At 46.8% G+C, this 60,948-nt stretch overlaps 5 protein-coding genes and 2 non-coding genes across 7 annotated transcripts; 1 reads left to right on the top strand and 6 right to left on the bottom strand.

The window, feature by feature from the left end:
• Positions 1 to 1,066: 1,066 nt before the first annotated feature.
• Positions 1,067 to 1,153, bottom strand: LOC111591000 (small nucleolar RNA SNORD24). Its single transcript, XR_004856769.1, has one exon. It is a non-coding gene; the product is annotated as a small nucleolar RNA SNORD24 (small nucleolar RNA).
• A 121-nt stretch (positions 1,154 to 1,274) lies between these two features.
• Positions 1,275 to 1,357, bottom strand: LOC111591017 (small nucleolar RNA R12). Its single transcript, XR_004856783.1, has one exon. It is a non-coding gene; the product is annotated as a small nucleolar RNA R12 (small nucleolar RNA).
• A 14,814-nt stretch (positions 1,358 to 16,171) lies between these two features.
• Positions 16,172 to 18,331, bottom strand: LOC103645762 (protein ASPARTIC PROTEASE IN GUARD CELL 2). The gene has a single exon (XM_020548061.1). The coding sequence runs from the start codon at positions 17,921 to 17,923 to the stop codon at positions 16,529 to 16,531; it is 1,395 nt and encodes a 464-aa protein (XP_020403650.1). The 5' UTR covers positions 17,924 to 18,331; the 3' UTR covers positions 16,172 to 16,528.
• A 5,962-nt stretch (positions 18,332 to 24,293) lies between these two features.
• Positions 24,294 to 32,415, bottom strand: LOC103645761 (uncharacterized). The gene is made up of 11 exons (XM_020548060.2): positions 32,036 to 32,415; positions 31,130 to 31,441; positions 30,665 to 30,742; positions 30,032 to 30,567; positions 26,987 to 27,568; positions 26,741 to 26,895; positions 25,965 to 26,170; positions 25,750 to 25,883; positions 25,372 to 25,670; positions 25,158 to 25,261; positions 24,294 to 24,853 (listed from the first exon to the last, which is right to left on the bottom strand). The coding sequence occupies exons 2-11, from the start codon at positions 31,413 to 31,415 to the stop codon at positions 24,783 to 24,785; spliced, it is 2,451 nt and encodes an 816-aa protein (XP_020403649.1). The 5' UTR covers positions 31,416 to 31,441; positions 32,036 to 32,415; the 3' UTR covers positions 24,294 to 24,782.
• A 4,343-nt stretch (positions 32,416 to 36,758) lies between these two features.
• On the top strand, positions 36,759 to 38,297 carry LOC103645760 (protein ASPARTIC PROTEASE IN GUARD CELL 2). Its single transcript, XM_008670467.3, has one exon. It carries the CDS (start codon positions 36,912 to 36,914, stop codon positions 38,295 to 38,297), a length of 1,386 nt encoding a protein of 461 aa, XP_008668689.1. The 5' UTR covers positions 36,759 to 36,911.
• A 2,126-nt stretch (positions 38,298 to 40,423) lies between these two features.
• On the bottom strand, positions 40,424 to 41,496 carry LOC100384448 (uncharacterized). Its single transcript, NM_001176984.2, has one exon. The coding sequence runs from the start codon at positions 41,383 to 41,385 to the stop codon at positions 40,630 to 40,632; it is 756 nt and encodes a 251-aa protein (NP_001170455.2). The 5' UTR covers positions 41,386 to 41,496; the 3' UTR covers positions 40,424 to 40,629.
• Positions 41,497 to 43,286: 1,790 nt separating this feature from the next.
• Positions 43,287 to 47,109, bottom strand: LOC100283452 (pyruvate kinase, cytosolic isozyme). The gene is given in 3 exon segments (NM_001156353.1): positions 43,287 to 44,311; positions 44,700 to 45,161; positions 46,724 to 47,109. Coding segments are annotated over 3 exon segments (1,542 nt in total). The 5' UTR covers positions 46,991 to 47,109; the 3' UTR covers positions 43,287 to 43,498.
• Positions 47,110 to 60,948: the final 13,839 nt, after the last annotated feature.

Genomic DNA, 60,948 nt, shown 5'->3' with positions numbered 1-60,948 from the left:
AACTTTATGGAGGTAAACACAGGATCTATGTAAGCATGATACATGAGATCTGAGGCCTAGAAGCTAGCTAAGTGCTGACCAAAGGTGGTCAACCTATGGACCTCTTCAGTGGCCCCCAAATCAGGGTCTCAGCCCTAGAAGGGTGGATGATATCATTTAGATGCCGGTGCTCAACATCACTCCCAAGTCTCAATCCTTTGTTGGTCCCACATTTTAAGAGGACATTGGTGAGGTAATGCGAGGGTTCCTCTGATTTGGGGCCAAGATGTCCTCTTAAAGATGTGGACGTTTTTAAGAGGACATTGGTGAGGTACTGCTTGAGCGATCCAGCGAGTCCTAGCCACAATGTGAATGGGGTTACAGAATCACAATAAGCAGGAACAGGGATGCACTTCATGTATTACTGATACATTTCCAAGGTTTATGATAGTTCGATCCATGTCTCACGGGTGCTAAGTTATGAAATAATAGTGTTTTTTTCCTCGATGGACATTTTTAAATCAGGGAATTTTGTCTTATTTGCAAGAATTGCTTTGGCAATAGTTACAACAAAAAAAGTTGCAACAACAAATACTAAAGTTTAAATGCATATTTCTTCGCGTAAACTACTCCTTGGAAAATTCAGGAAAAAATCCTAAATAAACCAGATAACCAAATACATGTATTGATGATAAACCAGTGGTTGCAGCTGAAAGCAAAACATTGGGTCAGGAAAGGCGAGTCTATTTAGTGCTATCATAGTCTGTAAAAAGAACAAACCTAATCTACCAAAAAAATCCAAGTTGTCGCTATATTCATATGATGACCATAAGTTCGAGGAACTCAGAAACTTCAACTATTCCACTCAAGGACAAGACTACATACAAGATAGGCTGACAATATTCCATGGAAATCAAGCCAACATACCATAGAGTTCACTCAATCACGTGAAGAATTGTAGACTACTATGTTCGAAGAGAGCTCCGGTCATAGAGCTCATCAGCCATATGGCGAGTTATAAGCATTAATCTCATATAAAAGCATTATTTTGAACATTCAAAAACACGCATCAAGACTGATTACAGAGGGCCTTAGAGATCTTGGCAGTTCATGGTCATTAGGCGGGGCGCTTGCACCATCGAGAGTAGCAAATATTTTGGTCACATCACCGGTCGCACAGACTATCTACGGTATCCATCCACATAGGAAACGCAAAACAGGATCCAGAGAAGAATAAACTGGCAAAAATAAAACAAAAAGATTTCTTCCAATAAGAAGCCAACGACAGCGAGATCGCGAGTCAGAAGTAGTTGTTTAAGATCTCATCTTTCACGTAAAAATAAATGGGAATCCGATTGATTTTCTTCGTCATTCTCGCCATCACCATCTCTATAGGCATATTAGAACCATTCTTGAACCCATCCTGCAACAATCCAACACCGAGAAACCAGAAAGATAAATCTACTACACATTTAAGGTGCAGGTGGATTTCATGTCCACTAAACAATACACACAACATTACAAACAACTCGAGAAAGACAAAAAAAACTTAAAAGAACTATAACATAAATCGCTGGAAATGTGGATTTGACCACTAAAACGACTTATTTTTACATATATGTACTTTCATATTAATTTTGTCACATATTAGTATATAGGTATGTGCCCGTACGTTGCCACGGTAATAAAAAATTAGCATAAAACATACATATGAACGACAAATATCATTATGGTATATAAAATCCGTATGATAAAATATCACCGTAACATTAATATTATATTAACAATATAAATATGTAATATTATTATAAATACGTCGACTTAGAAAGAGCTGATGTCGAACAAAAATTATAATATCACATAAATTATTTCTAAAGAATCAATATAAAATTTTGAATAGTAGGCAAATATATTGATAACTATATACTAATCTAATCTTTTTAGCAATATTGATAAGTCTATGTGGTATGTTTGCAAAGAGATTAAGAATAATGCATTAATGTTTGTCTATGATAGTGCCCATACGTTGGAACGACACAAAAATATATTCGATAATTGTCAGTGTCAACGATTACATGAAAACGAGACCTCAATATCTTATAAATTATTTGCCAACAAACAATACAATGCTATTTTCAATTTTACATCAGTTATTCAAAATCCATCTCACTAATGGATCAGCTCTCCCATTTACCTCAGCAGATTCATCGATTAACAGTGAAAAACTAATCAAGGAGCCCAAATGTTTCAAGATTCATGAAGATAAAAGGTACTGTATGTCAACGGTCACCTTAGGATTAGTTACAATCACTCCAAATACACTGAATGTTTCATAGAGGAGCTTCTCATCAACATCCTGTTAACAAAGTAAGCATGAAAATATTAGTCAATCCTTAGATGAATTGAAGAGCAGATAACGAGTAAAGTAGGATTTAGGCCAACTGCCTTAATCTCATTTGCTAGATCTTTACACAAACATAACAGTCCACCTTGTGGTTCAACAATTTAACAAAGTCCTGTAAGGGAAGTGAAGCTAAAAGGAGGAACCAAACTGGGATCACTAAAATCTTGGGAAGTGTGCATAATGCTTCTATGTACCTTATGATATGTTAAAAGAGATTCCAGAGACCCCATGTATGCCAGCACTACACCAAGTGTTTCTACAGTATAGAAGATACTTTCCTAAAAATTAAGAAAATATCATATTACGATTGCATAGCTATTTGTGCAAGTCCCTGTCTGGCAAACCAGATAAACTGTTTCCATAAGTGCTCGTTGGGGTAAATCATGAAAGTTAAGGAAATCAATCATGAAACACAAAATGTTTCAAAATTTTACTTCTGAGAGGCGATAAGAACTTTCAAGACTCTAAAGTCATTCAGCCTGTCCGGAGTTGGTGGAGCTTCAGGAAACACAAGAGAATCAACTGTTCTATTGTTATATTCAAGAAATTGAATTGCATAATCATGAATCTGTGACTGTTGCTGGCTGAATTCTTTCGCTTATAGTGAGTTGTGACCCTATATAGATACATGGAGATTACAGAAATAAATCAAACGGTAAAAAATAGTGTGTACCGGTTAAACTGGCAGTGCTAAAACTACACGAGTAACTCGATCCTCAACTTTCTTATAAATTGAAATATCGAACCGAAGTGACAAAATCCTTCAATACGTTGGCAATTGGCATTCAAAATTTGAATATATGTGACGACGTGGCAATTACAAAATAACTGAGAAAAAGGCTATTATATACTACTGCCATACTTTTACTAACTTGTTATTTTCCTGCTTAGGATCCATCTCCTCCAGCGTAGTTGAATTGTGTGGCGTCACTTTAGATGTCATGTCAGTAGTCTGTAAAGCCTCAGCTAAACGTCAATAAATAACACGTGTAGCTTTTATTCCAGAGAAAATATGCATTAAATATTAGATTAACATAAGACCGAGTCATCGACAAGTCCCATAAATTTAGGCTTTGTGAGCAGTCTTTTTAGAAAATAAATATATACATGTATACTGGGACATTTAGAAATTGATGGCAATGAGTAAAATTGCAGATCATAGATCTTAAATTCAGGGAACATACATTGAACTCATTCTAGCAAGCAAGGTATTATGCATATATATTAGATCCCATGTGGTGTTAAGCCGTCAGTTCAGAGAGCATCATGCATTAAAGGTTTTGTATATCTAAATAAAATGGTTGTAGGAAAAATAAATATATACATGTATATTGGGACATTAAAAAATAAATATATACATGTATACTGGGACATTAAAGCCTGTAGGAAGGCCATTGTAAAGCATAATGAAAATACCCTTCATTAGAAAAATGATCCTTAACTTTTCTCACAAATTGGTTAAACAAATTCTAGAATATCTTCGAGCTTATCAGTCAAAAGCAGCTGGGCACATGTGATCGAACCATGGACTTAACAAAATGGTTTATTAGGGTCTAGACTGTCTTGAAGTTTCTTAGCTTTTCTGAAAGCACATTGTTGTTGTTCATAAGAACAAATTCTTGTTGTGTATTCTCTTCCATTGTCTGTACTCCTACCACCATTGCGCATGTTCAACACAAGAAAGTAGCTCATAGCTGGGTCGACACAATACCTTCGAAATTACATTTGTAAGGACGACAAAGGCATTACCTTGTGCCATGTAGAAAAGTATCTAGTTCATCAATCTGGCGGAACAAACAAAAAACATGTCAGTGTCAACATTATTATGAACAAAACCTCTTGGCACTACTAATTCCAAGAACTCAATTCAATAAAAATCACAACCTTATGGAGCTATAATTGCCAATCACAAGATTGAGAGACTATAATATCATCCCACCAAAACATGGAATACTAATCCATAGTGTACTCATTGGCTTAACTGTTCATATGGGATATGGGACGTGATCTAATCGCGACATGAGATGTCTACCCCACATAATCAAAATGTAAAATAGATCACACTGCAAGAATTACAGAAATAAAATTCAATGGGATATTCAAGCAGGGTACAGTATCATGTACCAATTTAACGAAAAGTGTGTGTTATGAAATGTGACAAGTATCCATATCAGAGTACACACATGGATTTACAATTATAAACATGTTGTTTAGTGAAACCTGGGAGAATAGGATAACATCAAGCAATCAGCATGATTTTTTTCTTTTTTGAATCAATGGAGGCAAGCAGACACAGTAATCAAATCAATGGTTGTCCATCTACTACTACTCTAGTTACTGTTGGTCTGTATTAGGACCCAAGTCCAACATCTAGCAGTAAGGTCAATAAAAATGCAACAAAAATAAGTATTCAGGGCAACCTGTGGTTCATGTTGAAATAACAAATGTGGTAGACTTTAAGCATAATATAATTATGTAAAGGTGCAGAGACAATGACGTGATGTTCCAGGACTACTTTAGTATATGCAATCCATTACTGAACCAATAGTAGGTTTAATAAGCAAAAACAGATAGACTTCGGTAACATTGAAGGGAAGTGAAAGTTGCCTAGAGGGGGGGTGAATAGGCAAGTTAAAACTTTTTCAACAAAAACTAGAAGCAAACTGGGTAAAACTGAATTGATCTCGAAATTCACCCAATTAACTTTGGAAATGAGATGTTCTAAATGATCCACAGGGTTCAAAGTAGTAGATCTGAGAAGGGCACTTCTCAAAATCCACTCACCAAAAAGATATAAACAAATCTTCCACGCAATGGTGAGAGAACGAAGAACACAAACAAACACAATGAGCAAGAACACAAGAGACACAAGATTTATCCCGAGGTTCGGTCACACCACCAAGGTGCCCTACTTCCTCGTTGAGGTGCCCACAAAGAGCCGGGTCTCTTTCAACCCTAATCCTCCCTTTGCCGACCACAAAGGTCAAGCCCACACAATAATCTTTGCTCAAACGAGCGGGTAATACAAACTTTCTTGTGGTCTTCCACAAGATTTGGAGACTCACAAGAGACACCTAGTCGTCTAGGAGCTAGAAGCTCCAAGAGTAATGAATCCACAAAGAACTCGATGTAGTACCAAAGCTCGAATGAAGAAGAAGAGCAAGAGAGATTTAGAGATGAAGCACAAAACCGCAGCTCTCAAGCTCACTCAAAGATTTCTCTCCAAAGATTTGAAATGGGAGAGGCAAGAGATGTGTGTGAGAGAGAGAGGGAGGTGTTTCTTGGGTTAGAAATGGAGTTCAAATCGTGCTCATGTGTGTGGGGAGAGAGGTAGGAGGTAGTATATATAGGTGGAGCTCAAAACTAGCCGTTTGGGCAGATTTTTCTGCCTGAGACCGGTTGAACCGCCCCCTAGGGCGGTTGAACCGCCCCTGGCAGGCCTGGCAGACTGACGCGTAGACTGACCGCAGACTGGTCAAAGTTGACCAACACCGGTTGAACCGCCCAGGGGGGCGGTTGAACCGCCCCTGACAGCTCCTGGCGACCTGTTTGCCAGTCTGACTGGCAGACTGCAGATCAGAGGTCAGAGGGGTCAGAGACCAGCTGAACTGCCCCTCAGGACCAGTTCAACCGGTCTTGACCAGTGAGTTTAGGAGAGAAAACCCCAGCTCAACTACCCGGAGGCAAGTTCAGCTGGTGTATGGTCAAAGAGGTTCACAACTGAAGTTGAGTTCAGCTGAAGTTGAGAAAGCTCAACTCAGCTGAAGTTCAGCTCAGCTGAAAAGCTCAGCTGCAGCTGAAGAAGCTCAACTCAGCTGAAGTCAAGTTCAGCTAGAAAGCTCAGCTACACTTGAAGAAGTTTAGCTGCTTTTCAGCAAGAACACTCTAGGTTTCTCAACCCTAACCACGGTCAACCAAAGAACGTTAAAGAGATTTTTGCTTTTCAAAAATAGCTTTTGAATAGAGAGGTTTGAGCTTTGGCAAACACCAACCTTCTTTTTGGATCCCCCTTTATAGTACGACGATTCCTATACTCAAGTTAAATAAAATAAAATGAAGTAAACTCCTTGAGTCATTGGTGTCTCATGTGTGATTTCTCCATGGCATTGCTTCATAAGGATCACAAACATCTTTGTCTCACCTTTTGAAGCAAACTCAAATCAAACCCTGTGACTTGTACCATATCACCTTATATGAGTTCAAATCATGGCTTCAAGTCACCTTACTGATGCATCAACATGTTATAACTCTTCATAGCTGATTAGTTCATCGACTTAGTGCAAGTACTCTCTTCTTCACCTTAGCCATGGTACCTCGGTCTACAAGCCGTCGCTTGGCCTTCACCTTCGCCTAGTTCCTCGAAGCCCTTTCCTTGCTATCTTCACCCTATCAAGCCATTCTTGAGTCACATCATATTGAGCATCCATTGAGAGAATCATTTCTTCAATATTGTGAACCTTGCTTGAATGTCTTCTAGATATAACTGTTAAGGTTAATCAAGCTCTAGTTTGATTCTCATAGAAGCATATATGGACTGATAGTAATATGGTCAAGCCAATTCACGATTCCTCATATCTTATTCTCTTTGGCTTGACCAATCCTCTAAATCACTTTGTCCTCTATTCTGATCATATGTATGTAGTGATTTCTCAGGTCTTGTCCATATATTCAAACCAATATAGAGATCATATTATGTCCATTTGCATTGTCTCATTGGTTATTTAAGCTCGTATTGAACCTTTGTTCACTGATCATTATACACTATTCAAGTATGTTCATCATACTGAATTTCCTGTTCAACACTTAGCAAACTCGTTAGACCTTTAAATGTGTTGTTATCCAAATCACCAAAACTCACAAAAGGGATGAATGCACTTTCAATCTCCCCCTTTTTGGTGATTGATGACAACACATTTAAAGCTTACATAAGATTTGATAAATAAGATTTTAAATCCTATGATATAGTTTCCTCCCCCTAAATATGTGCATTTCAGAAAATAACACTTTTGTACTCAAATGCCAAAAGCACATATTTAGGTCAAAGTATAGACAACTTATATCATACTATTCATAGGGTGCAGTTTGTCATAAAATAAACGTGATGCTCATGACATGGAATGCACTTATCAACTTTCTTCATCTTATGTTTTTCTTATGACTTCCCCTTTTTGTTAATTATTTCTCCCCTTTTTAAAAGTCTTCTAACACTTAGTTACATAAGACTAAAGGTAAGCTTTAATGCACAATTTCTCCCCCTTTGTCATAAATCTCCAAAAAGGATACAAAGAATATAAAGGATAGAAATTATGATTAAGCGAGATGTGAACACACTATCATGAAAGGGATCCTTAGATGGCACAAAGGTAATGGATAAGTGTCATAAGTGATGTACCTTTGCGTTTTACCTTTTCAAGGGGTTTCCAGACTTGTGTTGGATTTAGAATTCATTTGTAAGCTCTTGTTGGCATAATTGTGACATAGGTCCAAGATATCAAATGAAGATTGTCATACTAACTGAAAGATAGATCTTGATACCTGGAGTCTAGATGTCACCTAGCATTTTCTTATCACAACAAGAGGCATCATGAAAATTGCACAAGTATGGATTATGCAACTAGTGATCATGTATGAAAAATATCAATTGAAAAACACCAATTGATACAATTTGATAGATAGATAGATCACTAATAGCATATTACACTAAGTTCTCCTCAAGTTTTAGTGCACATATATATATATATATGAATTCAATTGATATCTGTTGAGAGTACTTATTTGCAACTTAAAGTACCATTGGCATAAAAGGAGTATCAATTGAACATAATCATGCAACATAAGAAACATGTGCACTATTTAATCAATCAAGTTCTAGACAGGAGAATTTATAAGCTATGCTACTTCAGACTTTTGCAATCCAAAAGGATGTGATACATATTTACCAATTTTAGATGACGTTGGAGTAGCATATAAAAGAGAAACTCATTCTCTTATGAAATGTATAAAAGATACATTTATTCGAGCAAAGAATCTTTGATACCCATCAAAATTTGCAGTGGAAGTGATTGTCTTTGCCCGAAGATTCCTTTCTAATTTGAGACTACACACATAAGAGACTTGGAAATGAAGTTAGTCTCAAAGATTCAAATTATAGACCATTCTCCCCCTAAATGTGTGCATACAAGTGATGAATACTTGTTTAGCTTATGCACTTGGACTTATGAGGCCAGGGGATTAAGTTCTACAATTTGAACCTTGGTACAAATAAAGTATGAAAATATGAAATTGCACCAATTGAAGGTATTACTCATAATCAAAAGGTATACTAATAGACATGATATGCAATATTTTAAGCCAAGATTCTTGAGAAGTTAGTATGTTTGACTCATACCTCACTAAGATGACTTAAGACTAACTTATGACATCACCACAAGAGGTATTAATCAAATATCTAGAGATTCTTTAATCGTCACCACAAGTGCAACCTTATGATGTGACTTAAGATATTGCATATACATGCATACACTAGCATGTAAGAGCCTAGATACACAAATGTAATACAATAGTTCATGGAGTGACACACCTTTGTTCTACGCCACATGGTCTCCATTATAATCATGAATTTCCATCTTAGCTTTTGATAGGCTTGACATTTCAAAGAGAAACTCATCCTCTTCAAACGATCAAGAGAAACTCATTTTCTTGATAAGTTCAAGAGAAACTCATTTTCATTTCTATGGAACCATTCATCCTCATTTGATGTTCTCCAAGGTGTGAGACTACACAACATGAACTTGAAAGAAATCATTAGTCTCACAAGATATAGGCCAAACTCTCCCTCAATTTGTGCATGCAAGAGTACACAAAGTACACTTATGCACATCAACAATACGAGGTTAAAGGAGATGTTTGCACTATATCTTGGTTGAACATAACATGCTTTACATAGATGATGAAAATTAAACCAATTGAAAGTTTAAGAATTGAAAGTATATCAATTGAAATCCTAAAGGTAAAGCATGCTAATATGAACATCAAACCTCATAATGAAGTATATTATATGATTATGTCACTACTTCTTCATTATTTGGTTTTCATGATAGTTCAACTTCCTTCTTGATTCACTGTGATTTCTTTTCTCTTTATGATTTCATCCAACCAAGCGATCTTGAACTTCATTCATCTTTGCTTGGTTCGATCATGCTTAATATGAGACCCATTGAAATTCAATGATTGAAAGAACCAAGACTCTTATATTTGTAGATTTTGAATCCATCTTGAAAGCACTTGGAAGGACCTTGTTGAAACACTTAGAAAAGAGATCATTAAAAACACAAGAGAGGGTTTCACAAATGATGATCCTTATATGTGGATGGCAAATGAATCATCATTATTGAAACCCAAAAGGATAGACTAAATTCCTTTAAATTAGTGCATACATATAGTTGATGTCAAAGTTTTATGCACCATTGAACATTTTATATTGCAAGGAATTTAACCTATACTATGGTACATCCCACTAAGGATAGAATACTAAAACAACCGAAGGAGAGGAAGTTTTCATACCTTGGCCTCTGATCAACTTCTTCTTACTTTAGTTGAATAGTATCATTTAAGCTTGTGATTTATCCAATTTAAAACAAGCATCATCTCTTAACATAGATTTTCTATGGATAAACTCAACACAAGAGATGACATTAGTAGCACAAGCACTAGTTTCTTATTTAGCAACCCTTTATATGTGGAAGGCAAGCGAGTTGCTAAAATAGAGAAACATCATAATATGGACTAAATTTCCCTTGAGCCCTCATGCACAATATATTTTGAATGACATGGATAATATGCATGGTTGTTCAATGAAGTCTAAAGGGCTGACTTAATCCATATTATGGTGAGTGTCTAATAAAGAAGAATCAAATCCAAATTAACTAGATAGAGAATACGTCACATAATTTTGGATTGTTCACCATATGATAATATTCATTCATCTTCCAATTAGACCTTTATTTCATAATCAACAACTGATGTATATCCTTAAGTGCTTCTTTTTCCTTAGTGGCTACATAAGTCACAAAAAAGATAAGATTTGAAAATAATATGCACTTGAGATTCAGTTGTTACCACCCTTGCTACTATCTACAAATATGATTTATACATTCATTATCGAGCACCCAACTTGATCATTGAAGGCGTGATCCTGCAAAACAAGTTTAAGATGTATATCTTGGTACCCAATTTGAATTGGGTCCTTTGACATTAGTAGGAAGAGCCTTGAGTACCCACACAATCCTTATTGTGGCCTTTCTCTTTGTGTAGGCACCCACATATACTTGACACCATCTTACATGGTTTCAAGTCAATATTTAATCACATAGATAAAAACTAGAGTTAAGAATAGGAGCCTTTTCTCCTTTTATTAATACATCGTTGTGTTGCCTTCTTGATGATGAACCTACCTTGACTTTGGGTGCACCTAGCTTATCAAGTTTAGTCGCACAAGCATTCATATCATAAAGACAAGTTATGCATGGAATTTACAACTTGGTGATCCAATTCAATGTGAAGCATATGGATACCGATTGAAGTAGATTTCTAAGATAACAATTTGTAAGTTTCCAAAAATTTAGAGAGTATGAATCACTAATTTCACCTTTTATAGTTCAAAAAGCATATCCATGTTAGTGCATATGCATATGATGAATATCAACAAAAAGGATTATTATGCACTTGATACAAGATACAGGAAATTTTAAACTACATCAAGAGTAGCTATTTAGAAAACAAAGATTACAATCCATATGAATGAGATACAAATTTACCATTTTGGATTGTCTTAGTATAGCTTACTAAAGTGAAACTTATTCTCTATGACACAAGATATATAATGTTCTCCCACTAGATATGTGCATCAAGTATTTGAATGACTTACCACATGCACTTTCAATTCAGTTAAGGGTCTCATGAGGAGTACATTACATAGCATGGTCAAGGAATGACAAATTTGCAATGAAATAACTTATGCCTAAGAATACTTACCACCATATAAATGTACCATTTGTTATACCAATTTGACAGATCTTACTATCTGTGGTGGTGTCACTTTAGCATTCTTCTTTTCATCATCTGTGGAGACTTCCTTCTTTGTTATCTCTTTTCCTTTTAAAACTAGTCGATAAAACACTTTGAAAAGAGGTATTAGTAGTACAAGGAAGTATTTAATGAATGATGATATCTATGTATGAATGGTAAACAAATCATCATTTATTAGGCGTAAAGGCATAAATTAAATTCCTTTTAAATTAATGCACATGGATGAGTGAATTAATAATATGCACCAATTTACAAATTTAAGCCAAAAAGAATTTAACTTTCATATTGACATTTTTTCTTCATAAAATAGATTATTACCAATTGAAAGAATGCCACTTGAAAGGAACTATTATTGGTCACATACCAAATAAAACAGTAAAAGTCTGCAAAAATAAAGCTGAAAAGGTACTGCAGAAAAAGTGAAAAAGCAATTGACGCGTTCTGAAAAGGTGACCTGACGCGACAAAAAAAATGACTGAAAAAGTGCTGCAAAAGTTGCTGAAAAGGTGCTGCAAAAGTTACTGAAAAGGTGCTGCAAAAGTTGCTGAAAAGGTGCTGCAAAAGTTGCTCTGACGCCTAAAAAAGGTGCTGTTGCAGACTGAAAAAGACGTCTGAAAAAAGGGCTGACGCAGTCTGAAAAAAATGGTCAGACTGGCCGGTCAAACTGTGCCAGACCGGTTCAACCGGTCCTGGACACCGGTTCAACCGGTTTCAGCCAGGGGGTTTCCTGGTGAATACCAGCCGAACTGAAGTTCAACTCAGAAGTTCAGCTGGTCTCCCCAGCTGAACTAGAAAGTTCAGCTGGTCAAACCAGTTGAGCTTGGAATGAATTTTAAAATAATTTTTTCACAATAAAACTCATTTCAAATTTTAAAATGTACGCATAGATTGAATGGCACACTCCATTTGAGAAACACATTCTCATGTTGTGAAACTATATAAATCACTTAGACAAAAACATTAGTCTCACAACTCTAGTCATATAGAGAATTTCCCTTTTGGTAAGTGCTTTAAGAATTTGAATTTCTTACTTAGCACTCTATTCATTTTAGAACATGGGATAATACTCTTTATGTCTAGGTTATGGCAATAATATGATGAATAACTTGAAATATGCCACAAGATACATACAATCAATTTAGAGCATGTAGATTGTCACAATATAAAAATATGAAGTTGCAATCTACCATATAATTAGATCCTTTCCAAAGCAAGGTAAAATCTTTTAAGTTCATTCTCAAGTGCTTCATTTTTCTTATGTGGCTACAAAAGACACAAAGGAATATACTAATTAAAAACAATGTGCACTTAAGATTTAATTGTTACCATCCTTTGGATATCACTTGGTTGTAGGCCTTTTGCTTGATTCCCACAAAGATTAATCCTTATTCCCTACAACACAAGTTCTTGCTAGAGATGAATATGAAGTTAGTGATATAACAACTCAATTCATCTTTGGGTCAATCTTAAAGGATAGACAATGTAAGATTGATAGCTTGAGATAAGAATTGAGTTAAAGCGCTCAAGCACCCCAAAGCTTCATATCATCTTTGGGTACCTGCAAATAGTTTCAAACACATTTTGGTACCCATCTCATGATGGGTCCATCAAGGTTAGGCAATAAAGACTAAGGCACCCAAATAGCCTTAGTCCTAAAATGTGGTGAACTCATCACCTTTCTAGCACAAGAGTCAAATTTGGGTCTCCTAAGCATATTTGAATATATTGACAAGTTAGGTTTAGGAGTTTTACCCTTTGGACAAACCTTGAATAGATGACCTTTTTCACGGCAATTGTAGCAAATGCGATGCTTGTCCTTGCAATGCATTTGCCTTTTGCTTTCATCCTTTTTGATGGTCATCTTTCTTGATCGTGCAAGGTCTTGATTCTTCATGTGGGGGCATGAATCAATTTTATGGCCCTTCTCCTTGCATCCATAGCACCTCCTATCGCTTCTCTTTGATCTTTCTTTGTTGAAGCACATAGGTACATTGTTAGAGCAAATCATATGAGCATTAATTTTCTCACCATGGATTTTGCTCATGCCCTTCTTGGAAAGCTTGGTATTCTTTTGAAGGGGTTTTGTGCATGCTACGGTTGTCTCCTTCTTAAGCTTTTTCACCATATTATCACGGTTATCTTGAGAAGGTTGAGCATGACATTTTCCCTTCAAACGAGTTAAGCTCCTTCTTAGCATTCCAACTTCTTCCTTGAGCTCTTTATTTTCTTGTGTGATAGAAATATCACTAATTCCTGAAATTTCTAGCTCAATGGAAGATTGGCTTGCTTGATAACAACAATTGTTAGCACATGGTAATATAGTTTCAATTTCAACACATGTGCACATGTGAGGTTGGTATGATTTCAAATTAGTTAACACAACCTCATGAGCCATTTCTAACATGATATGTGAATCCATAAATTTATTATGAGAGCATACAAGCATATCATGTTTTTCTTGTAAAGCTATATTTTCAATGTTTAGCTTTTCTACCGTGTTCTTGAGCATAGCATTTTTATTTTCTAATTGAGCAATATATGATGAATGATTAATAGCTTTAATTTGCTCAATTGAAATGTCTTCATACCTTTAGACCAAATCATCATGAGAGCACTTTAGCTTCTCATGCTCTTTGGTCAACTTCTCCAAGTCTTTGATTTTTTCGATGAGGATATCTTCTTGGTTATGAAGCATTTCCTTTTGTTCTTCCGCTCTTTTCATGAGTTTGAGCAAGCTCATCCGGTTCTTCTTACTTAGTTGAGCGAAGAATTTTTGAAGATCATCCTCATCTTCACTATCACTTTCATGCTCCTCCTCATCCTCACTTTCGCTTTCACTGTCACTCTCATTAGCAACAAAGCACATATGAGAAGTGGATTTGAAAGACGAACCTTGTGAAGAGGTGGATTCGTCGTTTGGTCTCCATCGATCATTTTCTTCTTCTTCAATAATGTTCTTCGCCTCATCTTCCTTCATTTTGAGGAACATCCTTTCGGCGATTCTCATGGCAAGGTCTATTGCCCTAGGATCAACATCTGCACCAAAAGATGAAGTCGAGGCAACCTCAACTTTTTCAAGCTTAGAAGCACTTTCGTTTCTTAGTCCCCCCGACATGATCTTTCCTCACGCGGTTAAGCGTTAGAACGAGGATTAGGCTCTGATACCAATTGAAAGTTGCCTAGAGGGGGGGGGTGAATAGGCAAGTTAAAACTTTTTCAACAAAAACTAGAAGCAAACTGGGTAAAACTGAATTGATCTCGAAATTCACCCAATTAACTTTGGAAATGAGATGTTCTAAATGATCCACAGGGTTCAAAGTAGTAGATCTGAGAAGGGCACTTCTCAAAATCCACTCACCAAAAAGATATAAACAAATCTTCCACGCAATGGTGAGAGAACAAAGAACACAAACAAACACAATGAGCAAGAACACAAGAGACACAAGATTTATCCTGAGGTTCGGTCACACCACCAAGGTGCCCTACTTCCTCGTTGAGGTGCCCACAAAGAGCCGGGTCTCTTTCAACCCTAATCCTCCCTTTGCCGACCACAAAGGTCAAGCCCACACAATAATCTTTGCTCAAACGAGCGGGTAATACAAACTTTCTTATGGTCTTCCACAAGATTTGGAGACTCACAAGAGACACCTAGTCGTCTAGGAGCTAGAAGCTCCAAGAGTAATGAATCCACAAAGAACTCGATGTAGTACCAAAGCTCGAATGAAGAAGAAGAGCAAGAGAGATTTAGAGATAAAGCACAAAACCGCAGCTCTCAAGCTCACTCAAAGATTTCTCTCCAAAGATTTGAAATGGGAGAGGCAAGAGATGTGTGTGAGAGAGAGAGAGAGGTGTTTCTTGGGTTAGAAATGGAGTTCAAATCGTGCTCATGTGTGTGGGGAGAGAGGTAGGAGGTAGTATATATAGGTGGAGCTCAAAACTAGCCGTTTGGGCAGATTTTTCTGCCTGAGACCGGTTGAACCGCCCCCTAGGGCGGTTGAACCGCCCCTGGCAGGCCTGGCAGCCTGTCTGCCAGTCTGACTGGCAGACTGACGCGTAGACTGACCGCAGACTGGTCAAAGTTGACCAACATCGGTTGAACCGCCCAGGGGGGCGGTTGAACCGCCCCTGACAGCTCCTGGCGACCTGTTTGCCAGTCTGACTGGCAGACTGCAGATCAGAGGTCAGAGGGGTCAGAGACCAGCTGAACTGCCCCTCAGGACCAGTTCAACCGGTCTTGACCAGTGAGTTTAGGAGAGAAAACCCCAGCTCAACTACCCGGAGGCAAGTTCAGCTGGTGTATGGTCAAAGAGGTTTACAACTGAAGTTGAGTTCAGCTGAAGTTGAGAAAGCTCAACTCAGCTGAAGTTCAGCTCAGCTGAAAAGCTCAGCTGCAGCTGAAGAAGCTCAACTCAGCTGAAGTCAAGTTCAGCTAGAAAGCTCAGCTGCACTTGAAGAAGTTTAGCTGCTTTTCAGCAAGAACACTTTAGGTTTCTCAACCCTAACCACGGTCAACCAAAGAACATTAAAGAGATTTTTGCTTTTCAAAAATAGCTTTTGAATAGAAGTTTCAAAGAACGTTGAAGAAGTTTGCATTAATTATACTATCAAATTTGATTTGATTCAAAAGGGATACTTGTTGACTTTCACCTGCGGAGACATTGCCTTTGTTGCTGTTGAGAGGATTGTACTTTAGTCACGGTGGAAAAGGCAAGTGAAACAGGTTCATCGCGTCGCAGCCTTGGCCCCTTTTACAAGCCAAGTGAACATGTTCGTCCCATCTCATCGCAGCCTTGCACAAAGTGAAAATGTTCATGCTACGATCTGTACAGAGACCATCACCCACGGTTTCAGTGCAGGCGCACAACATTCATCATGGTGCTGGACTGACACACACACTGCCTTCTTCAACCTTTTGTTACCTCAAATTTACGTACTACAAGGACTCTATATACTCTCATCCCGTATGGCCTATTTAGAACCCAACGCATGCATGAGTCCGCCCGCCCGCCCGACCGAGTAAGCTAGCTTTGTTTTAGGCAGCAGACACACAGATTTGATCTAGCAGGTGGTGGGTCCAAAGCCAATGTATCCGTTGGCCGAGTCGACGGTGATCTGGATCCCTTCCTGCTGTATGTTTCCCAAGATGGACGGGCCCGACGACGACGGCGCAAAAGCTAGGCAATATATGCCGCCGTCCACCTCCAGCAGCAGGTTCCTCGCCGGCAGCGTCAGCGTGGCGGCGCCGTCGAAGTAGAAGGACACGGTGGGCACGCGCACGCTCGTGTACCCGCTGAGGTCGTAGCACGTGTCCAGCAGCGACACGCCCGGCGCTCGCGGGAGCGCGCCCACTGCGGCCACGAACGCGTCCCGCAGCGCCGCGTACGCCTCCTGCGGCAGCCGCGTCACTGCCGTGCCCGTGTCCATCACCACGCCGCCGGCGCCGTCCTCCGTCAGCTGGAACAGGTCCTCCTGCAGCGGCAGCCTCTCGTCGCCGACGCCGATCCCGGACAGGCCGACGTAGTAGAAGCTCGGCGCCTGCGGGTTCCGCACGAGCGGCACCCACACGGCGCCCTCCGGCACCGCCTCGCTCCGACCGAGCACGAGCGACCCGGCGCCGCGGCTCGCGAGGCAGTAGCTGAACGCGCCGCCGGCCGCGCCGCCGAGCTGCCCGACCAGCGACATGGGGCCCCAGCCGAGGCCCAGCAGCCCCGCCGCCCCGACGAAGAGGCCGCGGTTGCGGTGGCCGCAGCCAATGGCGACGCCCTCCACCGCCGTGCCGCCCAGCGTGAGCGTCTCCAGCGCGAGCGCGCCCTTGGTGTAGGACCCGTCCCCGTAGGACACCTCGTAGTCGCACCCACCGGAGTCGCCGCACCCGGAGGTACGCAGCGTCCGGCAGACGGCCGAGCCGCACGGCACGGCGGAGAAGGTCGCCGACGTGGCGGGGTCGAAGAGCGGGTCAGCCTGCGCGTAGCACTCCAGGCACGGCTTGCACTGCACCCAGATGACGTCGCTGCCGGAGTCCACCACGAGGTACTGCTCCGTGGGCGGCGAGCCGATGCCGACGCGGACGAAGTACTCGCCGCTGCCCTCGTCGAGGCCCGACACCACCTTCGACTCCGAGCCGGAGAAGCCCGTCGGCTGGTACGCCGCGGGGGACAGGCGACTAGCGAGGTACTCGGCGCGCGCATTGTCGCGGGCCACGAGGTCGAGCACCGCGTGGCGACGCGAGGGGTACGTCGAGCCGGTGACTGCGTCGCGGCGCACTAGCGCGAACGAAGGGCGGCGGTCGCGGCTGCCGTGTGCAGAGGACGGGGACGACGAGGAGGAGGTGCTCGCCTGCTTGGCGGTGAAGTTGTGACGACGGTCGATGTATTGGAAGCGTAGGGACGATGCATGGGAGACGACCGCCATGGACGTGAAGAAAACGAAGACGAGGAGAGGCTTGGTGGGCATGGCTAGTTCTTTTTCTCTAGCTGCTTCGTGCTTGCCCTGCAGAGAAGTGTATGGTTTTGGAACCGAGCGGGGGGGATTTTATCTATGTGTGCATGCATTCTCTTGCTTGTCCACATGCAAGTTTGGACTCCTATTCGCACCTAGTGCTGCACTTGTGCTGTAGTGTTATTGTAGTGTGCCTGCACTGCATGCAGTAGTGGCAGAAGCAAATGGCGTGTGTGGTTTGGTGCAAAAGAAGTGAAGCAGCTTAGATGTGTTCCTACATGCATGCATGCATGCTACTAACTTGTTTGATTTTCTCAGCTAGAGCATGTTATTAGATATACTTATTGAGTACTGAACAAATAATGCCTATCAAGTTAAGATGTGTAGGAGCTCTGCTAATTGTATTTCCACACTTTGCATGACAGGAGTATATATATGCAAGGCATGCATGCATATTACTGTTATTAAAACACAAGTGTGTGTAGTATATCTGCCAACAACACACTCCAATACAGTGAATTGAACCTAGACTCCAAAGAATGAAGTAGTATGTTAAGGAATCCACAAGATCTTGGCAATCGATCGGTACCGCCTGTGTGGTGACGAGGATCGTACCATATGTTTTTGATGTGCAGTAGCTATCAATTTGGTATTGCTGGGCTTGTTACCAAAGGTATGCAGGGACCACATAATAAAGCTCCAATCCTTGCACGATCAGTTCGGTCTCTCTCTCTCTCTCTACGTGTAAAGACTCAGAGAGTTGAGCTTGATGCTGATGAAGCCCCAACTTGACCAGAATAATGCATAGAGATCAACACATATAAAATCTTTCTTTGGAACCTCAGCTTCAAGTAGGAACTGCTAGCTCTTTCACAGTTTTCACTCTAGCAGGATATAAATATATACTGCGAGTCTCTGAAAATTAAAGAAATAATACTACCCACGCCTCAAGTATAGCCTAACTAATTATAAGCTAACACTTGGACACTGTATAAACATAATTAACTTAATGCCATGAGAACACACACAAAAGAAAAATCTTCCTATGCATGCAAAAGCTAAGCTTCCAAGTAGTTCCAAAACAAGCATCATAGCCTATTAGCTAGATGATCCATATGTATATCTACCACAGTATCACCATCGCACGCAGTGCAGTGACCATCTTGATTGCATAAAGGAAGTTACAATCATTGTAATCTTTTACAAGAAAGTAACAATTGTTATTTGGCACTGAGTGGGATGAGTTAGAAAGCCAAGCTTCTTTTGGTTAGAGAAATGCATGGGCATGCTAATGCAGCCTCAACTAGCTTGCAGGGGGGGGGGGGGGGGGGGGGGGGACCCGGCCACGCACTGCAAACACGTCATTGGGTGAAACGTGACATCTGAGTCGGCTGTCCTTTCGTCCTTTAAAATCCGCTCCATCCCCTTAGCTTTGCGGCCAATTCAAAATGGCGTGCTCGCCAGTCACCACCGGCCAAAAAAAAAAAAAAGAAAAAAAAGAGTAAAGGGGTAGCTAGCTAGCTCGAGTTAGTTCAAGTGTTGAACGCTAGGTTGGCAGGCAGTTCATACCTGAAAGATTAGCGTATGATTTGCTCTCTCTTGCCATCACTAGCTAGCTAGTAGTGCTGCAATACTTTTAGTAGAGTTTGCGATCTCACCTGCATGCCAAGCGGTCACCAAAAGCCTACATACTTATATACTACCAGAAAGTGTAACTCAGATATATATTGCTAATTAACCTGTACGGAAGAAAATGACAGTCTACTGTTTCTGCACAGTCTCTCTCTCCATGCTTCTGACGGCGGCAAGGCAGGAATGGTCTAGTATATCTGAAACTACAAACCTGTCAATCCTACAGTAGTTAACCTGACAATTTTTTTTTATGCATAGGTGCACGTCTCGTGCTTCTAGAATTATTACCCTAGAACCACAATCCGCTACTACTGCTTGTTGGCTGTTTATTGTGGGACGAAGTAGCCGGTGGTGTGTTGTGAGATCGTCATCCATATCATTATCATATCCACACAGCCAAAATAGAGGTTACTAGAAGGCGAAAGATCCCTGCGCGGGGCAATGGGCAAGTTACTTTGCAAGGCTAACTTATCGTGGGTCGGGCAAAGACTACGAGTGGAATGGGCCAACCCGAGAAGACAATGGACTTGAGCCCAGATTATTTGCTGGATAGTGCACTACCCCTAGAAATCGTCCGACTTTCCTGCGCCTGGCACCCTCAGATGTCATGATGGTTCAGGGAAGAGTCGGCGAGTTTTTCTAAAGATTGGTTAAGTCAGTTCGCTATTAGTTAGGAGATATACTAGAAGAATGTCATCACCATGTACGTAGAGAGTGCCCCACGGTCGTGTATATAAGGCTTAGGGGGAACCCCATCATTTTCATTTCATTAGCCTTTCTTCATTCAAAGACTCCACTTGTAACACACCACCATACAGATCCACCCTAGGAAGTAGGGTATTACGCCTCTCAAAGCGGTCCGAACCTGCAGAAAATCACCTCTCTCTCAAAAGCACGAACCATTGAGCTACAATCAACAACATCGTCCTACCCAAAAGCACCTCAAGGGTATCCTTGGGTGTGCAGTCGGACACAAAACACCGACAGTGTCCAAGACTGAGCTCAGGTTCATCGTCCCAGTTCTCTCCTTGTAGATGACAACAGTGTTGGGATCACTGAATCAACGTGCAAAGCATGGCTCGCTGAAAGGCAACGACTGCTATGCAAGCAGTCCTTCTGTGCAAGCGTGCAAGCAAACCATCTAATCTATTAGATCGTTATCCAACCATAAGTCACATTTAACACTTAAACCCTTCCACCACCAGCTCAATAATCTTTATAAAAAACCTCTAACAAATCATGGTTGTATCTGTGGTTGGATCGTAATCTAATGGGTCAGATGGTTTGCCTGCACGCTTGCACAGAAGCACTGCTTGCATAGCGGTCGTTGCTCTAGATGAAAGCCTAGCGGCCACTGACACCAAAGGTCCAGACAGCACCGGTCACCACTGCCATCAGGTCATGGAAAAGCCTGCAGATTGCCAGCCCATGCCAATTGTCATTGACGCAGATCATCTGACGGAGGAGGTAGAGGTAGACCTGATACCGAACTTGGACTTGCAGTGCTCGCTCTCTCTACCAAAAAGAATGGCCTTGAATCATACTAACAATGGAGTAGTTGGAAAGACAGACCTCTCCATGTAATTTCTACATGTTTAAAATGTCTGAGCACTTTAGAGAAAACCATGATGTCCTGACCATGCTATTGCTACTATGTAAAGTTCTGTTGCTTAGCATCTGCTTACAGAAACACAAAACAATATTCCACTAGTTAGATGTCACAAATGCAATACTGCAAACAAAAGATATAGAAGGAAAAAAAAAAAGTAGTACAAAAAAATCTGAAGTATGAATGCATGTATCAGAGACCGAATTCAAGAAATAACCATGTTTCTTGTACCAAATTTTCCTTCAATTTTAGGTTACCATAGTTGTGCCAAGATTAAATCAAGAAATCTAAAGCACTGAATTCATTTGCAATAATTCTGCCTTTGAGATCGACGACTCTAAATGTCAACTCCACTAGAGATTCAAGATCTAACCGTCCACCTCTCGAGGTGAATGGATGCTTGTATCACAAAATATATGAAACACAAACAGGTTATGAATATCTGACACTCTATCAATCTCTATGCAATGTTTTAGTGGAAAAACAAGAAGCCTCTCTGCTGATCTGATCAGTCAAATGATAAAATATTTTCTGCAATGCAACTTTATTTCGAAAACTAGTAAAGAATGTCGATCAATGAATTCGGCACATGAAAATTCATTTTGACACAGTTTTTGCTCAAAATCCCATGCACCTGTCTTGGAACGGACAAAGAACAAAGTTGTGCACAGGCGGACCGCGGACATCAGCACATCCATCATCGCGGGATCAGGTTGGAACCTTGCGAGGCGCATCCGATTGAACGCTGCGAGCATGCAACAATCACCATTCTCTAGCTATTGGCATTCGGCATCCCTCTCCGGCATCTCTTCAAACGACTCCCTTGCCATACATGCTTCCCCATGCCGCAAGTACCCCATCATCAGTGTGTTCCAAGAGATTGGGTCCCTTTCGCCATCATGTGAAACACATCCGAGCAGCTAGCTTACATATCCCCTGACCTGACGTAGCACGCCACCATGGTATTCCCCAGCACCACGCTTGTGGTAGCCATTTCGTCGAACACCCTCCTCGCATCCGCTACCAGGCCAAGGTTGTCGCACATGTCAAACCAACCCGACGCCCACGTGCGCAGCGCATCTAAGTCCAGAATTCACCAAGAACCGGTGCACTTAGATCCCGACTCAAACAGCCGGCAGCGCCGAGCAGCACCTGACCACGGAGCTCACCATTAAGGCGTTCGGCGAGGGACGACACGCCGAAGCATGAGCCACAACAGCGTGAGCGCCTGCTCGGCCGCCGCCGCCGAAGATGAGGCATGGCTGGCATAATCAGCGATGGCGGCGGTCCAGAATTACACGCTCTCAGAAGCGGCGGGGACGGCGCGGGCGTGGTGCGGAATGCGGAAAATGGGGCGAGGCTATGAGGGCGACGGCGGTGCAGGCTGGGAGAGGGAGGCCCCGGACGAGGAGTTGTGCTTTGTTCAGCCTTGCCGACGGCGGGGTCGTCGCGCGGCGAGCGAGGCCGGCCAGGAGCGCGGGGATCATTGGTGTTGCTAATGGAACTGCTCCTAGATTCAAATCCAAAGAGTAAAAAATGCATCACTCTTTCATGTCCCGTACTCTTAATAAATTAGAAAAAACGGGTACTCAACTTGGGCGCCATTCAAAACCGGATTTACTCAAATCAAATATCAACGTGATGGAGTCACTTAGATCTTTAAACTAGCATTCTATGTCTGAATTTGACATTGTCTCATTTAGAGATGGCAACGGGTACAAACCCGCTGGGTTTTGCCGTCCCAAACCCGTACCCGTGAAAAATATCTATGCCCATTAAGAAACCCATACCCATGACGGGTTTGAGATTTTGCCCAAACCCGTACCCATCGGGTTTGCGGGTACCCATGGGTTACCCGCGGGTTTCATCTCCAATATACTTGTTCTTCTCATAATCAATAAGTATCGTAATGATTAATGATATCATGATCCAAAATTTATGTAATGAACAACGAGTTCATGATTTGGTATAAAAATTATTAGTAGAGAAAATGAAATATAAATAATAAGTTGTATAATTAAGTGACCTTGCACTAAGTTATCCATCCACCACATATATAACGCTAGTAAAAACTATAATAGCAAGCAAGCAACACTCTCACCGACTACTGATACATTCACCAATTGATAAAAATTATGAAGTAAATAAGGAATAACAAGTTTGTTGTTTGTTTATAAAATAAAATGACAATATGCACTAGGTTTGGTCGGGTTTCAAAAACCCACGGGTTCACGGGTTTGGGTACTATAGGAACAAACCCGTACCCATAAACCCGCTGGGTATAGATTTATGCCCATTAACAAACCCATGGGTATGAAAATTGACCCAAACCCGTACCCTAATGGGGTAAAAACCCATCGGGTTTCGGGTTTCGGGTACCCATTGCCATCTCTAGTCTCATTTGAGTATGTTGAAGACTTGAAGTCACTTAGATCCTTAAACTAGCATTCTATGTCAAAACTTGATATTGTCTCGTTTTGGTACGTGAATTTTCATTGTTCGCTCTAGCGTGGTATGTCACATCACATGTTAGCATGTGATTTGAGAAAACCTGATTTTTTATGACTGATCAAGTCTGAGAACATGTCTTGCTAGTTTTGAGAGTCTGAAAGATTAGAAACTAAGGGCATGTTTGGTTTGTTGTCTAACTTGTCACATTTTGTCTAACTTTTCTGTCTAAGGTTAGTTTCTTTAATTCGGACGATTAACCTTAGTCAAAGTGTGACAGAGTTAGGCACGAACCAAACAGTCCCTAAATGACTCACTATACCAAATTCAATTGCTTTAAACAATATTACAGTTATAGGAAGGCCTACGTAATTCTTTCACCCTGTAATTTTGTAAGCATCCTCAACTACATTTCCAGTTTCATTAACAGTTACTGTATCTTCTAGCCTTCTACCGTAAAATCCAGGCTAAGATTTATTTCCAGTCGCTTTTTAACTTTACTGTTGCTTCTACCGTTCAATCCGGGCCATGATCTGGGATTCTGCTTCCAGTACTGTTCAGATCAAAAGCTTAACACTCAGCTGGGCAGCTGTGTCCGTTGTCATTGTATACTGTTGTCATTGTATACTGCGTGTCACACTCGAGAGACTGAGTTGCAAAACTTGATAAACAAATCTAACAGAAGCACGCCAAAGATCATAATGATTCATGAGCAACTGATATATCATCATGAAGATGAGCAATGGCCAATGGACACACATGTTTCTATTTCTCCAGTATATTATGATCAGAGCCCGCATATGGTACAACTCAGCAACATGAGTGGGATTAAATGAACACCACCAACAACAATAACGGCATCAAAACTAAGCAACACGTTACGAATTTCATAAGCCTTTGTGAAGACGAACACCAGTGTCTCGGCGACCTCAGTATGAAATGAATGGATTTGTAACACAATTGTGATACATTATGATTCATCTGGGGTAGTTTCCCCATGTTGGCAGCAACCATCCTTCGGTAAAATCTTGGGGTAGTTTCTCTCCAAGGTGAGCGCCTTATGTCCATCCAATACAAATGAGATAAAAAAAACATGCTTGGCCTGGTTGTTTCCAACTCATTTGTACAGGCTGAGTCCCAGGCCCCCAATATACAGAACAGTATACCTCTTGATGCTCTCCTATCCTATGACCTTCCTGATGACATACCAGAGGTGGCATGTATCTCCAAGGAGTGCTCCGGAATGTAAGCAAGGCCTGCAGGGCAACAATCACTTCTCAAGTCTTAAAAGGATAAAAGGTAGATGATACGAATACGAACCAGCCAAAACACTGAATGTATTTAAGACATTTGGTAGCCTACTATATCCACTGTATTAATATTCCCAGATCACTTCAAACCAGGATGACACAAATAACAAACTTCTTTCTTAGAATTGACAATCCGTATCCACTCTATGTCAAGCTGCTAAACTACCACTTGCTGTGTTGGTAACAATCTACATCTAGCTGCCAAATCAGCACTTATTTTGCAAATTTGTTTTTTTAATGAAAACGTTACCTTTCTCCCTTGCGGTTATTTGCAGAGTATCAAGTGTGATAATTCCATCTGATAATGGTAGCAGCTCAAGTTTGACAGTGGTGCTTGAGCGGGCAGGAACACACCTGTTAGACACATCCACAACAACCAAATGTCATTCTGCAATGTTTTCGAATATATGTAGCTCAGTTGTGAGTGAACTCTTAAGTAAGTGAGAACAGGTAAGGGTCAATACCCTAGGGGCACTGCACTTTGCAACCACAGATGAGTACAGCCTGAAGCATTACTCATTCTGTTTCCTCCATTATCACCTTCTTTTGGAGTAGCTAGGACAGAATTCAATCTTCGAAAGCCAATTCCATCTTTTCCCAGCCCAGATCTTTTTGATGACTCATTAACACCATCAAAAGAACCATTTGGGGTGGTTGGAGATGAGTTCAAGGATACAACTGAAGAAGAACCAGATGCTTCAGGAGCAAGGACAGTTAATGTAAGGTTTTCGGATGTCATATTAGTAGCTTCGAGTGTTAGTATCTGCAGGAAATGATATATCATTATCATAGTGATAAATTGGAGAATTTCCATAATATAAGTGAGGAGATACTGCAATAACCTGCACGGGGAGTTGAGGAACACGAGCACCAAGACTAGGATTCCGTAAAGACAGTTCGGATGATACTGAGATCATAAGATCGCTGGCTGCAGAGGGTCGCCAGCTTGTTGCTTGCTTGAAAAAAAGTTTCGATTCTACATAGATAAAAGCGCTAATCATAAAAAATCCACTCCATTCCTCTTTTGAAGAAATCTCTTGGTTTAACAATAGTTTACCTGTGTAATTACAGCGATAAGATACCAGTACAGCATATTGGTCGCTTAGATCAGCATACGGCTCACCAGCCTTTGGTGTATGAGTATTTAAAGTAGCACCGGTCATCGTTGGGAGTGATAAGGCCAGAGGTGCATGACTGTTGGTCTTCCGTTCCCTTGAGGACATAGTTGCTGGTTTGAGAATAAAAGAGTGTTCCTCGCCCCTCCTAGAAAGACAAGAAATAATGTAGAATACTTAAAACAATTGTCACACACTAGCACACATGTTATGACCAGCGTCACCTATAGGCGCTAGGGCCAACTGGCATCACCTATAGGCCATGTGGGCAGTTAGGGGCTAAATGCCTGAATTTTCTTAGATATTTTGCATTATTTCCATTAAAATAGGACCATGATTGATTCTTGTTAGGAGATTTCCTTTGCTTGCCTAGGGGTCAAATCAGCCTCTTTGAGTCTCTATATAAGGAGAAGAGATGTATCAATCTAATCAAGCAAGGCAATTATCTTGCCTAGCCTTAAGGGCCATCTTTCACGTCTCTCTCGCTCGCCTCCTACCCGTATAGCTTATGGAGCCATGGTAGAATTCTGGATCCTATCAACACAGCACTAGAGTGAAGCTTGGATATGGAAACAATATTTATGGACTTTGTTCACTCCACCATTGCACAAACCACAATTTTGTACCACCATACGAAGTCAATTTCTGAGTTCTTGAAAACATGAAACTGCAATAGGAGGAAGATCATGAGCAGAATCAATGAGAAAGCTGCATATACCTGAGTGCTAGGTTTGGCAAGCTGTGACCATGCCCAACCTCAATACTAGCAATTGGTAAAGACAAAGGAGCACCTCCTTTGGATGCCTCCTCAAATACAATAGTAATTGCATCGATGAATACGACTATATCTTTTGCATGAGTAGGAGCAATATTCTGCAGCAGGAATTCATGATACAAACATTATCCTTGGAACATTATTTCACACAATGAAAACTGAATGGATGCTTTGATATACTCCACACACCTTTACTGTGACACAGAGAAGATTTTCCACAGTACATTTTGCAGCAAAAGAATGAACCTCAATTGGTTGAATGATTTCAACTTTTCTCCGCCATCTTTTCCCTGGTAGATACACACCTTCTAAACCACAACGTACAGAATACCGTTCAGGTTCTAAAGGAACTCCTCTAAACGAAAGTTGCCCATCATTTATAATATCTGGGGTTTTTGCAGGTTTTTCAGGCATAAATTCTTGACTTTCAGATATTGGTGGTGGTCTTATATTATTTGGTGTCTGAACAGAAGAGGCTGAAGGCATGGAGTAACTTCTGAAGTTGAATATTTGAGAACCAGAAGCAGAATAAGATTGCTTGTGTGATACACTTGGATTGAGAGTAGGGGGTGCCAAAGAACGAGGTGGTAATGTGCGATCTAAAGGGAGCAACCAACTAAGCAGCTCCTGACATGGATCATCGTTACTGTCACAATGTCCATCCACAAGATTCCCAGGCATACAATTGTTTGATATACTTTTCTCAAACTGAAGGACTTCAAGCACAGGATCTTCCAATTTGTTAACGCTAACATTCACTTGCAAAACAACCTGCATACTTCCACCAGAGAACATCATTGCTTAATCAGCATGCATTTAAATCAGCGAGAATTACAACAAAATACATGGGTGAATAACCAAATAGTAACAACATTAATGTCTTATAGATGTTCTTTTTTAAAAAGTCATGTTTTTCTCTGCAACTAATAATCACATAGATTTTACAAAAAATAATTAATTCCCTATTATATATAGCACCAATTTCCACAGTTCCCCGGTTTCCACCGTCGTCGTGCTCCCCCATATTTAAATGGTAAAAAGCTAAAATTATGCACAAATGAGGATTCGAACCATAACTGTTGGCTCAACACATCTTTATATTTTATACTCTATACTCAAGCATAAATGGAAACCGTAGCAACATACGAGCACTTTACTAGTAATTGAGTAAGTTTGAGCCGAAAGGATCTCTAGCCTAGTGGTTAAGGGTTTCCGAGTAGCACCTCCAAGTCCTGGGTTCGATCCCCCTCGGGGTGAATTTTCAGGCTTGGTTGAAAAAATCCCCTCCTTGTGCCCCATCCGCTCTCGGGTTGCGATGTCTTGTGCACCACCCTCCGGTTGGGCCGTTGCAGAGTGGACAGTTAACGCCGGCCCGTTAGTGATGGGGGGCTAGGATTCAGGGATTTTCTCGGCCGGAACCATTGTTTCGGTCTCTTGTTAATATAATACCGGGAAGGCTTTCCCTCCCCGGCCGAGTTTTTTTTTAATTGGATAAATTTGAGAAAACTAAACTAGCGTCTAAGTTTCTAAAAAAACAATCACAAAACTATAAGAACCTATTCATCAAAAGTACACTCCCATTCCCATTCTATATTGCTAAACTTACCTTTTTAACAATAAAAATTGCAAACTAAACTTATATTACAATACTTTATTGCATAGTACATAACTGCACATTTCATATTGTTTCACATATCACAGAACTACACATTTGATTTTTAAGCCCAAACGAGCATGCAAGTTAACGATATGGAATACTAATAAAATGTGTAGCTCCACAATATGAACTGAAAAAAGTACACTGCTTTGAATTAATTCTAAGAAGTGGGTTTTGTGATGCATGAGAAAAATGTGTATTGCAAAATTGGTTCCAAGAATAGTGTAGTTTTGCAAAATTTATTCTACCTATATGTAGTTTTCTGAAATTTACTCTAATTAGTTTGTAGAAGAGTTAAATGCATCATAGGTCCATTAACTTTTGCATTTATCACCTAGGTCCATAAACTTTGAAAATGCAGTTTTGGACTTTTTAAGTGGTTCATCAGATGTCCATAACCTTTGTTTGTTGTTTTGTTTAGATCCAACATGACATGTACAATCAACAGCCAACATGGCATGCAAATTGCAATTAGCCCATCCTTACCCCATCTTCCTCTCTATTCTGACCTCCCGTGTGGCCGTGTCACCACCTTAGCATTCCATACCACACTCAATGGCTCCTCTCCAACCTTCGCCTCTCCTTCCCTGCTCCCTTTCCCAAGCAGCATTTTGCATTGCTTGTGCGCAGGTGCTCCCTCCGCCACCAAGCAACACTGTGGCCCCTCTCCTTCCCTGCTCCCTTCCCTAAGCGGTGGTGCATGGGGTGGCGACCACGGGTATTCACAAGCAGCATGGGCACAGGCGCAGCCGCACAGGCACAGGAGCAGGGAAGGAGAAAGGGAGGAAGGAGAGGGGCCGGCTGCTGACTATATGTGCAACCTCGGATATAAACACCAAATGAATGGTGTATGGATGTCTGGCAGGGTTGGATTCCTCGGTCGGTAATTACCGAAAACCGGTAAAATTTACCGTTTTCAGTGTGGTCCGAGATACAAAAAAATCGGTCCGTTTTTTGGTATATTTCGGTTTAGAATTTGAAAATATAAAAGTCAAACTTTGGTCAACAAAATGGTTTTCGGAAATTACAAAACGAAAATGTAATCCCTGACCTCTGGTGACCCACTTAAAAAGTTCAGGGACCCAAAACTGAACTTTCAAAGTTCATGGACCTAGGTGCATTTTACTCTTTTATAGAAGACAATGTGGTATTTAAAAGTGTCCAGGACACATCAGTGCGGCTAAATTGCTAAAACTGATTAAGTGTTCTATTTCCACTCTACAATAGCATTAGGTGTCAAGTTCTTTATATGCTTGCCCTTACTAAGTGGGAAGCTATTTATACTTCCACCATTTAGTAAAACCATTTAGAAGAAATGGTTGCATAAAGAAATCAAAAGGACAAGTGTAAAAATCTAAATTAACTTGGGTAATTGACAATTGACATTGAATTTTAGTAGCAGATCTGAGTCAATTTCCAGTAGGTGCCTGCTGCTTGGTTAAACTTAGGTTAGAGCACAAAACATGCAGTTACTTATGCGATGTCCATCAACGTCCAGTGGCTAGAGGTCATGCAGTACAAGTTGTAGACTTGTAGTATACAATGTCACAGTAATTAAAAAAACCTTCAAAACATACCACTATGTCTCCATTTTGCAGAGAATAACACTTGACAACATCTCGAGCAACTCCCCCAGATGTGTTACCATCAAAAACCCCTTTATCAGAAATGGTATTATAAACATTACTCCTTGAGCTCTTACTATTTCCCTGGTTATCTGATCGTTCATCTGCCATCGTAGTTGAAGTTACACTTTTCTTGGACCATAGAGGTTCCACTGATTCCGCAATCCGGACAAAAAAATTTGATTCTCTAAATCTTCGCAACACATGTTCGATCTGCTGCTTATGATCCTCCATCTGAAGGAGAGATTGAGTCTCCAAAATATCATGTCCTGAAGGAGATGCTTCACCATTGGGTTCAACATCCTGATAGCCACTTTCTCCAGCTGCTCCATTATCATGACCATTTGCACTGACAGGGCTAGATTTATTTGTAAAGTTTTGCATAGAAGTTCCATTCTTAGACATTACTGCAGCAATTCTAAAGGGGGATATAACCTGTACATCTTGCTTAGAAGCTGACAGGCACGCCAGTATAGGAACCTGCTCGCCTGATAACTAAACTAAGTCAATTCCAGAAAATAGGTAATAACTAAGATGCAATAGCACCAGAAACTATTACTGAAGTGACAAGGAAAACACATTTACCTGGAAAAAGGAAGGAACGGTCCAGAGCCTGCAACTGAACCATTTCTGATATGTCGTTCCAACTTTCAGGAAGTGCCTCTGTAAGCAAATTGTAGATGTTACTAGCAGAGATGTTAAGATGGTTTTACTAGCGTGAAGAAGCTACCCGTAGCATGTCAAAAGGAAAACATACTATCGGGCTTAGAGTGTTTAGCGGGTAAACGGTCAGGCTTAGAGTGTTTAGCAGGTAAATGGTAGGGTTACACTTTCGCACTGAAAACAACTAATGGTCAATTAGTTAGTAGTAAAGAAAAAAATGGATGTACAACCTTATGCAATGCAGATTAAGGGTGTAGATAAGGACTAAGGAGTGATCACTTGGCAGATGAAAGATCAGTTAAGTCTAATTAATAATAAAAAGCATCCGTGTATTTATGCCTATATTATATATAAAAAAAAGAGGCAAGCAAGTCAAAGGCACCAAACTGCATGGAATTGTGATCCATCCTTCGTCTTCCATGACATCGGCATGTGTCCCCAGTGGGACTGGGCTTTTCAAATCAACAGATGAAGAATCCCCACTGATATCCCTGGACCCATTATTAGCAGCTCCATCTTCGATGTGGGCAGAGGAGGGCTGGTGGTGTGAATCGTCCGCAATGAGACCCTCCAGTGTCGAAGTCGTCTTTTGTAAGGCATTCCTGTGATCTTGCTCTGAAATTCTTGGCAGCTCAGTCGCTGCAGGCTGCGTAGTTCGGTAGAGGAAATTCATTGAGCGACACTACTCTGAGTTAGTGCCTGCAGAGCAAATAACAGCAGAAAGGTAAACAGACAGATCCACACCTTGATTTGGTAATTTGCAGTTTAGCATCACATAATAAATAACCAGAGGACATTCTTAATGCAGCATTTATAAGTGGAGTCGCATTAGGCACTAATTGGATCATGGATTGGACTACACCAGTAGGGTTACACAAGGATCTGAATGGAGAAGAATGACAAAATTTGGGATTCATCGAGAGCAAAACCAAGCACACGGTTGACTAATTCATCTTCCAATTTGTGCTTTATGCTGAAGAAGAAAATGGTTTTTGAAACCACCATCCGTGTTACGTCGTTCCTGAACTGAACTGGAATTAAACTAAACTCATGTGGTCAAATTCAAAGAAGGCTATGCTACGGCTTAGCCATGGCCAATTGCATCAATGGCTTCTAGCTTCTGTGATGCTTGAAGATCGAATTATACATCATAAGTGGCTGGATCAGACAAATCAAATCTTCATCCATTTCGCTGAGCCGAACCACGGAAAAGATAATACAAAGCTGCCACTGTTGCGGGAACTATCTACACAGAAAGAAACCGCTGGTACGCTACGATTAGCACAAGCATACCCGCAAGCGTGGGAAGACGGGAGGAGGGCGCCGATCTCTGAGTACCAGCGAAGGGAATTGACCGGCGGAGGCAATGGGCGAAGGAGGATCGCCAGAGGTGACCAGAGCAGACCTCGCCTCGACGCGGATCCCCCCCCCCCCCCCCCCCCCCCCCCCTCCCCAAAAAAAAAGTAGACAGAGAGACGCGGAGGTAGGGGGATCTGGCGAGAGAGAGGGAGACGGGTTGTCACTGTCACCCCAGTGTGCTCAGCGGCGATGCTCTGTAGCAGCAGGCCGTGGATTTCCCCGGTGTCAAGCGAGGATCGGGTGGGCACGCAGCTGTGAATTTCCGTGCAATGCAATGAGAATGAGAATACGAGATACAGAGAGATGGCAATGGGAACCCGATTCCCCGCGGAAAATTCCCTATTAGGGCTTATTCGATTATTCTCAATACACATGGATTGGATAGGATTGGAAAAAATTGAGAAGAAGTTTGACTTGTTTGGGATTCAAACCCATCCAATCACACTCAATCCACATGGATTGAGAGCTAACCGAACAAGCCCTTAGAGGACGGTTATGAGACTAATTTAGTCCCCGCGAGGATCCAAATGGGGGAAATTTAATCCCCGACGGGTTTGCGGAGACAGGGACAGGGAACCATCCCCGTCCCCGTTCACCGTTTACCTGCCCCACGAAGCTATTTTATCCAAGTTGGTCAATTTACTTATTAAAATTATAGTAAGAACTCAGTGCATAACATGTTATAAAATAGAAAACTAAACCCTAAAGTAGATGTCTCTTGTAATTTTCAATCTTGTTTGTTAAATTTGTATTAGTTTGATACAATCAATTTAAATTTATATTTAAATATTGTATTTCTAGCGGGGACAACCCACGGGGATAAATTCCCCGACGGGGGCGGGGATGGGAGAAAAAGCTCCCCCGTGAGCAGGGGCGGAGGGCCCAGTATGGCCCAGTATTGCCTGGGCAATACCTTGGGCCGGCCCACTAAGAGATTAGAGATTAGGGTTTAGCTAAGACACACTCTGTCGTCCGCCCGTTCCCGCGTCGGCGCGTCCCGCACAGTCGCACAAGCGCACACCGCACTCCCGCTCGGCCGCTCCTGCCGGCGCGCCTGCTCCGCTGCTCCTACTCGCGGTCGCTTGTCCCGCCCCACCCGACGGCCGGCTGCTTGTCCCGTTGACCCGCCCGGCTGCCACTGCTTCCTGCTTGCTTGACTGCTTGAGTACTTGTCCCATCCGGTGGCCCGACTGCTTCTGCAGTTCTGCTTGTGAGCTTGTCCCGCCCCCGCATGGCTGCTTGTCCCGCCCGGCGGCCGGCGCCCACCGCCCAGGCTGACTGGCTGAGACTGCCCGCGCGACGGCGCGCACAGAAAGATAGCGCGTGAGTATTTATTTGATTATGCGCGTGAGTATTTGATTATGTCTTCAATTTCTGTGTTATTTTTTGGCGGCTCGGGTTTGAGTGAGGTAATGAGTTTGGGATGTGTGAATTTGGGCTGTAGGAATGCAAGACGGTCTCATACAAGTGGACAGGCAAGTGCCGGAGCTACCAGGGGACGGGATTGGTCAGCTACTTCAGGAAGAAGGGCAAGGAGACCATTTGCAAGTGTGTGCCATGCCCCGGGATTGGTAAGATGAGATTTCTCCAACTTGATTTCCTTGCATGGTACAATATCGATGTTTTAAAGAGTAAAGCATCTAGAGAGAACGAGAACAAAGGTACCTGAACTTCTTACTGGTAAATCTATCATGCTTTCGCACAGTAGGTCGAACTAAAATCAAGACTTGAGCTTTGTGAAGATGTGATGTCATTGCCATGCCTAAATTTTTAAAATCTTCATACCTTCCTTTTATAAACATTAGGATGCATGTGGTGCAGTGGTTAATCCTTAGCGTATGAGACATCAAGTTGCTTGTTTGATTTCCATGTGCACAATATTTTTTCTTTTTTTTCCCTACTAGTTAGCCATACCCTAATTTTCTTTTGTCCTCTGCCACTGCCCGTGAGCATTCGCGGGAACGGGGACGGGGAATTTTTGTCCCCGCGGGGACGGGAATGGGAAGTCATTCCCCGACGGGGAAATCCCCGTTGCCATCCCTACACAGTAGAACTGAGATAGGCCGGGCCAGACCGGGCCGAGCCAAATTAAGCCTAACAAACATCTCGCCCGACTTCGCCACCCATGAAAGCTCGAGCTAATTTTCGTACGATCTACTGCGTACAGCCTTACCGCCTATTTGGACATTCGGTTTTTGAAATATTGGTTCGGTGGTTTGGTTTTAGAAACTGGTCGATTTACCAAAAAATAAAAACCGACGAATTCAGTTTTGAATTTTTTTACTTCGGTTTTCGGTAAAACCGAACAACAAACTGGTTACAAGGCATCACATACAATAAGTTTATATGATAGATTACACACAATTTTAAAATGTATAAAGTATATAGGTACAAGGATTTAGGATACATCATGCATCATATACAAATAAGTGAATAATAATTTCATTGTAACATTTATTTAGTCCACATAATTAAAGAGTCGAATTTCAGAATTGATAAAGTTTGGCATTTCAGTTTTTGGTATTTTAGTTCGGTATATAGCAAAAAACATTACAATACCGAACACCAAACTTTGTAGATACAAAAACCGAACCGGACTACCAAAAAATCGACATTTTGGTTCGGTTCGGATTTTGGTTTATGGTAAAATAAGTGTCCACCCCTAGCTGTTTGTTGGAAAAGCAGCTTATATGAAAAGCTAGTGAAAAGCAACTTCTGCTTATTGCCTACTTTTAGTTTATTTTGAGAACCAGATGATCTGATAATGTGATATCCTAGCATGACTGGATTATGATATCCTGGCCCAAGGCTTAATAGAATTGATAGAATACTCATACCAATAAGGTGTATCTTATTTTTTGAAAGACTATCTCGAAATAACATCTAGATTAAGCGTGCTTAGTCTAGAGCAATCTTGAAATAGGTGACCGACCATATGACATGGCATATGACGACACTAGACATATATACGTGGCCAAGGAGGAGGTTCCTGGATTGGGGTTGACCGGCAAGGATGCCGGTCTTCCAAGGGAGAGGATTGTGATATCCTGGCCTAAGTGGATTGTGGTATCCTGGCCCAATGCTTAAGAGTATTGCTCAGATCAATAAGGTGCACCTTCTTTTTCGAAACCTATCTCGAAACAACCTCTTGGTTAAGCGTGATAGGTTTGGAGCAATTTTAGGATGGGTGACCGACCGAGAAGTCTTCTCAGGTGCACATGAGTGAGGATAAAGTGCGCACAAAATATCCGTGCTAGTTTGTGGTGGTTGTCTATGATCTTGGAGAACTATTAGCAGTAAGTATCATTGGTCTGGAAGTGGACGGTGTGTTACGAATACGCTGTTACAAAAGCGATAGGTTCAAGTCTCAGACTGAACCATGGTTTGATCCAAAATGCCAATGCATCGATCATGGTTATAGATCAATTAGAACTTTTGGTTCACTCCTCTATGCTCTTGTCTTGGTACAACAACACAGGAGGACATACATTGGTTAAGGACTGTGCCATGCGATGAACTGGTGTTTTTATGCTTTTAGTGGCTGGAGTCCCCTGCCAAAGATCATACAACTTGCAAAAGGGCATTGTCAGCTAGGAGCTAAAGACAGGATTTCAGATTTCTTTAATGGAAGAGGAGAATCTGTACTATTAAATGCATTTTTTTCTTCTAATGCGAAGAACTTGTGATGATGAGAGGAGACAAGGATAAAGTAGAAAAGGGTGGGATAAACTACACATCAAAAACATGTGGCCGGCATGGTACGAGATCCTCGTATCCACAGGTACCCATTCACAAGATCTTGTGGATTCCTTAACATACTTCTTTGGAGTCTGTTAAATCCTCGTAACCACAGGTACCCATTCCTACAACACATATTTGTTTGACATTATTTGAAAAAAAAGGATAGTAAAATGATAGCATAGTGCAAAGGTAGTATATATGTGTTTTCTCGCTTTCTAGAACATTCTAAATTTCTAATCTTACCTTACTTCTTCCCCCGTTCCGCTGTTCGACTGTTTCCCACACCTTTCTGTTCTGCTGGCCCCTCTCCGCGCCCTGGCCGGCGCCCGGCGGCCAGGGGTGGCAGTGGGACCCGGCCACGCACTGCAAACAAAATCCTTCCCATCCCCTTTTGCGGAGTAGCATGCATGTAGGCTACCAAGCAAGTACCAACCACGGCATGCACTGCGGCCTGCGGCAGCAGAGCAGAGCAGAGCACTAGCGCGCAGGTGCGAATAGGAATCCAAGTATCCAACCGTGTGGTGTGCGCCAGGGTAGCATAAAAGCTGCTTGTGTGCGTGTGTGCAGCGCAGATAAATCCCCCCATCCTTCCTCTCACTTCTGTGCAGTTGGACGCGCGAACCCGCGAAGCAGGCAGACAAAGAGAGCCATGCACACCGCCGGGCGCGTTTGCCGCCATGGCCCAGCAGCCTGGCTGCGCTCCCGGGCTGTAGCTCCCGTGTTTGCGTCGCCTGGCTTGCTCGGGAACCAGGCTGTGGGCGTGCAAATCTAGCCTCTCAGCCTGGCTCCACAGAAACAAGCTCAAGGTCCGTTTCCTGGGAGCCTGGCTGCTCGTGGCGCAAAGATTCCGCGTTTAGGTAGTTTTGGTCTTCTAGCCCGGCTGCATATTGGGTGACAAACAACAGCTCGTCTGAGCCAGGCTCATATGGTACAAGTGCGCAAACAAAGTGAGTTGCAGTAGCCGGGACAGGCTAGCCTCAGCCTGGACCAGTTGAACGGGCCGAGCTGGCCAGAGACAGGGTCACAAACACGCCCCAAACTTCTCCTAGTCTTCATTTTTCTGACATCCATGGCGATCGTCTCCCATGCATCGTCCCTACGCTACATCAACCGTTACAATTTCACCACCAAGCAGGCGAGCACCACCTCCTCGTCCCCGTCGTCTGCTCAGGGCAGCCGCGACAGCCGCCCTTCGTTGGCGTTAGTGCGCCGCGACGAAGTCACCGGCTCGACGTACCCGTCGCTTCGCCACGCGGTGCTCGACCTCGTGGCCCGCGACAATGCGCGCGCCGAGTACCTCGCGACTCGCCTGTCTCCGGCGTACCAGCCGCCGGGCTTCTCTGGCTCGGAGTCGAAGGTGGTGTCGGGCCTCGACGAGGGCAGCGGCGAGTACTTGGTCCGCGTCAGCGTCGGCTCGCCGCCCACGGAGCAGTACCTCGTGGTGGACTCAGGCAGCGACGTCATGTGGGTGCAGTGCAAGCCGTGCCTGGAGTGCTACGTGCAGGCGGATCCGCTCTTCGATCCCGCCACGTCGGCGACCTTCTCCGGCGTGTCGTGCGGCTCGGCCATATGCCGGATCCTGCCTACCTCCGCGTGCGGCGATGGTGAGTTGGGCGGCTGCGAGTACGAGGTGTCCTACGCGGACGGGTCCTACACCAAGGGCGCGCTCGCGCTGGAGACGCTCACGCTGGGCGGCACGGCGGTGGAGGGCGTCGTCATCGGCTGCGGCCACCGCAACCGCGGCCTCTTCGTCGGGGCGGCGGGGCTGATGGGCCTCGGCTGGGGCCCCATGTCGCTGGTTGGGCAGCTCGGCGGCGAGGTCGGCGGCGCATTCAGCTACTGCCTCGCGAGCCGCGGCGGCTACGGCTCCGGCGCTGCTGACGACGACGCCGGGTGGCTGGTGCTCGGGCGGAGCGAGGCGGTGCCGGAGGGCGCCGTGTGGGTGCCGCTGGTGCGGAACCCGCGGGCCCCGAGCTTCTACTACGTCGGCCTGTCCGGGATCGAGGTCGGCGACGAGAGGCTGCCGCTGCAGGCTGGCCTGTTCCAGCTGACCGAGGACGGCGCTGGCGACGTGGTGATGGACACGGGCACCACCGTGACGCGGCTGCCGCAGGAGGCGTACGCGGCTCTGCGGGACGCGTTCGTGGGAGCCCTGGCGGGCGCGGTCCCGCGCGCGCAGGGCGTGTCGTCGTCGGTGCTGGACACGTGCTACGACCTGAGCGGGTACGCAAGCGTGCGTGTGCCCACCGTGTCCTTCTGCTTCGACGGCGACGCCAGGCTGATTCTGGCGGCGAGGAACGTGCTGCTGGAGGTGGACATGGGCATATATTGCCTGGCGTTCGCGCCGTCGTCGTCGGGTCTGTCCATCATGGGAAACACCCAGCAGGCAGGGATTCAGATCACCGTCGACTCGGCCAACGGGTACATTGGTTTTGGACCTGCCAACTGCGGCTAGCTAGATCAAATGGATGTTTTGTCTAGCTGCCTAAAACCAAGAGAGAGTGTAGCCACCAGGCATTGCCAGTGGCTTATGGTCTCTGCATGGATCGTTGCATGAACATGTGTACTACTTTATTTGCTTGCCACTGAAGTGGGATGACTAGAAAGCCCAGTTTCTTTTGGTAGAAATGGGAATATGCAACTGCAGCCCTTGGGGTGGGACCTATCGCCCGGCCAGTGGCCACGCACTGATTTTCTCTCGTTAAAGTAAAAGGAGAGAGAGAGAGAGAGAGAGAGGAGAGAGAGATAGAGAGAGAGTGGAAAGAAGAAGAAGAAAGGGGTAGCTGCTAGGTAGCCAGCTCGAGTTAGTTCAAGTGTTCAACGCTAGGTTGCCACTTGACAGCAGGCAGTTCGTCACATGATTTCTTCTATCTGGTCATCAGTAGTGCGCTAGTGCTAGTGCTAGTGCTGCGACAGTTTAGGCTATTTCCCCTCTCTCTCTCTCTCTAGAGTACTATTATTTACCAATCAATCTAATCGATGTGTGTTTAACAGTGTTGGTTTGGACAATCGGCTGTGTAGTTTAATTTTGGGCTGAATGCCACGACAGAGTGGGTGCGAAGAAGCAAATGTCGATCGAAGTGTCTCTCTGAACATGAATGATCGATAGCAGTATTGTATGTTGTTGAATTCAGCATCTGACCTGCTCACCTTCCATTACGTGCAAGGCAGCCATTATTATTGCCAGTGCTGCAGCACCTAGCTTGGTGAATGCTGCTCCAAACCGTGGCCGATGCAAATCCCAGCTTTCTTTTGGTTAGAGAAAGGGCATACGTCTGTCAGTGGGTGAAACATCGGAGAGACGGCTGTCTGTCCTCTCTCGTCCTTTATTACGTACTGTAGAATCCCTTTGCGGCGCGAATCCACAAATTGGCGTGCTTAGTCAACACCGACCACACTGAACCCTCCCCTCCCGTAGTCCCCACCCCCCAGAGAGAGAGAGAGAGAGAGAGAGAGAGAGAGAGAGAGAGAGAGAGAGAGAGAGAGAGAGAGAGAGAGGAAAGAAAGCAAAGGCAGTTCCTCACATGATTTGGTCTCTCTTGTCATCACTAGTGCTGCTGCAGTTACTTTATTCGCAATCTCACGTGCATGCGTGCCACCAAAAGCCTACATATATATCCTACCAGAAACAGTATACAGTTTCTGCAGTGTTTCTGACCGGAAGGCAGGAATGGACTACAACTAGTAAAGTATGTATGAGAAACTGCAAAAACCTGAGTACCTGACAATCTTTTTTCAGTCGTTTCTTGTCTGAGGCCGTTTAAGGGCTAGTTTGGCCACAGGAGAAGAGGCCGAGCCGGCCCAAGTTTCAGACTACGTGTCTCCGGGCCTGAATGCCAACCGGCGGTCCGTCTTCTTTCTTGTGGAATGGGTATGGAACCTTGTGGTGGGTATTGGCCTAAACTACTGAGCCTTCGTCTGACACTGAACCTTTTGATGGTTAATTGAAGGATGGTTCTTAGACCCTGTTTCTTTACCCTCCAAATTATATAATTAGCTTAAATAAGTTAAGTAGCAAACAAAAAACACAGATTATTAGATACCTAGATTATTATAGTCCATAAGCAAGTCATTAGATGCTTATATAATCTATAAATTGGATTATATAATCTTAGAAGAAAAACAAACAATGTCTTTAGGGTCCTGTTTGGCCTAGCTTATTTTCAGCTTCTCCATAGATTTAAGCAGAAGCTTTATTAAACAGTTAGCTTCTGCAGTAGTTTATCAATTCAGCTACTTCTCAGAATAAACTAAAAATAAATAACAAGCGTTGCCTTTTCAACAACCAGCAGTTGTATCAAATATGGCTTAGTCGTACAATGATATTGTAAACTCTCACTTTAGACCAAAGACTAGCCCCCACAAGGAAAAGCGAATAAGGAAACCAATTCTAGAATCCAGAGCAACGGTCTTCTGATCTTCCCACCGTTTGGAACGAATTATTGCTGAGGAATGTTGGCTGCTACACCCAAGGGTTTAAATTTCGCTGAATTTTATGGAATACCATCCTTTTTGCTGGGGTCTGAAAATTTCAACAGCAAAGGCTAGCACACCGAGGCTGTATATGGCCTAAAAAATCATGCTTTATTATATAAATAATATTTATTATATAATAAATAATCTCATAGCAAAATAGTATGCATATCGGATGTTATTTATTACAGCCATCAATTAAGCTATGGATACAGGTGCCGAAAAGAATGTACTGTACACCTCTACCACTACCACCCCCGTAGCCGTAGTCATTGGAGGCAACAACCATGCATGGCCGACAAAGGAAGGCGCATCTAGATCTTAAGCTTAAAAGTGCAGGAATTGGAGCGGATGCTCAGCTGCGTGCCTGCCTGGATATTGTCCACCACCAGGTTGCAGTTTGCCTTGCCCGTCATCGTCCACAGCCTGACGGCGCCGAACTTGATGCGGATGGGCACGCGGGCCCGCACGGTGAGCGGCACGAACCCGGCCGCCCGCTGCTGCAGCAGCTGCGCCGCGACGGCGCTGTCGAGCCGCGTCTCCCCCGCGAGCGAGATGCGCGGGTGCACGGTGGTGCGGTGGCCCTGGTACAGCGCCGGGAAGGCGCCGCTGCACAGCACGGTGCCGTTGAAGGACGCCGTCACGTCGCCGCCGTCGTAGTAGATCCCGATGCGGCGGTTCGGGTTGTCGGCCGTCACGTCCACGTCGAACGCGTCGGTCACCGTGGCCGACGTGCCGTTCACGTCGAAGCGGGTCACCGTCAGGCGGTCCACGTGGAACGTCGGGATCTTGGGCCGGAACACCAGGTACAGGATCCCCGCGGTGGCGCCCAGCGCAACGGCGAGCAAAACGAGGGCGAGGACGGTGTAGCACACGCACCGGCAGCAGCGGCTGCGCTTGCGCCGCGACGGCGGGGGCGGGGGCGGGGGCGGCGGCGCCGGGGCAGGGGCTGTCACCGGCAGCTGGTCGTGGCTGGGTTTCTTGCCGCTCCTCGACGCCTGCTCCGGCGGCGCGGACGGCGGCGGCGGCGAGCCCGCGCTCACTGGGTGGATCCTGTGGTAGTCTGCCATGCTCGTATCGTACGTGTGCACGCGCTCCTCTCAAACCCGCGGCGCGCGCGGTCCTGTACGAAAAATGCACGAACGCAAGCAGCCGCTGCACGACTCGATCGCTTGAGCTATAAATGTCGTCTCGTCTCGGTGCTCAGTCTTCTATATATGTCGCCATGTCTCTGGTTGTGGTTGGTATGGCTTCTAGACGGCTGCCCTTGACTTATTCGCGCCATGGGCCATGGCGGCGTGGGTGTTGACTTCCACGCTCTTGCCTTTTCCCTCCCGTGTCCTGTCCTGCTTCCTGGAAGAAGAACTGGACGGATCACATGTCTGCCTTTTGTGTTCTTTCTCCCTGTGGGGATGAGTTTTTTTTTTTTTTTTTGACCGACCGGACCGGACCGGACCACGCCACGCGTTCTGCTTCTAGTTGAAGCATGTAAGTCGTGCATGTGGTCAGGCCATGCATCTGTTGTCGTGTCGCGGTTCGACACGCATGCATATCGCGCCACCGTACCAACGCGCACGCGTATGCTTGCGATCGCCGGGGCATGATATATAGAGGAGTCGCCGTCGTCAGCACGAGACCACCTGCACTCCTGCAGCTGCAGGATCGGAGCATGTACGGTTCAGCCATGCACCGATGAACGCCATCGTCGTCGTCATCCCTGTCGGTATATAGAGGAGTCACACGGGAACAGATGCCTAATCATCCCTGCACCTGCACCTAAGCATGCCTGATTTGACCTGACCACCGGCTAGGTTGTTAACGCGTTGAACGTTCTTCACAGGGCATCCGGAACCTGGCCTGTTTTCGTCCGTGAAGACGTGATCAGCGGTTGCAGTTACGGCAAACTTTCCCACGGCACGCTAGTTATCCATAAAAAACACTATCTTCGTAGTTCCATATGCTATAATTATGGTCCACGTGATATATAAATTATATATTATCAAATTACGGTACCTGTGATTAAATTTGATACTCGCGCCCAATCCACGTCTCTACGAATCTCCGGCCCTCACGTAACCACGGGTGACTTTTTTTGTACCCTTTATTCAAATCCATCAGGTGCAAAAACCGTGGGTAAAATTGCCATCTAGTTAACAAGTTTCACTGACTGAATCAACCATATTTCACATGAATAGTTTTTCGCTACTCATGCCGAATCTTACTTTGTATAGTAAGTAAATAAACAGATGCTCTAAAAGAGTGTAGCCAATGGATATAAAATAAAGTACATATAAAATAAAGCAATTCCTCAATTTCGAATCATAAGTCATCGTCGTAAAGCTTTTATTATATATTTAGATAGAACCTATATCAATTCAAAACATTAACAATATATCTATAAAAAAATAAAAATAACTTATAATTTAAAACATAGGCACTTTATTGCTAAGCTTATCTGGATAACAAGTACGAAAAGGAAAGAACAGTATATTCAGAAAACACCAGAACTCATCTTTCCTCCCGTGGCGTGGCATCTCTCTCCTTCCTCCTCTAGCCTGTCATAGTCTCATGTATCTTTCATCCCTATATATTTCTAGAACTTGCTGCTCTAGCCTCTAGTACTAGTATTTTCTTTGTTTTTTCCCCTATTATTGGTGCTTCCTTCCCCAAACTGTCTCGATCACTCAGTTGATGCAGTACCGGTTGCTGTCATAGATGTGATCTGAATGTCTTTGTTTCTAACTCAATCCATTGGTTTGGTATTAAAATGTTAAGATGCTAGCTCCAGTTGCAACCAACAAACAATTCAACTCAACTCCAATGGAGACTAATCTTACCCCTCAAAAGCGTGTGCATACAAAGAAAGCAAATCAACATTTTTTTCACTTATTGCTTATCTCATCTCAACCTCGATCTCCATCTCCTAGTGTCTCGGGGCTTAGCATGAAAAAACCCTTTCAACTCAACTCCATAGACACAAATCTTATTACCACTAACATCAATGGAGTCCTCTCCCTCCCCATTTACCAGCTAAATAACTACGTGAACAAAAAACATTCCGCAACTGCAAACAACAGACGCAGGCTTACAACATAAATATCTGTCTCCGGAAAAAAATGCAGTAAAAAGGAGGCAGAAAAGCTGTTTCATGGAATCCCAGCAGTGAGAACCAGGTCGTGGTGATCACTTCACGATGCAGATCTTGATGACGGAGGCGACGCCAATACGATGAAGAGCCACGATGGCATCACCAGGCTTGCAGAGCTGCTTCTGCACGGCCGACTTCAACGCGGCCTCAAGGATCACCTCCGTCGACTCTGAATCCGTAGCCTTCGCGGAGCCCTCGGCGAGGAGGGGAATGAGGCCTCTGTAGATCAGGCTGTGCCTAGCTGGGCCCTCGGAGCTGATGGTCCAGTCGAAAGAGTCGGTCGTAAGCACGGGTACGACAACGGAGAGGATGGGGACCCTGGGGCGGTACTTGGCGACCAGTTTGGCCGTGGTGCCACCGCGAGTCAGGACGACAATCAGTGCAGCCTTGGCCTTGTTGGCAGTCCTCACAGCAGATGATGCAAGGGACTCCAGAGGGCTCATTGGAAGAGGCGCGGACCTGATCATGGCCTTGAAAACTGCCTCGTGGTCCAGGGAAGATTCTGCCTCGATGCAAATACGAGCCATGATCTTCACAGCCACCTCGGGGTAGGCTCCAGCGGCACTCTCTCCGCTGAGCATGACACAGTCAGTTCCATCAAGAACGGCATTTGCAACGTCAGTGGCCTCAGCACGTGTCGGCCGAGGAGATTTGATCATCGACTCGAGCATCTGGGTAGCAGTAACAACAGGTTTGCCAGCAATGTTGCACTTGTAGATCATCATCTTCTGCGCAAGGAAAATCTTCTCGACTGGAATCTCCATTCCCAGATCACCTCTAGCAACCATAAAAGCATCAGTCTCCCTCAAGATCTCATCAAAGTTTACAACACCCTCTTGGTTCTCAACCTGCATAGCAGAACCATATCATTAAGGAAATCAGATCCATGTGAAGTTAACAGAATTCGGTTAGGAGTAAAACAGCCTACCAGGTGGAAATGTAGCGTCAAGTTAACAGAATTGCATTTCGCTAACCAACTGTAAAGTAAAAAATTCTTGTGAAGTTGCAGCCTGGGCAAGCAGTATATCCTAGTTGGTAAAAGGGTACTCAACATACTACTTTCATATGTTACATGATAAATAACATAGCATGTGGTTATCATGTGTTCACAGCAAAAATTAAGATGGGAAGGTTTCATTCGAGAGATGCAAACAAAAAATGGAGTCGTGCCAAATTATGGACAGAAATATAGCTGATATAACCCTTTAAAGGTCGACAGTGATAGTATATACGAACCTTTGACATCAACTTAATGCGCTTGGCATGCTGCCCAAGAACCTGTCTGACAGTCACCAAATCTGATCCTTTACGGACAAAGGATAGAGCAATCATGTCAATGTCATTTGGAACACCCCAGCCCAAAATATCTTCTTTATCTTTCTCAGTCAATGTAGGAAGATCCACAACAATTCCTGGCAAATTGCAGTTCTTTCTCTCACCAAGCATTGCAGTGTTCTCACACCTACAACGCACAGTTCCAGCATCAGGATCGCAAGACAGAACGGCCAGAGAGATAGTACCATCTGCGCAGAGTATGACATTTCCAGGCTTCACGTCAACAGGCAGTTTCTTGTAACTCATAGCGATCATTTTTTCGTCACCCTTGATATCATAATCAGTGGTAACAGTGATCTCTTGACCCTTGGTTAGCTTAATTGGTTTACCATCCTTCAAAAACCCTGTACGAATCTCAGGACCCTGCAGAAACAAAAGACTGACTAAGAACACTTCATGCAACAACCTTAAATGTCCTACAAAGAAGAACACAGTCAGAATTTTTTGCTACATAATATCATGGAGGGCACATAACAACATAAGCAGCAAAGAGCAGGTATAGTATATATGTACTCGATTTTAGTGATGAAGCCAAATCAACAAATATGACCATGGGACCCATAACTGAAACATAAGAAAAATGAAGAGGAAGCAACTTAGTGGCAACTGAAAAAAAATTAAGGAATAAATACCCTTAGAAGTTCCATTGTATATCAGTTTTTTTGTGTCAAGAAAATGAAACACCAATTGAAAATTGACCGACCCATTAGATACAATACAATAATCTCTGACCCATACCATTAAACTTAGAACCATAACCAGAAGTAGAGAAAGTAACCTGAACAAAACATAACAAACTTGGAACTAACTTCAACCATTCACACGGAGATTTTTTCACATGAATGGCAACAAGGCAAACACTATTCTGTCGAACTGTCACAAATCAATATCCCACTTCGTAAGAAAGCAACTAATGTAATCACAGGTGCTGAACATATATGTAGCATTCATTTTGATCAAGATGAATGTCTAAATACTCCTTCAGAAACCATTGAGCTCAAAACGCCGATGTCCATGAAAAATATTTTGGCTTACAATTTGCCAATCTTCAAGTCTAGTGAAGGAATTGACTTCTTAAACCCAAACTCCCACATCAGGTAAAGTAGGAGTGCTCAACATCCACCAACTGTTCAGTACACTCTGGGTCTGGGTAGATAAAGTTAGACATACAACCGAAAGTGCTATTGTACAAGGTAAAAGGATTGAACATACTGACAAAATCTGAAACTAACTTTAACCAACATGTAGTGCTGTTTCCTTTTTTACAAACACAAATAACCAACAGCATCTTAAATAAAGTAGCAGCAACTGTCAAGAAATCAAGACCTTGGAAGCTCGATGCAGATGAACTCTACACCAAGCAGTCAAACCATTTATTTAAGTCCAAAAACATTCCAGAGTTGCAGTAACTTGAACAATAAGCAGTCAGAATCTGAAAGTAACTTCAACCAACAAGACGTATATGGCATGCGGATCATTCAAGACACACACCCTTGGCAACTGCCAAAAGTCAGCGCATGTTGCCTACGGAAAGCTACTTGCCGTGGGAGAAGTTTGTTTCGTACTATTACACGCGTTATTAATGGTATAATGTATGTCGTTATACATGTAGCATGCACTAATTAAGTTGAGATCTAAACCTTGTGCTACCGAAAACCCATTGAGATCAAAATACCAAGTTCCATGAGTGGGAATCATATTGAGATGAGATTAAAAAAAAAATTCTAGCTCGTCCGAGTCCGACTGAACAGATCACTAGATCCCTCCGGCGGCAAAGAGAAAAAGAAACCCCGGCAGGCGCCAGGCCCGATCCAACCAATTGGTAAGCGGGTAGCCAACTCACACATGCAGCTAAAGCATGCAACGGCAGCAAATCCATGACACAGACAGAAGGCAGCACGCAGCAGGGAAGGTGGGGAAGAGACCTTGGTGTCGAGCATGACGGCGCAGAGGATGCCGGTGTTGTGCATGGCCTGGCGGAGGCTGTCGAGCGTCTCCTGGTGGTACTGGTGGGTGCCGTGGGAGAAGTTGAAGCGCGCGACGTTCATGCCGGCGCGGAGCAGCTTCTCGAGCATGGGCACGGAGCGGGAGGCCGGGCCAAGCGTGCAGACGAGCTTGGTCTTGGGCAGCCGCGCGTCGCCGGCGCCGCGGTCCAGGTCCGCCAGGATCTTCGCCATGTCGATGTTCGCCATCGCGCGGCGCTCCGGATCTCGCCTCTGTCTGCTCCGCGGTCCGGGGCACGGGGAATGGGGGAGGGAGAGGTGTCGGCGTCGGCGTCGGCGTCGAGCGGCGGAGAGCAGCGAGATGGGATTCGAGATTTGGTGGCGAAGTTTCCCTTTATAGAAAGGAGAAGGGGGGTGGGAGTGGGGAATTGCGATTCCGTGGGCGTCTCTGGGCTGGGCGAGGACGACGAGCGGAGACCGGCCGGAGATGGAAGGCGCATGCACCAGGCAGGGGTCAGTCGCTGGACACGTGGTGCCCACTGAATTTGGGATAGTACCTTGGAGTGGGAGCGAGAGCGATGGTCGCAGGAAAGAGCATGGCGGGCCTACCCGTCAGTGACCCCTGCGTCCACCTGACTGTTAGGGCATGTACAGTGGTGTTTAATGTGGAGTCTCTTAAGATGTTTAAGGGGGTTATTTGCAAAAAACATCTTAGAGCCGTCTCTCCGTGAAGAGACGCCTCTGGCTCGTAAACCAAGTAGCAACAGACGCCTCACTTCCCACTGTACGAATTTGTCGTCTGTTCTATCGATCTGATGCTATACAAATACATTTAATTCTGTATTTATTAATAGACTACGTTTATAGACACTCCATTGTACAATAGAGTCTCTTAGTTGTCTCCTGTGCTTGGAGAACCGTTTTGGTGTCTCTCCACTGTACATGCCCTTATGCCGATGTGTCGTTGTTAGTCAGGCCTGTCTGAGGTTTCCCTGCACTGCAACGGTGAAAGGGTCTTCTTTTGCGACGGCAATTGAGAAAGAATAATAATTATAATATCTAAATTAGATCTGAAATTAGTGCTGTTGAAGTGGTGGGATTTGCCCGCCTTTTCGAATTTCGATGCGAGCGCGGGTGATGGTGGGGTGGATGATTCCTGGGCATTTGCCAAAACCAGCGTCGATCGTCAGAAACCAGGCCCTCCGTTTTGGATGCTTTCGGTTCGTGTTCCTCGACAGCGTTCGTTGTCGGCGGCTCTGCGTCTGCCCGTTTCTTTCGTCACGGTCGTTTTCATCTCTCGTTTTTCCCTGGCATTCTCCCATTCCACAACAAAAGGCACACTAATCTTCTGAACGTTTCCTGTTGCTGTTAGCAACGGTTCTAATTATTTGAGCCTCAACGGCTGGACCAGACCATTTCTCGTCAAAATATTTATACGCTCGTCACATCGAGAATGTGGACAGATGGAGCTACGAAAATATACGTTCTCTCCGTGCTAAAATAAATTTTAAATTTTGCATATAAATATTCAATCTTCTCCGTCTTAATATGAATTTTCTCTTCTCTCAATATATAACATTTCTTAGGTAGTGTTTGGTTGAAGAGCCAAGTAGAACGGAGCCGTTCAGTCCTAGTTTTGTTGCTGTTTGGTTACAAAGTAACTAGAATGGAATGGCTCCAATTAGTGAATATTCTCCTCAGATCTGGAACCATTCCGCTCCAAAAAATCAACCGGACGGAGCCACTCCGTTCCCATCTCGCTCTCACAGTCACGCTCCGTTCCGTTCACTCTACAACCAAACAAAAAACAGAGCCGCTCTGTTCCAGATTACCAAACACAAAATAGAGCGGCTCCGTTCCTAGAATCATGGATGGAACGGCTCCGTTCTACTTGGCTCCTTAACCAAACACTACTAATGCATCTCTGTCTCTGCACCATATTTTTTTCATTACTAATGAGCTCTCGTGTCCAAATCATCTAACAAGTGTCTATTTGGTTCGTGATCAAATTTATCAAAAAGATTACTCATTTGCTGCTAGAATTTACCAACGTCTCACAATTGACATGTAAAATACATGCCAAACATTTTTTTAATCATAGTTCGATAACTTTTGCACACAGTCTTTGTTATGATATATTTTAGTTGTCGGCTAAGCAGGCCGGTAATTTATTGTAACGCAGCTGTACTGTACATCATGTCATTGTCATGTGCCGATGTGTCCGTGCTCTGGACTCTGGACAGGTGGGTGCAATAGAGCGTCGGAGCCTGTTGCGAAAGCAAACGAAAATGGTTGGACTACAAAATCTGCGGTGAACGGACTAGTTTGCCTACACATCTAGAAGAACTGAAGAAGAAGAAGATAGGTGGTGACCTGCTTTGTTTTCAAGGGCAAGAAAACAAAGACATTGAGGAATGGATCGTGGGCGGCAGCATGGGTGCACGCCACGTGACCCCGAATTGATGACGGGTTTGGTGACCAGATAATTGGAGAGAATTTATAAGGGAGGGATCATCTTGTTATTCAAAATTAAATAGTAAGAGGATTTCTCCAAACCTTCCCTTTGATAGGATCACCAAATCAGTCCTGAGAGTTTAGCTGAAGTTTGAGAAAGCTCAATTTGAGTTAATGGTGTAGGAAACGGGTGACGACTAAGAGGGTGGGATGAATTAGGACTTCTAAAACTTTCGTTAATTTAGGCCACAAATAAATCCCTAAAGCAAAATCTATGCAAATAATCAAACTAGAATGTGCAGACTAGGTTTTGTCTAAGTGTTGCTATCTCTACCGCAATGACTAAGTTTCAATCTACACTGAATAAGTATAAATACAAGATTGAAACTTAAATGCTTAATATAAATGCGGAAACTTAAAGAGCAAAGTAGAGATGCAAACTCTCGTGGATGACGCCGGTATTTTTACCGAGGTATCCGGAACCGCGCAAGGTCCCGACTAATCCTCGTTGGTGCCCCTACGCAAAGGGAAGCCTACGCGAGGGCCAAGCACCTCGGTCGAGTAACTCCGTAGGGAGCCGCGGGCCTTCTCCACGCGCAAGTGGTGCTCCGCTTTCGGCTCCTCTCGGACGCTCCCCGCCGTCTCCACTATCGAGCTTCCAGCTGAAACGCCGCGGGCCTCGTTCCCTCCGGTACACGATGGCGGTCGTGACACAAACGCGGTTGTCACGGTCTCTCAAGACTCGCGTCCCACTCGGCACATTTACAACGGCTCGCACAAGAGCTAAGGGGTTGTGTGGTTTTACAAAACTCACTCAACTAACTAGGGTTCACCTAGAGCAAGCGCTAGAGCGGTAAGCACTTCGCAAAGCACCTATGCTAATCACCGAGTGATTCTATTAAGCACTTGGGTGTAAGAGCACTTGTGAATGTCTATTGTATGCCTTGGTATGTCTCTTGGGCTCCCACACTAGGAAATGGCCGGTTGGGGTGTATTTATAGCCCCCAACACAAAAGTAGTCGTTGGAGGAAAGTTGTTGCTTTCTGCGGTCACACCAGACGGTCCGGTGGGGCACCAGACAACGCATTGTTCCTTGTCCGGTGCGCCTAGCCGTTACCCTGTCAGAGCAGGTGACTGTTGGCGCCGCAGGCTTTTCACACCGGACAGTCCGGTGGTCTTCCCTCTGAGTGCCACCAGGAACTAGTTGTTGGGGCTGAGGTTCTTGGTGCACCAGACAGTCCGGCGTGAGGACATCGGACAGTCCGGTGTGCCACCGGACAGTCCCGTGCTCCTCGCACAGACAGTCCGCAGGCAACACGTCTTCACTTCTTGGACTTCTCTTAGATCTTTGTCGGCGTTCCGAGACCGGGGGGGTCCCTGAGCCGACGAGTGAATGTCGCCGCGTGCCCCAGCCCAGATGGGTCGAGCGCGAGGGCGAGCGCGAAGGGGGGAGAGCGAGGCGGCCAGAGACCGGCGTGAGAGAGGTGGGAATCCCGCGGCCTTCGTGTTCGTCCCGCGCCCAGGTCGGGTGCGCTTGCAGTAGGGGGTTACAAGCGTCCACGCGGGAGAGGGAGCGAGCGGCTTCAAGCGAGCGCCCGTCTCGCCCTCGTCCCCGCGCGGCCAACCCTCTCTAAGAGGGCCCTGGTCCTTCCTTTTATAGGCGTAAGGAGAGGATCCAGGTGTACAACGGGGGGTATAGCAGAGTGCTACGTGTCTAGCGGAGGAGAGCTAGCGCCCTAAGTACATGCCGTCGTGGCAGCCGGAGAGATTTTGGCACCCTGCTGGTGTGATGTCGTGGCCGTCGGAGGAGTGCTGGAGCCTGACGGAGGGACAACTGTCGGAGCGGTTGAGTCCTTGCTGACGTCCTCTTGCTTCCGTAGGGGGGCTGAGAGTCGCCGTCGTCACAGAGTATGCGGGGCGCCATCATTGCCTATCTGGCGGAGCGAGCCAGATGGGACGCCGGTCTTGTTCCCTGCGGCCCGAGTCAGCTCGGGGTAGGGTGATGATGGCACCTCCTGTTGACGTGGCTGGTCTGCGCCATAGGTTGGGCGATGTGGAAGCTCTTCCGAAGTCGAGGTCGAGTCTGTCTTCCGCGGCCGAGGCCGGGTCCGAGCCCCTGGGTCGGGCGAGGTGGAGATCGTCGGCTGAGGTCGGGGCGTAGTCCGAGCCCTAGGGTCGAGCGGAGCGGAGTTCGTCGTCTTCTGGGGCTGAGCCCGAGTCCGAGCCCTGGGTCGGGCGGAGCGGAGTTCGCCGTCTTCCGGGGCTGAGCCCGAGTCCGAGCCCTGGGTCGGGCGGAGCGGAGTTCGCCGTCTTCCGGGGCTGAGCCCGAGTCCGAGCCCTGGGTGGGGCGGAGCGGAGTTCGCCGTCTTCCGGGGCTGAGCCCGAGTCCGAGCCCTGGGTCGGGTGGAGCGGAGTTCGCCGTCTTCCGGGGCTGAGCCCGAGTCCGAGCCCTGGGTCGGGCGGAGCGGAGTTCGCCGTCTTCCAGGGCTGAGCCCGAGTCCGAGCCCTGGGTCGGGCGGAGTTCGCCGTCTTCCGGGACTTAGCCCGAGTCCGAGCCCTGGGTCGGGCGAAGCGGAGCTTCCTATGGTGCCTTTGGCTGGGCCTGACTGCCTGTCAGTCTCACTCTGTCAAGTGGCACCGCAGTCGGAGTGGCGCAGGCGGCGCTGTCCTTCTGTCAGGCCGGTCAGTGGAGTGGCGAAGTGACGGCGGTCACTTCGGCTCTGCCGGCTGGGGGGCACGTGTCAGGATAAAGGTGTCAGGCCACCTTTGCATTAAATGCTCCTGCGATTTGGTCGGTCGGTGCGGCGATTTGGTCAGGGTTGCTTCTTGGCGAAGGCAGGGCCTCGGGCGAGCCGGAAATATGTTCGCCGCTGGAGGGGGGCCTCGGGCGAGACGGAAATCCTCCGGGGTCGGCTGCCCTTGTCCGAGGCTAGGCTCGGGTGAGGCATGATCGAGTCCCTCGAATGGACTGATCCCTGAATTAATCGCACCCATCAGGCCTTTGCAGCTTTGTGCTGATGGGGGTTACCAGCTGAGAATTAGGAGCCTTGAGGGTACCCCTAATTATGGTCCCCGATAGTAGCCCCCGAGCCTCGAAGGGAGTGTTAGCACTCGCTTGGAGGCTTTCGTCGCACTTTTTTGCAAGGGGACCAGCCTTTCTCGGTTGTGTTTTGTTCCGGTGGGTGCGCGCGAGCGCACCCGCCGGGTGTAGCCCCCGAGGCCTCGGAGGAGTGGTTTCACTCCTTCGAGGTCTTAATGCCTCGCGTAATGCTTCGGCTGGTCTGGTCGTTCCCTCATGCGAGCCGGCCGTAGCCCAGGTGCACGGTCGGGTCCCAAGTTCTCGGGCTGGTATGTTGACGCTGTCAACGGTTCGGCCGGAGCCGGGTTTGCGAGAGCAGCCCCCGAGCCTCTGCACAGAGCGAGAGGGCGATCAGGGACAAACTTGGCTTTTTTTACATACGCCCCTGCGTCGCCTTTCCGCAAGGAGGAGGGGGGAAAGCGCCATGTTGCCCTCGATGGGCGCCGGACATGGTGTCTCCGGTGAGCTGCAAGCGGGTAATCCGAGTGGACGTCCGTGCCCCGTTCGTTAGGGGTCGGCTAGGGGCCCAGAGGCACGCCCAAAAGTACCTGCGGGTGATCTGCCGGACCCGGTCCCCTGGCGACGGGGTCCGAAGGCTCGATGCCTCCCTCTGATGGGATTCTGTTACAAGATCGTTCCCGCTGGTCTCAGAAATGTCCTAGGGTACCTCGGGAGCGCAACCCGAGCCTTGGTTGTGTATCGAACGTACCCATGGTCATCCCTCGCTCGGCGTCTGAGGCGGCTGTGAACCCTTCGGGGGCCAGCCTTCGAACCCCTGATCAGTAATGGGCGCAGAGCCCGAGTAGCCTGAGGCGGCCGTGGAACCCTTCTGAGGGGCCGGCCTTCGAACCTCTGACCAGTAGTGGGTTTAGGGCCCACGCGATCTGAGGCGGCTATCGAACCCTTCCGGGGGGGCAGCCTTCGAACCTCTGATCAGTAGGGGGGCTCGGAGCCTGGTTCCTTCTCGGGGTATCCCCCTTTCCCGGTCCCTGTTGCAAGAGAGAGAAAGAGGAAAAAAGGAAAAGGATACGAAATCGAACGGCGTGGCGTACCTTTTTTGACGCGGTCATTATGGCGAAGGTGAAGCGTCGCCCGCTTCTCCTGCCAGAGGCGCCGCCTGTCTCGCCGTGGAGTTAATGCGACGGGGCGAGTGGTTGGCGGGGCGGCCGTTGTGCGTGTGCGAGCCGTTCGAGGAACGGATCACGGGTGCGTTGTCTTCACACCGTGAGAGAGGGTTCTCTCGTTGCCCCTGGACGGGACGTGAGCTTGGCTGACGACGTGACCGCTGCTCCTGCCCGCCTGCCACCGCCATTACTGCCGGCCCATTCTTGGCCGCATTGACCGTCGCGCCAGGCTGGCGCTGCTGGGTCGTGCACTGGGTCGCCTCGAGTCGCGGCATTGGTTCCGCAGTCGAGGAGGCGCGGTGGTGGCGCAAGTGGCGGTGCAGTTGCATGTACGAAGCATTCGGCGCGCCGGTTGCATGACGCGTGGGCCTGGGCCTCCATGTCGGGCGTGTTGGGAGTCGGAAAAGTGCGCCCATTTGGCGCGGTTGCATGCCGCCTGCATGGCTGCCCACCCTTTCGCCCGCTGGTCTGGGCAAAAGTGGAGGGTCGCTTGTAACCGCTGGACGGTTGTACGCACCGCGCGCGGCGGTTTGGCTTCTTCTGCTCTGAGTCGGCTCGCATGACGTGTGGGACCCAGCCCCCGCGCCATAGGGGAGGACCTTGGAGTGTGTTGGAGAAGACTCAGCCCATGACGGCTGGGACGCGAGTAGGGAGAGCCGCCTTTAAAAGGAGGGTGACCCCCTTGGAAGGCGACCATGTCTTCGCGCTCCCTTATGCATCGTGTCTTTCCACCTTCCAAGCCCCCGGATGGGGGACATCCACCGTCTTTCCGCCTCGTCGTTGGAGGAACACAACTCCGTGGGAGTTGGTACCTTTCAGCCATCGTTCGGCTTCAAGGATTTTCATCAGCCAGCCCGGCTGTACCCCCCCCCCCCCCCCCGCCGGCGGTCACCCAAGACGGTGACCACCAGCCCCTGGGTGGGGAGAAGCAAGCCGGGCTGCGATCTTGGTCCCACCCTCAGCTTCAAGGATGTTCATCATCCTCGCTGGGGTGGAGGCCGGGCTGAGCCGGAGCTCTACCTCCCGCGTGGGCCGGCGGGCCACCTCTTCTTCCAACTTCTGGTGGTGGCAGACATCCTCCAGCTCTGCGGAGGAGACGTCCTCTAGCCATGCTGGGGGACGCGGGCTATTGTTGTCCAGCTAGGATGCAACATTCCGTCCTCTTCCTCGCTTGCGTGGCGAGGACAGGAGCGAGGACCTGCCGGTGCGCTTTGGGGCAACCCGCGTTTGCTGGTGATTCGCCCAGAGCTTGTCGCTCCACGGGCTTCCCCGGCGTGGAGGTTGTCCATACCCGCGGAGACGGAACCGGAGTTCCGTTTGTAATGGCACTTTGAATGCCAGTGTTTTTGTTCATTGCGGCTGTCGAGGCCTGAACATGTATGTATTTTTCGGCACGGAGCCGTGTTTTTTCCTCATTTTCGAGCACTAAGACTCGCCTGTTGGTTGTCTGAACCGCTTCACCAAGCGTGAGTCGCCCCGTGTAAAGGTGACGAGTGAGGTATCCGTATCCCGGAGGCGTAGGAGTCCCTCGGCTCGGTTGGCCTTGTTGTCTGAGGCTTCTCTAGCTTAGTTAAAGGAACCCCTCGACCACTCTCCGATGAGCCGAGGCCAGGGGTAGCGGTGTCAACATGAACAGAGGCAGAGTTGGCTCGAAAAGAAAACCTGGTTGGCCGGAGCCTGGCCGGGTCGTCCGTTAGCGGGACTGACACCGGAATTGACCAGCCGAGGCCTCGGGTCGGGCTGACGTCCTTGGAGGACAGCTGGCTGAGGCCCCGGGGTGATCGGCCGAGCCGCCTGCTCGGGCCGGATTCCCGGAGAAGACCCTGGCAGCAATGGCCCGGGCGTGGCGATGACGTCGTCCTTCAAAGTGGAGATCTTCGGGCCGCGTCGCCGTCCGAGGCTAGATCGGACCTTGCCGAAGGTGTTGTCGATGCCGAGGGTGCTGCTGCTCCCTTCCAGCGTTAAGACCCGAGCCTGCAGGATCGGATTGTCTTGTAGCGTGTGTTCCCTGCGGCCGCCGAGGCCAAAACACACCCTCGCCGTGTTGTAAAGTCGCGTCTCTTTTCCTCTTGTTTCGAGTATCTGGACTTTTTTGTTGGTAATAGAAATGTTTGTGCGAGCGAGAGTTGCTTCTCGCGGAAGGTGATGAGTGAGGTATCCGTATCCCGGAGGCGTAGGAGTCCCTCGGCTCGGTCGGCCTTGCCGCTTACGCGCACTCTTACCCGTCCATGGGGCTCTGCCACCGACGCAGTCGAGAAGGCTCGAAGGATCGCTTCGGCAGAAGAGCTTCCGAACGTGTAGACTTGTTCGGTCCGCGGAATCACTTATCCGGACGTGAGTTACTTATCGCAGAAGGTGATGAGTGAGGTATCCGTATCCCGGAGGCGTAGGAGTCCCTCGGCTCGGTCAGCCTTGGCTGCTTACGTGTACTCCGTCGTTTTCAGGATCCACTTTCGAAGTAGTCAAACAGCCCGAAAGACCTTCTGGCAGAAAAGATCTTTTTTCGAGGAAAATTTCGACGCAGAGGGGGTTCCCCCCTTTTAGCCCCCGAGGGAGGGTCGGGCTTTGCCGAGGCGAGGCCGACCCTTCCTTGACGACTAAACTTTTGCTGGGCGCGAGGTATATGAACAACTTGAAAACATCTTAAGGGTAGAAGCGACGTAGCTGTTGGATGTTCCAAGCGTTACCGTAGACCTCGCCCTGACTGTTGGCCAGCTTGTACGTTCCGGGCTTCAGAACTTTGGCGATGACGAAAGGCCCCTCCCAGGGGGCGTGAGCTTGTGCCGCCCTCGGGCGTCTTGTCGCAGCCGAAGCACCAGGTCGCCCACCTGGAGGTCTCGGGACCGGACCCCTCGGGCGTGGTAGCGTCGCAGGGACTGCTGGTACCGCGCCGAGTGTAGTAAGGCCTTGTCCCGAGCCTCCTCCAGCTGGTCCAGCGAGTCTTCTCGGCTAGCTTGGTTGCTTTGGTCGGTGTAGGCCCTCGTCCTCGGGGAACCGTGTTCTAAGTCTGTGGGCAAGATGGCCTCGGCCCAGTAGACTAGGAAGAACGGCGTGAAGCCCGTGGCTCGGCCCGGCGTTGTCCTCAGACTCCAGACCACCGAGGGGAGTTCCTTCATCCATCGCTTGCCGAACTTGTTGAGGTCGTTGTAGATCCGAGGCTTGAGCCCTTGTAGAATCATGCCGTTGGCACGCTCTACTTGCCCATTTGACATGGGGTGAGCCACGGCGGCCCAGTCCACCCGGATGTGGTGGTCCTCGCAGAAGTCCAGGAACTTTCTGCCGGTGAACTGGGTGCCGTTGTCGGTGATGATGGAGTTCGGGACCCCGAAGCGATGGATGATGTTGGTGAAGAACGCCACCGCCTGCTCGGACCTGATGCTGTTCAGGGGTCGGACCTCGATCCACTTGGAGAATTTGTCGATGGCGACCAGCAGGTGCGTGTAGCCCCCGGGCGCCTTCTGCAAGGGGCCGACGAGATCCAGACCCCACACAACAAAAGGCCAGGTGATGGGTATCGTCTGCAGAGCCTGAGCGGGCAGGTGGGTCTACCTTGCGTAGAACTGACACCCTTCGCAGGTGCGGACAATTCTAGTGGCGTCGGCCACCACCGTCGGCCAGTAGAAGCCTTGTCGGAAAGCATTCCCGACAAGGGCTCGAGGCGCTGCGTGATGGCCGCAAGCCCCCGAGTGTATCTCTCGCAGGAGTTCCTGACCTTCGGCGATGGAGATGCATCGCTGGAGGATGCCGGAGGGGCTGTGGTGGTAGAGCTCCTTCTCATCACCCAGCAAGACGAACGACTTGGCGCGCCGCGCCACCCGCCGAGCCTCAGCTCGGCCGAGTGGTAGCTCCCCTCGGTGGAGATATTGCAGGTACGGGGTCTGCCAGTTTTGATCAGGCGTGACCCCGCTTTGCTCCCCCTCGATGAGCAGCGTCTCGCCCTCGGGGGCCGAGGGTACCTTGGGTTGAACCGAGGATGCCTCGGAATGATCCGAGGGTGCCTCGGGCTCGGGCGTGTCGTCGATCTTGACGGAGGGTTGGTGCAGATCCCGGGAGAAGACGTCCGGGGGAACCGTCGTTCGCCCCGAGGCTATTTTAGCCAGCTCGTCCGCAGTCTCGTTGTAGCGCCGAGCGATGTGGTTGAGCTCGAGCCAGTAGAACTTGTCTTCCAGGCGTCGAACCTCATCGCAGTAGGCCTCCATCTTCGGGTCGCGGCAGTGGGAGTTCTTCATGACTTGGTCGATGACGAGCTGCGAGTCACCGCGAGCGTCGAGGCGTTGGACCCCTAGCTCGATGGCGATCCGCAACCCGTTGATCAGAGCTTCGTACTCAGCCACATTGTTGGATGCCGGGAAATGGAGGCGTAGCACGTAGCGTAGGTGCTTCCCGAGGGGCGAGATGAAGAGTAGACCTGCGCCGGCTCCTGTCTTCATCAGCGACCCGTCGAAAAACATGGTCCAGAGCTCCGGTTGGATCGGAGCCGTCGGTAGCTGGGTGTCGACCCATTCAGCTACGAAGTCCGCCAAGACCTGGGACTTGATGGCCTTCCGAGGAGCGAACGAGATTGTCTCGCCCATGATTTCCACCGCCCACTTTGCAATCCTATCCGAGGCCTCTCAGCACTAGATGATCTCCCCCAGGGGGAAGGATGACACCACAGTTACCGGATGAGACTCGAAGTAGTGTCGCAGCTTCCGCCGCGTTAGGATCACCGCGTACAGCAGCTTCTGAACTTGTGGGTAGCGGATCTTGGTTTCGGACAGTACCTCGCTGACGAAGTAGACTGGCCTTTGAACGGGCAATGCATGCCCCTCTTCTTGCCTCTCGACCACGATCGCGGCGCTAAATACCTGAGTGGTCGCGGCAAAGTAGACCAAGAGGGCTTCTCCGGCAACTGGGGGCACCAAGATAGGCGCCTTTGTGAGGAGCGCCTTCAGGTTCCCGAGGGCTTCCTCGGCCTCAGGGGTCCAAGTGAAGCACTCGGCCTTCCTCAAGAGGCGGTACAGAGGTAGACCTCTTTCGCCGAGGCGTGAGATGAAGCGGCTCAGAGCAGCGAGACATCCCATGACCCTCTGTACGCCTTTCAAGTCCTTGATGGGCCCCATGCTGGTGATGGCTGCGATCTTCTCCGGGTTGGCTTCGATGCCCCGCTCGGAGACGATGAATCCCAAGAGCATGCCTCGGGGTACCCCGAAAACACACTTCTCGGGATTGAGCTTGACGCCTTTCGCCTTGAGACATCGGAATGTCGCTTCAAGGTCGGAAAGGAGGTCGGAGGCTTTCCTCGTCTTGACTACGATGTCGTCGACGTAGGCCTCGACCGTGCGGCCAATGTGTTCGCCGAACACATGGTTCATGCACTGTGGGAGATAGATATCCCCCGGGTCCACTAAAAGAGTAAAGGACCTCACGAAAGGCCCAAGGGCCCAATAAATCGTAAGGTCATTCTTTCGTGGGCCTGGGGAGAAACAACCGGCAAAACAGAACGACATGAAGCCGAATTGGTGCAAACCCGGACGGCCCACAGCGTCGAGCGAATGGCTGCAACAGAGATCCGACTTTCCCGCACTGGAGTCTCCATGCAACGAAGCCATGCGAGGATAAGTCGGCGAGGGTTACGTAGGGATAATCTCAAGAGGTTCACTATCTTTTAGCTACTTGTTGTTATCTTACCCACGTGTACTGCCCCACGGTCGAGTATATAAGGCCTAGGGGGCACCCCTTCAGATCGATCGACTCTGTTCTATTTAGCCACCCACAAAAACTCTCTGCGCCCTCTATCCAGAGAATCCTCTTGTAACCACGCTCATATACTCACCAGGACGTAGGGTGTTACGCACTTCTAAGCGGCCCGAACCTGAAAATCTTGTCCATTGTCCCTCGTGCGATCGGCACGAACCATTTTGCTACAGTCGTCGACACCGTCCTACTCCTAAAAACACCTCGAGGGGCAACCCCGGGTGTGCGGTCGGACCCAAAACACCGACAGCTGGCGCGCCAGGTAGGGGGTGTGTCGACGATCCAAGCTAGCTCAATGGCCGTCACCTTCCACAGCAAGATCACCATGCGACCCGGATCCACATTCTGCTTCGGGACAATCTCATCCGTGGCGGACGAAGAAGGAATTCTACACCGCCTCGCGGATCTGCCGGAAAAGAAGTCTCCTCCAACAAACTCCGAAAATGCTGGAAAGAAGCTACCTCCGGCTCTTCGGAACAAGATCGTCTCCGGGGAGGCTGGAGCTAGAAGCTCGCTGACCCGGAAGACTCCGCTGCCTACTTCCCCGACGAAAGAATGGACACAGGTCATGAGAAGGAAGGAGATCAGGGAGAGGCCGGTCATTCTTTCCGTTCCTCCGACCTCAAAGGAGAACAGAAAGAAAGCCGCCGCGGCAGCAATACCGTTCTACCCCGACGTCCTCTTCATCGGGAGGGCAGAGTCGCCCGCCGTCTCCGACGATGAACCGACCGCGCCCGGAGAAGAACCACCTCAGCGAGAATCCCGCCGACGAAGGAACCGACGCAGAAACATTCGACGACATCACGCAGCCGGAGAACGGGATCCGGAGCAACCTGTCTCGCGAGACGAGGTCTCAGAGATAGGAGAAACTCCGGAAGAACGCGTCTTCAGGGAACGAAGGAACTCCCGACGACGAGATCGCCGTCGGACTCAGGAGCAAGCCGAGCAAGATGCAAGGCAACGACGCGAGAATCCGCTCTTCGGGCGCAACCTGAACCCCGACTTCGCCCGAGCTATGAATACGCCGAGCGAAGTCGGAGGCGTTCTGGCCCGGATAGCTGACGGACTTCCTCGGACCCCCGACGCCGAGGGATACCGGCGCCTGTTCACTCAGGCAGCCAACCATCTTCTACCGCTCGCTCACCCGCCGAACGATCTGCGACACGCCATCAACAGTCGCCGAGACGCGCGGAGCTCTATCAACGCTTCGCGCGAACGGCGGCACGAGAACGAAATTCGCCGTCGGGAGGAGTATGATCGAGATCATGGCTTCCCGACTCAAAGCCAGGCCACCCGAACTGAGTCGGCAACAGCTTCAACTGGAGGAACCACCCGGGGACGGTCGAGGAACCACCATCACCACTCCCCTCCCCGGGACAGACGACATCCTCGACGACAGGAGGACACGTGCGGAGTATCCGCCCTTACTCCGCGCCTTAGGGCCATCCAATGGCCTCCCAACTTCAAGGTATCCAATGTCGACAAATATGAACCTAAGCAGGATCCAGGGGGCTGGTTGGCCGTCTACACCACCGCTGCTCGGGCTGCCGGGGCATCCGAGGACGTCATGACTGCGTATCTGCCCATCGTCCTCGGGCAAGACGCGCTGCAGTGGCTACGACATCTACCCCGACACTGCATCGACGACTGGGGAGACTTCAGTCGACGTTTCACCGCCAACTTCCAGTCTCTCTCCGACAAGCCAGCGCAACCATGGGACCTCAAATCCATCAAGCGTCGGGGGGATGAGACTCTCAGGTCATACCTTAAAAGGTTCCAGACCATGAGAAACCGCATCCCCGAGGTCACGGAGG

This window comes from Zea mays, chromosome 2, assembly GCF_902167145.1.
Source record: "Zea mays cultivar B73 chromosome 2, Zm-B73-REFERENCE-NAM-5.0, whole genome shotgun sequence".
NCBI classification, from domain to species: Eukaryota; Viridiplantae; Streptophyta; class Magnoliopsida; order Poales; family Poaceae; genus Zea; species Zea mays.
The sequence above is the reverse complement of the archived record's forward strand: the minus strand, read 5'-3'. Positions and strand labels throughout refer to the sequence as shown.

Excerpts from the sequence above, each read along its gene's own strand:
- LOC103645762 (XM_020548061.1), bottom strand. The coding sequence starts at position 17,923 with ATGCCCACCAAGCCTCTCCTCGTCTTCGTTTTCTTCACGTCCATGGCG.
- LOC103645761 (XM_020548060.2), bottom strand. The coding sequence starts at position 31,415 with ATGAATTTCCTCTACCGAACTACGCAGCCTGCAGCGACTGAGCTGCCA. Across the intron at positions 26,896-26,986 it reads TTCTCTGTGTCACAGTAAAG|AATATTGCTCCTACTCATGC; the intron begins GTGTGTGGAGTA and ends TTCCTGCTGCAG. Across the intron at positions 25,262-25,371 it reads CAAAGTGCAGTGCCCCTAGG|GTGTGTTCCTGCCCGCTCAA; the intron begins GTATTGACCCTT and ends TGTGTCTAACAG.
- LOC103645760 (XM_008670467.3), top strand. The coding sequence starts at position 36,912 with ATGGCGATCGTCTCCCATGCATCGTCCCTACGCTACATCAACCGTTAC.
- LOC100384448 (NM_001176984.2), bottom strand. The coding sequence starts at position 41,385 with ATGGCAGACTACCACAGGATCCACCCAGTGAGCGCGGGCTCGCCGCCG.